General features: G+C 46.1%; 1 long non-coding RNA gene across 1 annotated transcript; it reads left to right on the top strand.

Annotated features, from left to right (window-relative positions):
• Positions 1-49,526: 49,526 nt before the first annotated feature.
• LOC141172383 (uncharacterized) lies at positions 49,527-51,095 on the top strand. Its single transcript, XR_012252466.1, has 3 exons — positions 49,527-49,625; positions 50,040-50,077; positions 51,049-51,095. It is a non-coding gene; the product is annotated as an uncharacterized lncRNA (long non-coding RNA).
• Positions 51,096-72,089: the final 20,994 nt, after the last annotated feature.

Here is a 72,089-nt window from a genome sequence, read left to right as displayed (position 1 = left end):
GGAATGAAGACTCTTGTGCTGTATTATACACTGCAGTCTGCCACATACACCACCTGCCTGCCTAGTTCTGAGATATATGTATATATATATATATATATATAATATATATATATTGTGAAATATCTAGACTAATAGGATGTTCAATGGACCCTCTTGCTATATGCACTACAGTCTGCCACATACACTGCCTGCCTGCCTAACTCCTGCTATTACCTGCACCACTGAAAATATGCAGCTGGATTAGTCCTCAGAAGGACTGTTAGTTCAGATGGATATATACTGTATATACTGTATGTTGTGGAATACCTATACTAACTATAAAGAACAAATCTCTCCCTAGCTCAGCAGCACCTCTCCCTACACTATCTGATTCCGGAGTAGATTGTGACGAGCATGGTGGCGCCAGGTCTGATATAGACCTGATCACGCTGTGCGGCCAGCCAATCACTGTAATGCCACAACTAACATGGCTACGGCATTACAGTGTGTGGCAGGCAATCCTTGCATGTTTATTGGCTCTCTAAAGAGCGCCAAACATGCAGGGAGGGGACCTGAGCTCCCGCCCGAGCAAGCAGGAAATACTCACAGAGTGCCGAGCATCTCGAGCAGTCAGTTGCTCGGGCGAGTACCAAGAAGTCGCTCATCACTAGTGATAAACACTAATACAACCCCTGGCAAAAATTATGGAATCACCGGGATCGGAGGATGTTCATTCAGTTGTTTAATGTTGTTGAAAAAAAGCAGATCACAGACATGGCACAAAACTAAAGTCATTTCAAATGGCAACTTTAGGGCTTTAAGAAACACTAAAAGAAATCAAGAATAAAAATGTGGTACTCAGTAAGGGTAAATCAAGACCTCCTGCCACGGAGACTATATACCCCAGCCACAACCAGGCAATACCTTAGTAGTCATATGTTCTTACTTCCTCCCCCTCCCTACAGATTTGTCAGCAGCCACGAAAGACACCACTTGTCAGCCTGAGCCTTCTGCTGCACCCCAGCTCTGGTCATCTTTAATAGAACCAAAGTCTCCTGCTGCCTCCACCCGACGGGGACCAGGACTACTACCTACACCCATCCTGAGACACCCCTGGACAACCCCTAGACTTACTAAGCAGGTAACTTAAGACCTATTTGCCACTAAGACTGTGCACCACAGCTACAATCAGGAAAAAAAACACTACTAGATTTAATCCTCTATCTCCATCTCCTCTCCTTCCCTACAGATCCACTCTGGACCAGCAGCCAGCCACCCTCTGCTACATACCTCCAATCTCTACCTAAGGAGGACAAGGACCCATACCTCCTAGCACACCCCACAGCCTGGACACCCCCTACAACCCTCTAACAGGTAACTAAAGTCCAACGCTATAAAGACTGGGCTCCATACCCTATCCTCAATTCTTATCTCCTTTCCCCCCCCATATAGAGCTACTCTGGAACAGCAACCAGAACCGTCCACATAGCCTGCTGATTGTCATACCAATAGCAGGTAATCTAAGTCTGTCACTATCTAGACTGAGTCTTGCACCCCAACCTGATTACATTACACCAAATAAGTGTACAACAAATATCCTTTTTTTCTCCCTCCCTACAGAGCTACTTGGGAGGAGCAACCAACAACCACGTCCACAGCCTGCTGATTGCCATATCAATAGCAGGTAATTCCCGACCTACATTCTAGTCAGCCATAAACAATCACCGCTCAATACTATCCCCACTCATCCAACCCTCCTGTGCCCTATCTTAGGCACTTCCTGTTCTCCACCACAGGCACCACCACGTGCTGCCAACGAACCACCGTACCCACTACTAAGTCCTATCAACAGGTAACTACAGACGATAACCTACCCAACCCCCCCCCCCATCGTTTCTTAATATACCTATCTAACATATCCCTATCTGTCCCACTAGGTCCACGAACCTCTGACTCTTCAACCATCAACTCCGACCGACCATCACAAGATTCTGAGAAGCAACCCATTTTTTATCTATTAATTAATATTTTTTATGTACTTTTATCTAGTGTATACCTATCTATTTTAATACCTATCTACGTATCCCACCCAGTGACATCACTGGGTCTTAGCCCTTTTATCTTTTTTAATCAGCTTTGTATCAATAAAATAAAATTACTTCTTGTACTTGCAAAACTCTCGTGCCCTCTCTTTGCTCACTACCACCAGCGCGAATTTACACTTCCTAAACCAGATTAACACTAACTTGGACTCCCCTGGTTCCCTGTCCACAAATTCGCTGCCACTGATAGTGACGAGCCTTACTGCGCCTCCTTCACCCAATATCAACATTAAACAACTGAATGAACATCCTCCGATCCCGGTGATTCCATAATTTTTGCCAGGGGTTGTAGGCAGACATTCTCCTCAAGATTTTTTGATATCAGAAACCATGGTTCCAGCAAATATGACATGTCATCCAGGTCCTTCAGAGTAAAGTAGTCCTACACCAGGACACTAACACCACCATGTTCGACTTTTGGACTGTTGGTATGACAGGTGTGTGCCGTTCCAAATCAAGTCCTATAGGTTTAATTAAACACACCTGGACTCCAATGAAGGAGTAGAACCATCTCAAGGAGGATCACAAGGAAATGGACATCATGTGACTTAAATATGAGTGAGCAAAGGGTCTGAATACTTATGACCATGTGATATTTCAGTTTTTCTTTTTTAATAAATTTGCAAAAATGTCTACATTTCTGTTTTTTTTCAGTCAAGATGGGGTGCAGAGTGTTTAATGAGAAAAAAATGAACTTTTTACAATTTACAATTTACCAAATGGCTGCAATGAAACAAAGAAAATTTAAAGGGGTCTGAATACTTTCCGTACCCACTGTATATATCTAATATCTTTCTATCATCTATCTATCTATCTATCTATCTATCTATCTATCTATCTATCTATCTATATCTTTATATAAGACTGCTTTATTATTTTTCACATCTAGTTTTAAGTTACATAGAATATTATAGTATGTAAAAGATAATGTTAAAACTGCACTTCATACAGATACGAGCCGAGAAAACAATCGCACACTCGCATTGCACTGGCATGACAAAAAGTAAACCATATGGATTCCACTTTTCTGGATGAGAAAGGGACTGATTTTTTATATGCTACTGCAGGGGTCCTCAAACTTTTTAAACAGGGGGCCAGTTCACGGTCCCTCAGACCATTGGAGGGCCGGAATATAGCTTTTAAAAAAAACTATGAACAAATTCCTATGCACACTGCAGATATCTTATTTTGAAGTAAAAAAAAAAATACAGGAACAAATACAATATTTAAAATGAAGAACAAGTAAAGTTAAATCAACCGGTATTTCAATAGGTAGGTAACTGTACCCAATAGGCAGCATAGGTCCCCAATAGGTAGGTAAATGTACCCAATAGGCAGCATAGGTCCCCAAAAGGCAGGTGAATATCCCCAATAGGCAGGTAAATGTCCCCAATAGGCAGGTAAATATCCCCAATAGGCAGCATAGGTCCTCAATAGGCAGCATAGGTCCTCAATGGGCAGGTAAATATCCCCAATAGGCAGGTAAATATCCCTAATAGGCAGCAAAGGTCCCCAATAGGCAGCAAAGGTCCCCAATAGGCAGCATAGGTCCCCAATAGGCAGCATAGGTCCTCAATGGGCAGGTAAATGTTCCCAATAGGCAGGCTGTTTCCCCCTTATAATGCCATATGCAGGCTGTTCCCCCCCTTATAATGCCCCATGCAGGCTGTTCCCCCCTAATAATGCCCCATGCTGGATGCCACCCCCCATATAATGCCCCATGCAGGATGTCCCTTTCTCACACCATATAATGCCCCATGCAAGGTATCACTCCCCTGTCTTTATAATGCCCCATGCAGGATGTCCCTTTCCCTCCATATAATGCCCCATGCAGGATGTCACCCCCCATATCATGCCCCATGCAGGATGTCACCCCCCATATAATGCCCCATGCAGGATGTCACCCCCCCATATAATGCCCCATGCAGGATATCACTCCCCTGTCTTTATAATGCCCCATGCAGCATCTCACCCCCCCATATAATGCAGCATGTCACCCCCCCATATAATGCCCCATGCAGCATGTCACCCCCCCATATAATGCCACATGCAGGATGTCACCCCCCCCATATTATGCCCCATGCAGCATGTCACCCCCCCATATTATGCCCCATGCAGCATGTCACCCCCCCATATTATGCCCCATGCAGCATGTCACCCCCCATATTATGCCCCATGCAGCATGTCACACCCCCATATTATGCAGCATATCACCCCCCCATATTATGCCCCATGCAGCATGTCACCCCCCCATATTATGCCCCATGCAGCATGTCACCCCCCATATAATGCCCCATGCAGGATATCACTCCCCTGTCTTTATAATGCCCCATGCAGCATGTCACTCCCCCCATATAATGCCCCATGCAGCATGTCAGCCCCCCATATAATGCCCCATGCAGCATGTCACCCCCCATATAAATGCCCCATGCAGCATGTCACCCCCCATATAATGCCCCATGCAGCATGTCACCCCCCCATATAATGCCACATGCAGGATGTCACCCCCCCATATTATGCCCCATGCAGCATGTCACCCCCCATATTATGCCCCATGCAGAATGTCACCCTCCCATATTATCCACCATGCAGCATTTCACCCCCCATATTATGCCACATGCAGCATGTCACCCCCCCATATAATGCCCCATGCAGCATGTCACCCCCCCATATAATGCCCCATGCAGCATGGCAGCCCCCATATAATGCCCCATGCAGCATGTCACCCCCCATATAATGCAGCATGTCACCCCCCATATAATGCCCCATGCAGCATGTCACCCCCCATATAATGCCACATGCAGGATGTCACCCCTCCATATTATGCCCCATGCAGCATGTCACCCCCCCATATTATGCCCCATGCAGCATGTCACCCCCATATTATGCCCCATGCAGCATGTCACCCCCCATATTATGCCCCATGCAGCATGTCACCCCCCCATATTATGCCCCATGCAGCATGTCACCCCCCCATATTATGCCCCATGCAGCATGTCACCCCCCATATTATGCCCCATGCTGGATGTCCCTTTCCCCCCATATCATGCCCCATGCAGGATGTCACCCCCCCATATTATACCCCATGCAGGATGTCACCCCCCCATATTATACCCCTTGCAGGATGTCACCCTCCATATAATGACCTATGCCTCCATACATTAAAAAAAAAAAAATCCAATACTCACCTCACTTCTCACTTGCTGCCGCTGCTCTGGTCTGGACTCCAGCATCGCGGCGGCGTTGTCCGCTCTGCTCTGCCTGTGACGGCACTCGGGAGGGCGCGGTGTAAAGACGTCACCGCGCCCTCTGACCTGAGACGTCACAGGAAGCGCAGAGCACGGAAGACAGCGGATCTGCAGAGGCACGGGGAGAGGTAAGTATCCGCCTGCCGGGGCCCTGAGCAAGCGGGGGGAAGGGCGGGCAATGGCACCGCTCTCCTCTCCTCCGCCCATAGCCCGGCGGGCCGTAGTTTGAGGACCCCTGTGCTAGTGTAAGCGAACCCCAGCACTTATTCTTGTATATAAATGAATAATGTTCAATTTCCACATATTAAATAAAAAGAAAAACATTACATGGGATTGTATAGTGTTTCAAAATATTGAGAATTTTTCCCCTAACACAAATGGTTAGATTTACAAAATAAAATCCACCAGAATTGTATCGCAATGGTGTGTGGCACATTTTTCTTTTTACAATTTGTTTAAAAGTTTTGAAAAGTGTCAAGAGATAGAGGTGTAGCTAAGACAAGTTATTAAATGTACTAAGTTAGTTATGAATGTATGTCTTTTTATTGTGCAAATAACCCAGAAGTGTGTATAATATTCCTAGTCAGTTGTATGACATGTATATATCCAGTTTACTAAATTGAAACCTCTTATAACACTAAAAATAATTAAATATAAAATATATGTATAAATGTATTCCATTCCATCCATGTGAATAAAGGACAGCGTTCCCACAGTTAGCACTGATAATGGCTGGGGAATTTAATCAATTGAAGAGTATACATTTGAAGCCTTCTCACTTTCAATTAATATTTCATCTGCCTAATTTTATCTGGCAGGTTAATGCAGGTATATTTTTTTCTAAGGGTTCTGAATTTGCAGCTTACTTCTGTGTAAAGTAATGGTGTCATGTTAAATTATCTAGGTCAATGAATTAAAAGCTTTGAAAATGAGACCAGGAAAAACTTGTTTAACCCTGCTTCCATTAGAGGACTAAGGTACAAGAGAAGTACTTAAAGGAGCATCATACAGGTACGAAATAAAAAAGATGAGATATTACGTTTCTTAGAACCATCTGCCACATAAACATTAATGTATTGCATTTTCTTTGTTTATAATATATGCGTTCTTTCTATATGACTGAGTGTACTTTGGAAAACCTGAACACCAGTGACAAGTGTGATGTGACTATTACTACCCTTGCACTATCTACAGTATCCTACTCCCTTGGAGGCCAGTGGCAATGGCCTGTGATGTAGTATGGTGGAGGCCATTATAGCTAATAGCAAAAAGTCTGTTACTGAAGAAGTTGAACCTAATAAGACTAAGGCTATGTGCCCACGATGTGGAAATGCACAGGATTTTTTTCCTGAGCGTTTCAGCATCTCCCTGGCAGAAAAAATGCATGCGGATTGTACATGCGTTTTCCTGCCAGGGACATGCGGAAGTGAAGCGTTGTTCACATGCATTTCCGCATGCGGGTTGACAAGCGCTTTCTAAGCGATTTTAGCATCACTTGGAAAGTGCTTGACAACTCGGTCACACTATATAAATCCATGCAACCGGCATGGATTTATATAGTGTGACCGAAAGAATGTTAAAAAATAAAAAATAAATATTATATTTACCTTCTGATGGCCCCCGGTGTCTTTATTCGATGCGTCTCTGCTTGCCGGCAGGTAGCGGTACACTGAAGGACCTGCCAACGTCAGCGGTCGCGTGACCCGTCACATGACTAAATGACGTCAACGCAGGTCCTTTAGTCTACTGCGAGCTGCTGTCAAGCAGAGACAAGGACACCAGAGGCCATCAGAAGGTAAGTATAATATTTATATTTTATTTTATTCTTTTTTTTACAAGTTCTATGGTACCTGGGTCTGGAGGAGAGTCTCATCTTCTCCAAACCCGGGTACTATCCGCACATTGAAATGCATGAAATGCGCATCTACAGATGCAGTGATGCGGATGACATGTAGTCCAATGCAAGTCAATGGTGGCGAAAACGCAGTGCTTCCGCAAACTAATTGGTAGTTCTACGTTTTTTTCCACAATGATAATCTGCAGCGGAAATTTCTGCAGCATGTGCACAGCACATGCGGATTATCATTGGGGACCATGGCAGACCTTCTGTAACGGGTCTGGGAGGCGGAACCTCTGGGCTACAATACAAGGGGGCGGTCCTTGTAAGGGAGCGGGTGGCGACCAGGCAGGTAGTCACAGGAGGTGACCAGGACAGGCTCTGGGTGTACGGGCAGGAGGACACGGCAAGTGATCGGGGCAGTCTCTGGATAAAGGGTAGGTACGACCTGTGATGGCTGAACCTCCAGGTAGGCTAGCAAGGCAGATGGAGAATGTGTGCTCCCAGGTGAGCAAGCGAGAGTCTCTGGAATAGCAGGTGGTCACAGCACGTGACGGCGGAGCCTCCAGGTAGGCATGCAGGCAGGTAACGGAGAAGCGCTCCCAGGTGAGCGGGCAAGAGTCTCAGGAATAGCTGGTGGTCACAGCACGTGACAGCGGAGCCTCCGGGCAGGCAAGCAGGCAGGTAGCGGAGAAGCGCTCCCAGGTGAGCGGGCAAGAGTCTGGAGTAGCTGGTGGTCACAGCACGTGACAGCGGAGCCTCCGGGCAGACAAGCAGGCAGGTAGCGGAGAAGCGCTCCCAGGTGAGCGGGCAAGAGTCTGGAGTAGCTGGTGGTCACAGCACGTGACAGCGGAGCCTCCGGGCTGGCAAGCAGGCAGGTAACGGAGAAGCGCTCCCAGGTGAGCGGGCAAGCTGGTCCATAGACAGACTGACCGGAGTTGTAAGGCAGACCGTCGGACCTCAGGCAAGCAGGCAGGTAGCTGAGGTGCGCTCCCAGGTGAGCGGGCAGGCTGGTCCTTAGACAGACTGACAGGAGTAGTAAGGCAGACCGTCGGACCTCAGACTAGCAGACAGGTAGCAAGTAATCAGGCAGGAATCTGACAGGTAACTGGCAGGTAACTGGCAACGGGACCTGAGGGCTGAAGCACAGGTGAGACACAGGTGCAAACAACATTGCTCGGGCACCTCCATTTTGGAGGAGGTGCCTTATATATGATGAAGTCCTCCGGCCATTGGCCGGGGACTCCTTAGGACGGCGCGCGCGGCCCCTTTAAGAGGAGGGGAGGGCGCGCGCGCGCGCCCTAAGCACAGGGGCCGGGAAGGAGCGCGCGCTGAGAGCAGAGCGGGAGGAGGACGCCGGGAAGGAGCGCGCGCTGACAGCAGAGCGGGAGAGGGACGCCGGGCACGGGGCAGAGCGGTGAGGGGAGCAGCGTCCCTGCCTAGCAGAGGGCAGGGACGCCGGCACTACAGTACCCCCCCCTTTAGGCCCCCCCTTTTTTAGGCCAGACAGAAATTTAGCTAGGATGAGAGGGGCATGGATGTTCTCCCGGGGCTCCCACGTTCTCTCCTCAGGACCAAACCCCTTCCAATCTACCAGAAAAAAGGTCTTTCCTCTTACCCTTTTGGTGGCAAGAATGTTCTCTACCTCAAACTCGTCCTCAGCAGAAACCGGAGCAGGAGGCGTACCTGTAGACTTGGAAAAAGAGTTAAGTACCACAGGTTTGAGGAGAGATACATGGAAGGAGTTAGGGATCCGTAAGTTGGCCGGGAGTTTCAATTTATAGGCCACTGGGTTGATCTGACTGGTGACCTCCAGAGGTCCGATGAACCGAGGCCCTAACTTGTAAGAGGGTATCTTGAGTCGAACATATTTAGATGAGAGCCAGACCTTATCTCCTGGACGAAATTGAGGAGGATCCAGGCGTTTTTTGTCAGCGTGTCTTTTCATCCGCTCGGACGACTGAAGGAGTGCGGATCGGGTACTCTCCCAAATGGAGGAAAATTTGCTAACGAGAGATTCCGCAGCCGGGTTGTCCACCGAGGTGGAGACAGGAAAAGGAATCCGAGGATGCTGACCAAAGACTACAAAAAAACGGGGATTTGGAGGAGGATTCGCTCTCGTGATTATTGTAAGAGAACTCGGCCCATGGTAGGAGATACACCCAGTCAGAATGGTGGGCATTAACGAAGTGCCGGAGGTAACTGGTCAGGTTCTGATTGATCCGCTCCACTTGACCATTGGACTGTGGGTGGTAAGCGGAAGAGAAGTCCAGGGTGACGTCTAGTAGTTTACAAGTGGCTCTCCAGAAGCGTGAGGTGAACTGTACCCCACGATCCGACACGATGTGGAGGGGCAGGCCATGAAGATGGAAGATGTGACGAATAAAGTCTCTAGCTAGCTCGGGTGCAGACGGGAGGCCTGGCAGGGGAACGAAATGAGCCATCTTGGAGAAGCGGTCAGCGACCACCCAAATGACCGTACAACCGGCAGAGAGTGGGAGGTCAGTTATGAAGTCCATTGCAATATGCTGCCAGGGGGCAGCAGGTACTGGGAGCGGAAGGAGGCGACCGGCTGGCAGATGTCTCGGAACCTTGTTGCGGGCGCAGGACACACAGGCAGAAACAAAGTCTATTACATCCTTGTGCAGGGTAGGCCACCAGTAGTGCCGGGAAATAAGCTGGAGGGTCTTCTTCTGACCAGCGTGGCCAGCCAGTTTAGACGAGTGACCCCAGTGAAGGATCTTCTCCCGATCAGGTACTGATACGAACGTCTTTCCGGGAGGGAGACGATTTAGACTCACGGGAGCCACCTGCATTACTCTGGCGGGATCGATGATGTGTTTCGGATCTTCCTCGAGATCAGATACCAGAAAGGATCGAGACAAGGCGTCCGCCTCGACGTTTTTGTCAGCCGGGCGAAAATGAAGGACAAAATCAAAACGAGCAAAAAACAAGGACCACCGGGCTTGGCGCGGGTTAAGTCTCTGGGCATGCTGGAGGTAAGCCAAGTTCTTGTGGTCAGTGTAAATTATTACCGGGTGAAGAGCCCCCTCAAGCAGGTAACGCCACTCCTCCAATGCCAGTTTGATGGCCAATAACTCTCGATCTCCTATGGAATAATTGCGCTCAGAGGAGGAGAAGAGTTTAGAGAAGAAGCCGCAAGTTACCATCCTCCCGGAAGAAGATTTTTGAGTAAGTACCGCTCCAGCTCCAGAGGAGGAGGCGTCCACTTCCAGGAAGAACTGCTTGTTGCCGTCCGGGCGATGCAGCATCGGGGCGGAAGAGAAGGCCTGTTTTAAGGAAAGAAAGGCTTCTTCTGCTTCGGGCGGCCACTCTTTGGGATTAGTACCCTTACGGGTGAGCACGGAAATTGGGGCAGTCCGGGAAGAGAAGTGTGGTATGAAGAGGCGGTAGTAGTTGGCGAAGCCCAGGAACCGCTGAATGGCCTTCAACCCCTCCGGTCGGGGCCATTTCTCGATGGCAGACAGTTTCTCTGGATCCATTCGTAGGCCGGTCTGAGAAATAATGTAGCCCAAAAACGGAAGCGAGGTCTGCTCAAAGAGGCACTTCTCGTATTTAGCGAAGAGGTGATTCTGCCTGAGCCTGAGCAGGACCTGACGAACGTCCCTCCGGTGAGTCTGGAGATCCGGAGAGAAGACCAAGATGTCGTCCAGGTACACCACTACGCAGGAGTAGAGAAGGTCCCGGAAGATGTCATTGACCAACTCTTGAAAGACGGCAGGAGCGTTACAGAGACCAAAGGGCATTACCAGGTATTCATAGTGGCCGTCCCGGGTGTTGAATGCCGTCTTCCATTCATCCCCTTGACGGATACGAACCAGGTTGTACGCCCCACGGAGGTCTAGTTTGGTGAAGATTCTAGCCCCCCTTAGACGATCAAATAATTCTGGAATGAGCGGAAGGGGGTACTTATTCTTCACCGTGATCTGGTTTAGGCCTCTATAGTCTATACAGGGACGGAGAGAGCCGTCCTTCTTTTTGACGAAAAAGAAGCCTGCTCCCGCCGGGGAGGTAGATTTCCGGATGAATCCCCTGGCCAGATTCTCCTCAATATATTCGGACATCGACCGGGTCTCAGCAGCGGATAAAGGATAAATACGCCCACGGGGAGGAGTAGTACCGGGTAACAGGTCGATGGGACAGTCGTATGGTCTATGAGGGGGTAATGTCTCTGCCTCCTTTTTATTAAAGACATCAGTATAAGACCAATAAGGAATTGGAAGTCCAGGTAGATTAGCTGGGGTAGGAGAGGGACGGACGGGATGGACGGGAACCAGGCAGGTCTTATGACAGTCTTGTCCCCAGCGAAGGACTTCTCCGGTTTGCCAGTCAAGCACGGGTGCATGTTTCTGGAGCCAAGGCAGACCTAGCAAGAGGGCGTGAGAGAGTCCAGGCAGAACATGAAAGGAGATACTTTCAGAATGCAGCATTCCCACCTGCAGAGTAATGGATTCGGTGATGAGTTGGATGGGGCGTGGTAAGAGCCCCCCATCCACGGCAGCCACAGACAAGGGTACAGCCAGAGGTTTGGTGGGGATGCGGTATTTCTCTACCAGGGACTGTGAAATAAGATTCCCGGCTGCTCCAGAGTCAAGTTGGGCTAGTTCGAAATAACGGTTCTCCCCGTAGACGATTGAAACTGACAACAGCAGGGATGGAGAGGATTTATTCTTGTCTAGGTGGACCTCTCTGAGCGAACCTAGACACAGGCGTTTCCCGACCTCTCCGGGCAGGCACGGATCCGGTGCTCCTTACTGCCACAGTAGAAGCAGGTCCCCTCGGCACGGCGTAAGTCCTGACGGGTCTTGGCCATCTTGGTCTGGTCGACCTGCATAGGCTCAGGAGGGTGTACCTGGTTAGAGACAGAAGGAGTGACGGGTTTCAGAAAAGTAGGAGCTAGACGTGGTAACCTCCTCTCATGGGTGACCTCTCTGGCACGCTCCTGGAACCGTAGGTCAATCCGGGTGGCAAGAGTTATTAAGTCATCGAGAGTGGTAGGAATGTCCCGACCGGCAAGTTCATCTTTAATACGGCCGGACAGACCCTCCCAGAAGACGGAAACCAGAGCGTCGTTATCCCAGGCCAGCTCCGAGGCAAGGGTACGGAACCGTATGGCATATTGGCCCACGGTGAGACTCTCCTGACGGAGGCGTAGCAACGATGATGCAGATGAGGTCTTCCGTCCGGGTTCGTCGAAGACTTTCCGGAAAGCCGTGAGAAAAGCAGGCAAGTTGGACACCAGGGGGTCTCCTCTCTCCCATAGAGGATTTAGCCAGGCCAGGGCCTCCCCGGTGAGATGGGACATGATGAAGGCAATTTTGGCCCGGTCGGAGTTAAACTGGTGGGACAAAAGTTCAAAGTGCAGGGTGCACTGATTTAAGAAGCCCCGAGCCTGGACGGAGTCGCCTCCGAAGCGAGGAGGTGCAGAAAGCCGGGGTCCGGGGTAGGATACCATGGTATTAGTGGGCAGCGGAGCTGCCGGATTGCAAGATATGGCACTGGCGGAGGTTGTTGGTGGATCAGACAGAGTGTTCAGGCGAGTATTGACATTCCGCAGGTGACCCAGGATGGACTCCTGTTGGGACCTCTGACGGGACAGTTCAAGACAGAGGTCCGAGAGCGAGGGAGCTTGGGTGCCACCGGGTTCCATGGCCCGAGCAAACTGTAACGGGTCTGGGAGGCGGAACCTCTGGGCTACAATACAAAGGGGCGGTCCTTGTAAGGGAGTGGGTGGCGACCAGGCAGGTAGTCACAGGAGGTGACCAGGACAGGCTCTGGGTGTACGGGCAGGAGGACACGGCAAGTGATCGGGGCAGTCTCTGGATAAAGGGTAGGTACGACCTGTGATGGCTGAACCTCCAGGTAGGCTAGCAAGGCAGATGGAGAATGTGTGCTCCCAGGTGAGCAAGCGAGAGTCTCTGGAATAGCAGGTGGTCACAGCACGTGACGGCGGAGCCTCCAGGTAGGCAAGCAGGCAGGTAGCGGAGAAGCGCTCCCAGGTGAGCGGGCAAGAGTCTGGAGTAGCTGGTGGTCACAGCACGTGACAGCGGAGCCTCCGGGCTGGCAAGCAGGCAGGTAACGGAGAAGCGCTCCCAGGTGAGCGGGCAAGCAGGTCCATAGACAGACTGACCGGAGTTGTAAGGCAGACCGTCGGACCTCAGGCAAGCAGGCAGGTAGCTGAGGTGCGCTCCCAGGTGAGCGGGCAGGCTGGTCCTTAGACAGACTGACAGGAGTAGTAAGGCAGACCGTCGGACCTCAGACTAGCAGACAGGTAGCAAGTAATCAGGCAGGAATCTGACAGGTAACTGGCAGGTAACTGGCAACGGGACCTGAGGGCTGAAGCACAGGTGAGACACAGGTGCAAACAACATTGCTCGGGCACCTCCATTTTGGAGGAGGTGCCTTATATATGATGAAGTCCTCCGGCCATTGGCCGGGGACTCCTTAGACGGCGCGCGCGGCCCCTTTAAGAGGAGGGGAGCGCGCGCGCGCGTGCCCTAAGCACAGGGGCCGGGAAGGAGCGCGCGCTGAGAGCAGAGCGGGAGGAGGACGCCGGGAAGGAGCGCGCGCTGACAGCAGAGCGGGAGAGGGACGCCGGGCACGGGGCAGAGCGGTGAGGGGAGCAGCGTCCCTGCCTAGCAGAGGGCAGGGACGCCGGCACTACACCTTCTGCCAAGTGTTTTTTAAGCGTTTCTGCAGCGTAATTGCCACTGCGGAAACGCTTAAAAAACGCATCGTGGGCACACAGCCTTAAATGATAAACAGCATCAGACTGGATGGTATTCACACATGACACTGACAGTTTTCATATACGTAGACTGTTATACCCAAGAGCATTTTACATTTCTTCTTAACTATGATCTCACAATAATAAAGAATCATATCTGCAGATCCTTCTTTACCACTTCTTGCAAAGTGGCTGTAGCAGCTACCATTCTAGATGCTTCCATGAAGTAAGACATACATCTTCTACATCTTCCATGCAAAGCTGATGCCTCGCAGTTCACCGCTGTTACAGGGCGACACTGTCCAACCCAAAGTAGTCTCAGGATCATGAATAGTTCTGCTTCACTGGTGCTCCCACTTATATTATAGTTTGGGCCTCTCCTAGCTTCACACTAGGCTGTACTCATTTCCCGGGTTAGTGCTTCTGCCACTTTTCTGGATTTCTGTTCTGGTAGAATTTGCTGTCTGACTGGTTAATGCTCTCTGTGCTGTAACTACAGGCAATCTGGTCTACAAGGTCTCAACAACTACTTATATTACTGAGCTTCCCACTAACTGCTAAACCTTTCCTTATCAAAACCCTTTCACGTAGCAGTAGTATTTCATAGTACATTTTATTAAACAATGTGGAAAGTAAACATTTTATTACCATGACACATACATTAATTATAACATCTTCAGGGGATGCTTATCACTCTTCCGTTCTCTTATATATATCCTATTAACTTATTTATTAAACTGTTGCTTTATATTATGCTTTATAACAGACAGTCACATTGGTATTTCATGGCCACCAGAGCAGAGTCCTTTAAGCCTTCTCCTACCTGCAGACATCCCTGGTGCCTTTTTGGATTAGGCCCAGCGTGATGTCATTATTGTGACATTAGTACAGGTCTACTAATCAAAGAAAGTGCCAGGAATGTGAGCAGGTAGGCTTGCGAGGCTCAGCTCTAGTGGCCATGGACTACCGACATGGCTGCAAATCTTTTTGCTCAATTCTGTTGTTCAGTGCACAATGGAACAATTCCTCACACAGAAAAATTCTAGTATAAAATAAAAATGCATACATGGATTTATGACATGGATCTGAACCAGGGTCCTGTGAACCTTTTTGCATAACTCTAAGTAGAGTTTAAAAGTTGTTTCCTAACAGCGTCCGCAGCACTTCAAACTTCATAGGGGGCATGATAAAAAAATCTTATTTTGAAGAAAGATATTTTAATAATGAATTCTCAAACTTAATGAGCAAAATTGGTGAGACCATACAGGCAACTCATTAAAAATAGAAGTTTGACCATATTTCCAAATGTTATACCAATCATATAACACTAAAGCTCCAATCCATCAAGACCAGCATTGTTCATATCAGTCTAGATGAAGGGGAAAGCTGGAGTCAGAGGCTCCTAATTTATTAAGAGGTGTACACAGGGGCGGACACAGACTGTAGTGGGCCCCTGTGCAAGAATTTTTTTGGGGCCCCCCCCCTGCGCTTCATAAGGCAACAAAGTTATGTAAACATAACCCCCCCATGTGCAGCTCTCATCCCCCCCATGTGCAGCTCACCCCCCCGATGCATCTCTCATCCCCCCCCGTGCATCTCTCACCCCCCCATGTGCATCTCTCACCCCCCCATGTGCATCTCTCACCCCCCCATGTGCATCTCTCACCCCCCCATGTGCATCTCTCACCCCCCCATGTGCATCTCTCATCCCCCCCATGTGCATCTCTCATCCCCCCCATGTGCATCTCTCATCCCCCCCATGTGCATCTCTCATCCCCCCCATGTGCATCTCTCACCCCCCCCATGTGCATCTCTCATCCCCCCCATGTGCATCTCTCATCCCCCCCCATGTGCATCTCTCATCCCCCCCCATGTGCATCTCTCATCCCCCCCACTCCTAGTTAATTAATTGTATTTAAGAAAAATAAAACTTGTTATACTTACCCCCATGCGATCCCTGCAGAATCCTGGCGCTCGTCCATGTCGCTGCCACCAGGCTCTCCTGACATTCGGCCATGTGACGGTGCCACATACATAGCCAACAGCTTTTGTTTTGGCCAAAAGATTTTTAAAGCCGCCACCACGATAAGGTAGACTCTTCTGGCCGGGCCCTACTCTAACCTATTAAAATTTTCTTAAAATATCCAATACTCTTTTTAGATATATTTTTATTTAGTTTTCTTTAAGGGAATGTGTCATATCCATTTTTTTTTTAAAATGACCAATAATACCACATACAGGGAATACCGCCACACCATCACCAGACCACATATTACCACAACATAGTGACCGAATAATACCACACAGAAGGGAGAAAAACTGCCACACCATGACCAGACCACATATTACCACCACATTACTAATATTACCACCACATTACTAATATTACCATAAGTGTCATTATACACGGGAGCTCTATACATGGTATGTATAATGTAAGTGTCCAGGTAATCTAGTGATCACCAGTGACATTATACACAGGAGCTCTGTATATAGTGTCAGTGTACAGGTAATACAGTGATCACCAGTGACATTATACACAGGAGCTCTGTATATAGTGTACAGGTAATACAGGGATCACAAGTGAAATTATACACAGGAGCTCTGTATATATTGTCAGTGTACAGGTAATACAGTGATCACCAGTGACATTATACACAGGAGCTCTGTATATAGTGTCAGTGTACAGGTAATACAGTGATCACCAGTGACATTATACACAGGAGCTCTGTATATAGTGTACAGGTAATACAGGGATCACCAGTGACATTATACACAGGAGCTCTGAATATATTGTCAGTGTACAGGTAATACAGTGATCACCAGTGACATTATACACAGGAGCTCTGTATATAGTGTACAGGTAATACAGGGATCACCAGTGACATTATACACAGGAGCTCTGAATATATTGTCAGTGTACAGGTAATACAGTGATCACCAGTGACATTATACACAGGAGCTCTGTATATAGTGTCAGTGTACAGGTAATACAGTGATCACCAGTGACATTATACACAGGAGCTCTGTATATAGTGTACAGGTAATACAGTGATCACCAGTGACATTATACACAGGAGCCCGGTACATAGTATATAGTGTAAGTGTACATGTAATGCACTGACTCACTGGTGACGTCTCTAGGTGAAGTCCTTCAGCTACGCTTTTCTCCTTCATCCAGCACAGACCGCCATCACGTCTTCCAGCCAGGACTCATCTCTGCATAAAATAACACAGTTATCTAGAGCACATTCCCCAACTTCTACATTACGCAGCTGAATACAGACGTGCATCCACCATCAATATATGGTTAGTTATTATGCAACCTACCATTCCAAATATAAATTGTAATCCACCACGGTGCCCCCATTAACTGTAAATAGGCACTTAATATATAATTTAATTAGAACCTCTACTCTATACTTCCTGCTCCCCGCATTCATTATTTACATGCACCCCCTGCCCCAATTCATTATATCATGTCCGTGCTCTCCCCACCCCATCGTCATTTATCATTTACTCTCCCCCACCCCACATTCATTATGTGCAGCTCATTATCCCCCTACTCCTAATTCCCCCATGTGCAGCTCATTTTCTCCCAATTCCCCCATGTGCAGCTCTCACCACCCCCCCATGTGCACATCTCTCATCCCCTTCCCCCACATGTGCCCCTCTCTCATCCCCCCATGTGCACATCTCTCATCCCCCTCCCCCACATGTGCCCCTCTCTCATCCCCCTCCCCCACATGTGCCCCTCTCTCATCCCCCTCCCCCACATGTGCCCCTCTCTCATCCCCCTCCCCCACATGTGCCCCTCTCTCATCCCCCTCCCCCACATGTGCCCCTCTCTCATCCCCCCATGTGCATCTCTCATCCCCCCCATGTGCATCTCTCATCCCCCTCCCCCACATGTGCACCTCTCTCATCCCCCCCATGTGCATCTCTTATCTCCCCCCATGTGCATCTCTTATCCCCCTCCCCCATGTGCAGCTCTCACCACCCCCCCATGTGCACATCTCTCATCCCCTTCCCCCACATGTGCCCCTCTCTCATCCCCCCCCATGTGCAGCTCTCACCACCCCCCCATGTGCACATCTCTCATCCCCCTCCCCCACATGTGCCCCTCTCTCATCCCCCTCCCCCACATGTGCCCCTCTCTCATCCCCCTCCCCCACATGTGCCCCTCTCTCATCCCCCCATGTGCATCTCTCATCCCCCCATGTGCATCTCTCATCCCCCCCACATGTGCACATCTCTCATCCCCCTCCCCCACATGTGCACCTCTCTCATCCCCCCCATGTGCATCTCTTATCCCCCTCCCCCATGTGCATCTCTTATCCCCCTCCCCCATGTGCATCTCTTATCCCCCTCCCCCATGTGCATCTCTTATCTCCCCCCCCATGTGCATCTCTTATCTCCCCCCCATGTGCATCTCTCATCCCCCCACCTCATGTGCATCTTTTATCATCCCCCCCCACGTGCACCTCTCTCATCCCCCTCCCCCCACGTACCTCTCTCATCCCCCTCCCCCCACATGTGCACCTCTCTCATCCCCCCCACCCCATGTGCATCTTTTATCATCTCCCCCCACCCCATGTGCATCTTTTATCATCTCCCCCCCCATGTGCATCTCTTATCTCACACTCACACACACACACACACACACACCTCCCATTCCCCCCACTCCTAGTAAATTGTATTTTGAAAAAAACAAAACTTGTTATACTTACCCCCATGCGATCCCTGCAGAATCCTGGCGCTCGTCCAAATCGCTGACACTAGGTTCTCCTGACTTCCGGCCATGTGATGGCGCCGTCACATGACCGGAAATCAGGGGAATCATGAAGGCGCTGCCGCAGGAGCGCAGCGCTGAGATGTCCCAGACCCGGCGCTTAGCATGGGGCCGGGGGCCCCATGAGGAGAGAGACTCACAAGAGGGGGCCCCCAACGGGGCTCCAAGGGGGCCCCTACCGGCTGGGCCCCACACTGGAGTCAGGGCAGACATGCCCTGATGGCGGCCCTGCTGGAGGGGCCCCCTCTCCCTCGGGGCCCCCGTTCAATGAACCGGCTGCACGGGCGGTAGTTCCGCCCCTGGGTGTACACCTCTTAAAAGGGGTGTAAGACATGACGCAGCTTGAATTAGATGAGACAGTGTGACCATTTCCTGTTCCGGACCTATCCCGCCCCAAATCCGCCCATGTTGGCGGAGATGGCAGAGACTGGTGTGAAAACGTCAAAAGTTTCAAAATTGTTGTGTAACCTCATGTTGCATAAGAGTTTAGCGTCTTTTCAGTTTTACACCAGATTTTCAGACCTACTACCTATATATAGTTTTTGGTTTACAAGAAAACAAAGATTGATTTCTTCCTTCTGGCAATATAAAACAGAACATCAGAATCTGCTATAATTGAAGATGCAGTGATACCATGATTTGGCACAAAAGTGCTCTTTTTAACCTTCTGAAAGGCTAGTCTTGTGTCAGACCTCCGCTGATCTTATATGTATCTTATGTGCATGATCTTATATGTATAAGGATGTCATCAATATGAAAATGCCAGACACCCCCCAAGAGCCCACAGTATAGGACCATTACTGTCAATAGTCTTCAAGCCTTCTGACCAACTCTCTCAATCTGCTGGCCCTCGCTGAAACCTGGATTCAGGATTCTGATTCTGTCTCTCCTGACGCTATTTCTCATGGCGGCTTGCATTTTTCCCATTCCCCGAGACCTGCGAACAGACTTGGTGGTGGTGTCTGCTTAATCCTGTCCCCATAATGCACCTTTCAGGTCATCCCCCCAGTTCCATCACTCTCATTCCCTTCTTTTGAGGTCCACACCATCAGGCTCTTCCATCCCCTCTCCCTCAGAGTAGCGGTCGTATACCGTCCACCAGGCTCACCCACTCAGTTCCTTGACTTTTTTTGTGCCTGGCTGCCGCACTTCATGTCCTCAGATTTACCAACCCTTATCCTGGGAGACTTCAACATCCCCATAAACAGCCCCACCTCCCCATCCGAATCCCAGCTTCTATCTTTAACCACTTTTCTTGGCCTCTCACAGCTCTCAACCTCTGAGACACACAAAGACGGAAACACCCTTGATCTGGTCTTTGTCTGGCTTTGTTCAATCCCCTACCTAGATAACTCCCCTCTTCCCTTCTCTGATCATAACATTCTCTCCTTCAAGCTCACAAATCCACGCCCACCTTAGCACGCTCCTTCCTATCACACATTCAGAAATCTACAAGCCATTAACCCTCATACACTTACATACTCCCTTCACTCATCACTGTCCCCAATCTCCTCTTTTTCCTTCCTGGCTGTAAATCACTACAGTGACACTCTCAGAAGCACCCTGGACCAATTAGCACCCCTCACCCTCAGAACCTCTAATCACAGAGTAAAATAGACCTGGCTCACACCGCAAACCCGATTTCTCCAGTGATGCTCTAGGAGTGCCGAACGCCTATGGAGGAATACTCACACACTAGAAAACTTTATCCACTATAAATTTATGTTAGAAACCTATAACTCTGCCCTTCACCTCACCAAACAGTCCTACTTCACCACTCTGATCTCCTCAGTCCTCACTATCCAACAACCCAAAAAAACACCTTTCACTCCCTCCTCAGTCCTAAAGCGCAGGCCCCTAACACGGACATTTGTGCTGAGGACCTGGCTTCCTACTTCACAGAGAAAATAGAGAACATCCGTCAGGAAATCAACTCCTAGCTACCAAGTGCCATGACTCCCATCCTTCCTCACATCTCCTCTGGATCACTCTCCACATTTGACCCAGTCACAGAAGAAGAAGTCTCCGGGCTCCTCTTTTCTTCTCATCCCACTATATGCACCACTGACCCCATTCCCTCACACCTCCTCCAGTCTCTCTCTTCAGTTGTCACTACTCACCTAATTAAAATCTTCAACCTCTCCCTCTCTTCTGGTATCTTCCCCTCCTCCTTCAAACACTCCATCATTACTCCATTATTAAAAAAGCCCTCTCTTGACCCTTCCTGCACAAACAACTACAGACCAGTCTCCAATCTCCCCTTCATCTCTAAACTCTTGGAGCGCTTGGTCTACTCCCGCCTTATCCGTTTCCTTTCCCTTCACTCTCTTCTAGACCCATCACAGTCCTGCTTCCGCCCCCTACATTCTACAGAAACTGCACTCATCAAAGTAACCAATGACCTTCTGACAGCAAAATGTAATGGTGACTACTCTTTGCTCATTCATCTTGACCTCTGCAGCTTTGACCACCACCTTCTACTCTCTATGCTCCACTCAACCGGCATAAAGGACACTGCTCTCTTCTCGTTCTCCTCCTACCTATCTGACTGCTCTTTCAGTGTATCATTCGCTGGCTCCACTTCTTCCCCCCTTCCTCTCACTATTGGGGTTCCTCAGGATTCAGTCTTTGGCCCTCTTCTCTTCTCTTCTCTCTCTACACAGCCCAAATTGGATAGACCATCAGCAAATTTGGCTTTCAGTACCATCTTTATGCTGATGACACACAACATACACCTAATCCCCTGACCTTACCCCCACTGTACTACAAAACAACAGTGACTGTCTGGCTTTTGTTTCCAACATCATGTCTGCTCTCTATCTGAAACTCAACCTTTCCAAAACTGAACTTCTTCTGCTCTCGCTGTCTACTCACTTCCCTAAATCTGACATTTCCCTCGCCGTGTGTGGCACCACAATAACGCCCAGCCAGCAGACACGCTGTCTGGGCATTGTGTTTGACACCAATCTTTCCTTCACCTTCCATATACAATCTCGTGCCCACTCTTGTCGCTTGCACCTGACGAACATCTCTAGAATCCGCCCCTTCTCACCTTGAAAACAACAAAAACCCTCCCTGTTGCCCTGATCTACTCTCGCCTTGACTATTGTAACTCTCTATTAATTGACCTCCCTCTCACTCGACTTTCCCCTCTCCAGTCCATCCTTAATGCTGCAGCCAGGGTCATCTATCTGGCTAATCGTTACTCAGACGCTTCCGCTCTATGCCAGTCATTGCACTGGCTGCCCAGAAATTATAGGATCCAATTTAAATTGCTTGTTCTCACCCACAAAGCTCTCCACAGTGCGGCACCCTCCTAGATCTCCTCCCTCATTTCTGTTTATTGGTCTACCTGTTCTTTACGCTTTGCAAGCGACTTTCGACTAACATCCGCATTAATCCATACCTCCTGGCTTCAAGACTTCTCCCAAGCTGCACCTATTCTTTGGAATGCTCTACCTCAAGAAATTAGGATGAACCACAACTTACACAGTTTTAGGCGCTCCCTAAAAACACACCTGTTTAGGATGGCCTATCACATTCCCTAAACGAAGTCCTTTTATATTTTTATAGCCCATTCATTATTTCTCCAAACATACAGTAAGTCTCCACCAAACTCCACCGCACCCAAAAGCACTACAAATACTGGCCGGTGATGAGCTCATGCTGCCATTATCTATCCTTCATCCCCTCAAGATGGCTGAACCATCATTGTAAATAAGCCCCTGTACTTTGTGTCACCCCCTCCTCATTGTAGATTGTAAGCTCTTACGAGCAGGGTCGTCGTTATTTTTGTTTTAATTATTGTATTATCTTTAGCTGTGTTGCTTATGAATGTTGTATATGAACCTCTGAATTGTAAAGCGCCGCGGAATATGTTGGCGCTATATAAATAAAGATTATTATTATATTATTATTATTATTATTAAGTGATGTCTACCATATGACTATGAAGCCTAACTTCCTCTAAGAAGCCTCCAAGATTTCTCCCGAATATCCCCCATCCTATGGAATTCTGTGCCTCAACACGTCGAATTAGCCTCCACATTTGGATCCTTCAGACAGAACCTGAAAACTCATCTCTTCAAACAAGCTTACAGCCTGCCATGACCTTGCTTGCTGCCACCTCAACAACACCGGAGCTACTGCAACCCCCCCAACCTACTGTCTCCTTCCACATTCCTGTAGAATGTAAGCCCGCAAGGGCAAAGTCCTCTTCCCTCTGTACCAGTAGCGTAACTACCGGGGGGCAAAGGGGGCAGTAGCCCTGGGCCCCGCACTCTGAGGGGGCCCACCCGGGGCTACGCTAGTGTAACTGTATCTGGCGTGCGCAGCACGCCAGATACAGTTGCACTCCGGGCAGAGCAGGGAGACTATGTCCCTGCACTGTCCGGGGGCCGCTATGGGGCCCTTGAGCAGGAGGGGGGGCCCCTGGTGCCAGCATCGGGCCCCTCTGCCCGTCACTGCTGCTAGTTTACTGATGAGAGAAAGAGCGCGGCTCCCTCTCCCGTCAGTCCCCTCTCTGTGACTGACGTCTCTGACATCATCACTTGGCGCCCGGCCCGCTGTGCTGAAGATGTGTGCTGGCCAGGCGCCCTGAGCAGGGAACCAGGAGGAGAGGTGAGTACTGTTTATTTATTTTTTGCCGGGTGGGGGGTGGCATTATATTACAGACTCTGCCTATGGGGAGGGGGGGGGCATTATACTGCAGACTCTGCCTATGGGGAGGGGGGGCATTATACTAAAGACTCTGCCTATGGGGAGGGGGGGCATTATACTAAAGACTTTGCCTATGGGGAGGGGGAGAGCATTATACCAACGACTCTGCCTATGGGAGAGGGGGGAGCATTACACTAAAGACTCTGCCTATGGGGAGAGGCAGAAGAATTATACTAAAGACTCTGCCTATGGGAAGGGGGGGAAACATTATACTACAGACTCTGCCTATGGGGGGCATTATACTACATACTCTGCCTATGAGGAGGGAGGGAGCATTATACTACGGACCCTGCCTATGGGGGGCATTATACTACAGGCTCTGCCTGTAAGAGGGGGATCATTATACTACAGACTCTGCCTATGGGGGTCCATTTTACTACAGACTCTGCCTATGAGATGGGGGGAGCATTATACTACAGACTCTGCCTATGAGGAGGGGGGGAGCATTATACTATGGACCCTGCCTATGGGGGGGAGCATTATACTACTGACTCTGCCTATGGAGGGGGCATTATGCTACAGACTCAGCCTATAAGAGGGGGAGCATTATACTACAGACTCTGTCTATGGGGGGTGCATTTTACTATAGACTCTGCCTATGAGATGGGGAGCATTATACTAACGACTCTGCCTATGGAGGGGCATTATACTGCAGACTCTGCCTATGGGGGGCATTATACTACAGACTCTGCCTATGGGGGGGAGCATTATACTACAGACTCTGTCTATGGGGGGGAGCATTTTACTACAGACTCTGCCTGTGGGGCGTGCATTATACTATACGAAGGACTATGGGGAGTGCATTATACTATATTGTGGACTATCTGGTGCATTATACTATATGTAGGATATTTATACAGTGTGGGAGATATTGTGGGATCTTTGCACAGTGTGGGGGCCATCACAATGTGTGGGAGATAATGTGGGGTCTTTGTATAGTTTGGGGGCCATCATACAGTGTGGGAGATAATGTAGGGTCTTTGTATAGTGTGGGGGCCATCATACAGTGTGGGAGATAATGTGGGATCTTTGTACAGTGTGGGGGCCATCATACAGTTTGGGAGATAATGTGGGGTCTTTGTATAGTGTGGGGGCAATCATAGAGTGTGGGAGATAATGTGGGGGCTTTGCACAGTGTGGGGGTCATCATACAGTGTTGGAGCCATCAGCTTGGCGGCTACTAAGGGGTCAGTATACTGTGTGGGGGTACTACTGTATATAGTGAGGGGGAATTATATTGTATATAGGAGAACATCATACTGGTTAGAGGGGAGCTCTACATGGGGAGAGATTCAGGACATTATTAAATCTTAAGTGGGCACTTATTGCTATAGGGGAACTCAGGTTATCGTGACTGTCAAAGGGGCACTATTACTTTCTAGGGGGCACAATGTGGGAATAGATGTGGTCAGTGCCTGAAATGTAAGGAGTCAAATGTGTCTTTGTTGCGATCTCTGCAGACCTGAGACTCTGAGCCCTGACTGGAGAAGTTGTCGTGTCGGTCTGGGCCAGATGGAAAAGACGGGAAAAGTGAACCATTTAATCATAAAGAACGTCAGCTGTAAGGTACTATATATAACTGTGCTGTGATCTCTTATATGTTCTGCAGGACTGGCATCTATAAATATATGTCACCATATGGCGGTAATATCAGTTTATTAGATTATTTTTAGTAACAGCGCGGTCATTTGCTGAGGTTCTCCTACATCCACTATCTAGGGGCGCCACTATAGTTGTAATCCCGGTTACCTGGTTAGGGGCCCACTCAGAAGTTTCGCCCCCCCTGAACCAAAACCCTAGCTATGCCTCTGCTCTGTACCAGTCTATTCATTGTTAGTTTGATTACTGTAAGTGATATCTGTATTTGGTATTTAACCCCTTCTTATGTACAGCACCATGGAATCAATGGTGCTATATAAATAAATAATAATAACTTTCAGTATTGTGCACTTTGTACACTGGCTATGAAATAGACAGTGGATTGTAGTTTATTGCACAATATTAACTTTTTTTCTACAACTTTTACTTATTTTATTTTGTGTTCATTTTTGTATTTTTCCCTATATGATTAATAAAAGTAAAGTATATCCTTTGTTGAAGGGCTCAAAAGTGTGAGCCTTGCCTGAAATTATGATCCTAGCTTAGAATTTAGAACAATGTATAACACGGGGACATTGACGCCAACACTAATTGTGCGCGGGACTTACGTGTCAACTGCACGTGAGGCACAATGAATGTGAGTGCCGACACTGCTGGAACGGCACTGGCTTGGGAGGTGAGTATAAGTGTTTTTATTTTCATGGAGGCAGACATTGAAATTGAGAATGGTTGTCCTAGTAGTGGAAACACACCTCTGAATAGATTAATGTATTACTCAATTAGGCTTCATTCACACATTATTTTTGTTTCATTTTGGAGTTTTTTTATCTTTTGGCTCAATGAAAATTCGACAAGTTTTAAGCACTTTTTACTAAGGGCTAAAAAAGTGCCCTATAAAATGAACATAGTGAATGGCAGTATGAAAGCGACATTGATGTGCACATGTTCCATCTTATATCACTTCTTTTATGCTCTTTAGAGTTCCGAAACCTTGAAGCAGTTAAAAGAAGTGACATGCTCATCTTTAGGGCTCGCTCACACCAACGTATACATCGGACAAATTCTTTCTGTTTTTTATCGGATAGCACTCGGACCAATATTATTCAGTGGGGCCGTACAGATGTAATATTTTTTTACTGACAGAATCTGTCAGTGAAAAGAAAACGCTGCATGCTGCTGGGATTTCATTTTGAAATCAGATGCCAATCAACTATTCAAGTCTATGGGTGCGTAGAAAACATCGAACTGCACAAGGATGACATCCAAGTGCAGTCCGATTTAGAGAACCTATGGCCATCTGACCCTAGCCTTAGGGCAACTTCCTCATGGAGCCCGATCGCTCACTGTATTTAACAGTATAGAGCGAAGGCCACCAACGCAAGAATGACAGCAAAGCTACCTACAAAGCTGCCTTAGGAAAACGATCGCTAGCGCTTTGTTCAAGTGGCTTCACCTGGGAAAACTCAGCAGCTTTGCCAGCATTTAATTGATGCCATGTGAACATACCTTAATGCAGACAATTTTTATTTTTTGTGAGGGCTTTTTCATGTGTTTTCCCAGTCCAATAGAGAAACTTATGTAAAATGAATGAAAAACCATCACATTTAGAGTATACATGCAGAGATGTAAAAATAAAATAAAATGAAAAAAATGCCACTATAAAGTGAAGAAAATCACCACTGTAATACACTATATTGAGTTTATTATTTCCTTATCAGCTTTTAGGGAAACATTTTGCTTTTCAACCCCTGGAGCTTTTGTGTTTTTCTACTTGTCCTCTAAGAGACATTTATTTTTGATTTTTCCATACCCGTATTGAGGCTTGTTTTCTGTGGGACAAATTGTAGTTTTAAATAACACCATTAATTTTACCATACAATGTACTGGAAAATTATAAAAAAAAATCTAAATACGGTTAAAGGGGGAAAAAAGAGAATGCACTTCTGCTTTTGTTTTTTTGGGGGTTATGTTTTTGCAGAGTTCATTTTGCAGTAAAACTGACCTGGCACCATAACTCTCTAGGTCAATACAATTATTGCAATACCAACTTGAATATATTTGTTTTATATTTGCTGTGAAATTTGTAACATTTGGTTTGCTTTGCCATGTAACGTTTTTATTTTTCTGTCGATAGAGCTGTGTGGAAACTTGTTTTTTGCTTAATGAGTTGATATTTTTATTGATAGCATTTTGCTTTGCATTTTTGAGGGGAGGGGCAACAACTGAAAAATTTTAATTTTGGTGTTTTTATTTTTTTTTACTGTTTGGGTTAAAAAAAATTATATTTTCAAAGATCAGACTATTACAGATGCGATGATACTGCCTATGTTTATTTATTTCTTTTATGTCTTTATTGTTAAGGGGGTGAAAAGGAGGTGATTTAGATTTCTTCCACAATGACTAGTTATGACTAAGAACTAGGGTGTCAGATTACCCGGGTCCAGAGGCTCCTTCCCTGTCCGTAATGCTAGGGGCACCCTACCTATCCCTGCTTCCCAGATTACTTCTGATGGTGATGATGCTGGGGCCACGTAACTTGCTGAACTCCTGAATCAGACGTATATTTGTCCCCTTCACCCACCCATGGAAGTGGGGAGGAATAGTGTATGTATATACACAAACCAGACAAACAAGGCAAACAAGGAAGGACGTACAACGATCAATGGATATACCAGTCATACAAATATGCATTAATAGACAACAGAGAGGAACACTGGGGAGAAAAGGTAGGGAAATTAAATAGGAGAGGACGAGGAATTACACACAACCAAAACACCTAGCAACTGTCAAAGAAAAACACTCCAAAATGTCTCTACCAACAACCGACTCCCCCACTCCTCACCAGGCAGTACAAGACTTAACACTGGCAATCAAGATTGCCAGAGGCGAGTATATATTGGAGAGTGGAGTGGTCAATACTGAACAGCTGAGATCATCCAAGCATGGAAGCTTCACAGACTAAGCTGAACAGTTTAACCCCTGCACTGCTAACAAAAACATGCAAAATTTAATATGAAGGAGAAATGCTTCTGATCAGTGTAGGGATATGTGAAATCAGATGCTGCGGTCTTCTGACTCCTCTCTTTCGCAGTAAACCTGTGACACAGGGAATTCAAATGTTCGAAACACGTAGTAACTTCCATATCTTATGACCTATTGTTTACTCTTTTTATGGAGTATACACTGATGAAGATGTTTTTAACAATTGTTGAATAAACATTGATTTTATCTATTTACGTGTGCTGGATCCCCTACTATCTCAGAACCTTTTGTGTTGGATTGACTCCCCCAAGTGCTCCTTGTTTCTTCTGTGTTTCCTGTGATTGCTGGCTGATAGGAGAGTGAGCTGAATAATTTTTCTGCTCTTTTTTATGACCTTGTGCATCAGGTATGCCATGCACTCTGTAAGGAAGTTAATGACTAAAATTCTAGTCTGATACTTCTGCTGCAGATATAGTTGTGTAAATGTAGCTGTTAAACTTAGTAATGTTTATATACACCATGAAATAACAATGCTGAAGTGTTTTTTTTTTGCAGTGCCGCATGCAGTTTTATATGTCAGGTATACCGCCCAAGAAGTTTTCTCAACAAACTGTATATACAGTTCATTGTTGAAGAGTTTAATAAATTTGCAGTGATATGTTCTAACAAAAACTTTTCTCTCATAATTGTTTCTTGAGTTAAATTATTATTTAAGTTCAAGAATAAGAACTTATTTTATCTTTATTTGTCTATTCTTTCATTAAAAAGTTATTAAAAGCACAGAAGCAATATAGATCATTAGAATCTTAATAAAGTGAAGAGAATCATAAATGTAATTACTGGAATTTAAGAAAAGGCAAGGGTTTTAAAATTATTTTTTTCTATTATGAATCATACTATAAAATTGCAGAATTTTTAAAATTCTTTATCATTTGTCTTCCATTAAAGTTGGAGGTCAAAGTCACATTCTGAAAATTATAAAAGTTATAAAGATAATTTGCTGAATTCTTAACAATCAGCTATAACATCAAAACTACCTCCCTAATATTGTGCAGATCTCCCCAATGCCACCAAAAAAACGATGACCTGTTGAGGTAGGACCTTCATCAACCTCTGAAGGTGTCTTTTGCTATCATGCACCAAAATATTAGCAGCAAATTCTTTAACTCTTTCACCCCCAGCATGTTTTCACCAATTTTGACCAATCATTTTATGCTGTAATAACTCTGGAACTCTTCAACGTATCACAGTGATTCAGAGACTGTTTTTTCATGACACATTGTACTTTAGTTAGTTGTAAATTTAGGTCAATATTTTTACTATATTTGTGAAAATATTGAAGTATTTGTGAAAATTTTGAAAATGTCACAATTTTGAATGTTTGAATTTTTATGCCCTTAAACCAGATAGTTATATTACACAAAAATAGCTAATAAATATATGTCTAGTTTACATCAGCATCATTTTTGAAACATAATTTTTTTCTTAGGAAGTTAGAATGGTTAAAAGTTGATTAGCAATTTCTTGTTTTTCCAACAAAATTAAGAAAATCTATTTTTTTAGGGTCCACATCCCATTTGAAGTGGCTTTAAAGGCTTATGTGACAGAAAATACCCCAAATGACACCACTTTAAAAACTGTACCCCTCAAAGTGCTGTAAACTACATGCAAAAAGTTTATTAAAACTTCAGGTGCTTTCCAGGAGTTAATGCAATTTGGAAGGAAAAAAATGAAAGTTTTACTTTTTCCCACAAAAATGTTGCTTTAGCCCCAAATTTTGCATGTTCAAAAAACTACTGTTTAGGTGGACAGCAGGGCTCGGAAGGGAATCAGCACTATTTGACTTTTGGAGTGCAAAATAGGCTGTAATAGATAGTGGATGCCATGGCGCGTTTGCAGAGCCCCTGATGTGCCTAAACAGTGGAAACCTCCCACATGTTGTAACGGGACGGGTGATAAAACCACTGCGCCATAGTGCGAGGAGAGCCCGGAGCGGCGTAACTAGGGGCCTCACCAAATCCGATCTCGGAAGTACGGCGGCTTGATGACTCCATGATCCGAGGAGGGACAAGGGAGGTGGACCAGGTGCTATTCCATGACTGACCTTGGGTGGATGGCAGCTGACCCCAAAAGGGACAGGAGGCAGGCACAGGCAGGTAAGGCTAATGGACAGGCAGGTTGGTACGGCTGGTAGACAGGCAGGCAGGCACGGCTGGTAGACAGGCAGGCGCGCACAGCTCGTAGACAGGCAGGCGGGCACGGCTGATGGACAGGCAGGTGGGCACGGCTGATAGGAAGGCAGGCACGGCTGATAGACAGGCAGGCGCGCACGGCTGATAGACAGGCAGGTAGATGGTGATACATGCACTGGGATCTGAGAACTAACAAGAGTGTTAACAAATAAATTTACATGTTGGAGGATGTGCCTTAAGTAGTTAGTGTCCTCCAGACATTGGCCAGGGACACTTTAGGATGGCGCACGCCGACCCCTGTAAGAAGTAGGGAGCGCAATTGCGAACCCTAAGCACAGTGCCCAGGGGTCTGCATGCAGTGTGAGTACCCCAGGCAGAGTCGGCATGGAGGGAGGACGGAGGAGCGGGACACCCTGGCCGGGGGCCGCAGTGATAAGGGGGTCGGCGTCTCTGCCAGGGGAGAGGGGCATGAGGTAGAGACGCTAGAGCTACACATGTGACCACATTTTGGAGACTACACCCCTCAAGGAATTTATCTAGAGTTGTGGTGATCACCTTGAATCCACAGGTGCTTCACAAACGTTTATAACGTTGAGCCGTGAAAATGAAACAATATATTTTTTCCACAAAAATGTTGGTTTTGCCCCAAATTGTTCATTTTCACAAGGGTAACAGGAGAAAATGGACCCGAAATTTGTTGTGAAATTTTTCCTGAGTACGCCAATACCCCATATGTGGTGAAAAACTACTGTTAGGGCGCTCAGCAGGGCTCAAAAGGGAAGGAGCACGATTTGACTTTGGGAATGCAAAATCGGCTGGAAAAGATAGCAGACACCATGTTGAGTTTGCAGAGCCCCTGATGTGCCTAAACAGTGGAACCCCCCACAAGTGAATTTTATAACTTTGAGCCATGAAAATTAAACATAACATATTTAAACAATACATATTCTCCCACAAAACCTCTTGAGAAATTCATCAAGGTGAGTAGTGAGAATTTTTAAAACTCAGGCGCTTCACAGAATTGTATAAAATTGGGATCAGGAAATCAAAAATTAAATTTTTTCCACTAAAATGTTGATTTAGCCCAAAGTTTTTATTTTCAGAAGGGGTAATAGGAGAAAACAAGCGTTACAATTTGTTGTTACGCAATTTCTCCTAAGTATGCCAGTATCCCATATGTGGTCGAAAACTACTTTTGAGGCACAGTGCAAAGCCATAATAGAGTGTAGATTTTGCTAGAATGGTTTGAGGGTGCCATGTCACATTGGCAGAGCCCATGAAGTGCCAGAACAGCACATCCTATTTTACAAACTTCAGTCCCTAATGAATTCATGTAGGGGTGCAGTCAGCATATTGACACGACATATGCCTCACAGAATTTTATACCATTGGGTGATGAAGAAAGAATAATTACATTTTTACCACTAAATTGTTGTTTTAGTTCCAAGTTTTTATTTTTATAAGGGCTAATAGGAATGAATGGACCTCTCAGTTTATTGTACAAGTTCTCTTGAGTGCACCATTTCCCTGCATGTAATCGGGAAATACTTCTCAGGCACAGAGTAAAGCTCAGAAGGGAAGAAACTCTATATTATAATGCAAATTTTGTTGTTATTGCTTGAGGGCAGAGCCCCTGGGGTCCCAGAACAGCAGAATCCTCCACAGGTAATGACCACATTGCTGCACTGACAGAAGCCTCTTTGACCACGTGTCAGCATGGTCTAACAGGCTTGCCGTAGCTGGCAGACCCAGAGGTCATCATGGCGACCCTGGTTAGCCATGACAATTATCAGGCCTTCGTGATAACATCGTGAAGGTGCCCTCCCTCTTCTAGCCTCCTAAATGTTGCAATCAATATCGATCGCAACATTTAGGGGATTAAATGGCTCCAGGAACTGCTCCTGGTCATGACAGCAGAAGTTTGACTATAAGTTACGCCGAAACTCCCAGCACCGATCGCGCCGGCACAGTTCCTGTGGTTCATGCCAGTCTTGATGATTGGGTAGGATGGAGTTAGATGCTCCTGATTCATGAAGAGGTGCATGCTTCTTCATGAATCTGGAGCGTCGAGATGAGTGGAATGCACCTCCGTGTGTCACACCAGAAATCTTAATCCAGTCAGGTAATGGAGTGAGATGGGATTTCTAGTATAGGGAACACCACAGCTCAACATGAATTAGATGAGCTGTAGAGAATTGCCCCCACCCTGCCCCCATTTTACCACAGCTCTACCCATTTTGTCAGAGCTGGGAGAAACTCCAAAACTCCAAAAGTTGCTACATTTTGGCACAACTCAGATTTGGTCTTAGATTTTGCAACTTTTCAAAGTTTTTCCCCAGATTTCTGTCACGAAAGCTTTTCATAAATTGGGCCTATCTTTGTGAGAAAGCACTTTGCTAGGCAGACCAGACTTTCCATATACTGTGTTTGATATTCGCCACATGCATTATAGCAAAATATCTTCAGTTTAGTCTCATCTGCCCAGAGGACATTATTACAAATGTTTTGTGATTTGTTCAGATGCAATTTTGCAAACTTTAGCTATGCTGAAATGTTTTTTTTTGAAAAGTAGATACTTTCTTATAGCAACAGTTGCATATAAGCCATACTTGCTCAGTCTTTTTCTAATTGTTCTGTCATGGCCTTTGGTGTCTGAGTTGTAGCTCTTTTTTTTTTCTATTTTTCTGACCAATGACCTTTGTGTGAATTTTCTGGAATCTCCACCCATGCTAAGATTGTTAACTTGCTTGATATTTTTTCACTTGTGAATAATCTGTCTCACTGTAGAATGATAGATACCAAATTGTTTGGAAATGGCCTTATAATCATTCCCAGTTCGATGGGCAGCAACAATTGTCTAAGATCATTGACATTGTTTTAATGCTGCAGAAAAGCAAGTGCAAAATCTTCTGCTTTTATAGAGGTGGTCCTGCTTGCTGATGAATCAGGGGCAGAAACACTAGTTTCCACCTCCCCTCTTAAGTCATGTGGAAGAAATAAGGGTCTATAGAAGTATTCACACAAAATGCTTCTGAATGTTTGGCTTGTTTTTGTTAAATAAATAATAACATGGTGTTATTTGTCATGTGATCTTCATCATCTGGGGTTGTATTTATCAAATTTTAATACCTTCTAAGGGCCAGATGTTTTCCGTACTATTTCCTGATATGTAAAACCATATAATTCAAAGAGGGTGTACTAAATTTTTTCTATGACTGTATACACTTAATATGACAAAAAATGGAAAGTAATTTCCTAGATATACATTTTGATTGAGAACAAACAAAATACATTGAGATATTATAAAGATATATTGTACAATATTAACAACTCTTGACATATTATTAAGATGAAGAAATTATATACTTTTTCAATTGACACTAATAATACAGATATAGAACCCTGCTTGAATAAAAAGCTATAACTGACACTACTACTTCTACGGATTAAAGCATAAGATTAAATAGAAATTATAAGGTCCCATAGCAAAAGTCTCAATTGTTTCTCTTCTCCCACCCTGCCCCCACCCCACCACCCCAGAAAAAGAAATAAAGAAAAAAAAGTCAGGAGGGTCATAGTATATAAAAGAGGTTGGCTGGAAACGTCAGTAGTAGTGTTAAGCGAGCACTAAAATACTCGGGTGCTCGAAGCTCGGGCCGAGCTCGCCGTGATACTCGGGTGCTCGACCCGAGCAACGAGCCCAATGTTAGTCTAAGAGAAACCCAAGCATTTTTGCGACGGCACCCCCGGCAGTCTGTAGAAAGCCTAAAAAGTGCCAAAAACAATAGTGACAGTGCTCAAAAGACATGGAGACAGCATGGGCATTGCCCCAGGAAGCATTTCAGACCCCCAGGTCACTGCTGTCAACAACGTGGTCAGAGGTATTAAGCCACTTTCACGGGCTCACAATAAAACGTTCAAAAACTAAACTGAAATGGTTTTCCTGTGAAATATGTTAAGGAACTTCCTTTCCAGGGTAAAGACTTGTGTATAAGGTAAAATAAATATCCAAAAACAAAAATACTCCTCCACACCTTGGGCTATGTTCACAAGTAGCATTTTTATGTGTTTTTTTGCACTTTTGTATTGCTTTCAACCGTGACAAATGCAATCACCGGGAAATGTCATTTTAACATTTTACAATTTTATCAGGCCATGTGCCGTGTGACACATGCATACAGTGCTGAAAAGACATGGGAACAGCATGGGGAAGACCCCTGGAAGCATCTCTGACACCCAGGTCACTGCCTAAAAGTGTGCCCATCAGAAGTGATCCTTGCTGCATCAGAAGAAGCAGACTTGCAACTATCCCCGTGCAAGTCCTTGTCCCAGGGCAGTGTTCAATTGTGCCTCCCCCATTCCTTGCAATGCAAGAGCAAGTATGCAGCCTGCCACCCACCCACCCTCAGGCTGCAATACCATACTGCTAGCTTGCTAGCACTTGAAATTGGGCCTTTAAGGCATGTGGAGGCAGAATCTGGCCACCACGTCATGGCTGCGTCGGCGGCCTGGTATTCATACACAGTCCCCAGCCGCCCGGCAGCCGGGTGTCCACGCTCAGTCCCCAGCTTCCAGGGGGCAGCCGGGTGTCCATACTCGGTCCCCAGCCGCCCCGCGGCCGGGTGTCCACACACGGCCCCCAGCCGGCTGGGGGCGGCCGGGTGTCCTTAACCGGCCCCCAGCCGCCCCTATTTCTCCTGTCAACTTCCCCCCACACACTTTTCTTAGCATGGCCTGCTTTAGGGCAGCATTGGACGAGCCCGCCAGAGAACCAGACTCCTCCGGTGGGCCCTGGCTTCTCCATCAGGGGAGTTGAGAGAGCCAAGGTGAGGAGCATGATGAGGATAGAAGTTAGCATCTGCTTTGTTTTCTTGGAATGCAAGCATAAGTGTGCATTAAACCTACACAAAAATGGAGTATAAAACCCTCAAGGACAGTTATAAGCGTAAAAGATAATCTTTATTTATAGAAAAATTAAAATCACATATACCACACATAATAAAAGATCAAAACGGGGTAGGAAAGAGCACAATACAGTACCGGCAAGTATGGGTGGGTCCCTATAGGGATGCTAGTACGTCAATCTAAACATTTGAAGTCGCACAGAGAGTAATATATTGTACATTGGAGACAAAAGTAACGGAGAGAAGGATCCAGACAATCATATTGATAACGTGCATGTAATGAGAGTCTTACCCATAGGGACACAAGTCACCACCCAGCCAGACTCCAGAGAACCAGACTCCTCCGATGGGCCCTGGCTTCTCCATCAGGGGAGTTGAGAGTGCCAAGGTGAGGAGCATGATGATGATAGAAGTTAGCATCTGCTTTGTTTTCTTGGAATGCAAGCGTAAGTGTGAAGCCTGCCACCCACCCCAGACTGAAATACCATACTGCTAGCTTGCTTGCACTTGAAATTGGGCCTTTTAGGCATGTGGAGGCGGAATCTGGCCACCACGTCATGGCTGCGTCGGCAGCCTGGTATCCATACTCATTCCCCAGCCGCCCGGTGGCCGGGTGTCCACGCTCGGTCCCCAGCCGCCAGGGGGTGGCTGGGTGTCCATACTCGGTCCCCAGCCTCCCCGCGGCCGAGTGTCCACAGACGGTCCCCAGCCGCCCCTATTTGAAGGACAGCCTAACCACAAACACGTGGACAAGTGAATGTGGCCAGGGATGGTCCATCTCATGCCTTCACACTGGGTTAATATTGTGGAAGCCGGGACACAGTTGGACACTGGGATGCAACACGTCCTCCAGACATAGAGGATTGCGGGTCCTGGGTCAATCAGGCTTCAACACAAAGTTCAAAAGGTAGACAGCAGCAGTGGTCAGCCTCCTACACAACGAGTAAATTATTCATGATCATGAGGCCATCCATCTCCTTAGCTTTCTGATCCTTGGAATGCAAGCGCATGTATGTAGTAGCGGCTAGGCCTGAGGTGGTCAGCGTTTTGGCGCATATCCTACCTCCTCCGAGGATTGCTGGATGTTTTCCTCCTACTATCCCAGTTCTATGACTCCCGTTAAAACAAAGGTTCAGGTGATGAATGATGGATGAGGTGGTGGCAAAGGAGAAAGAGCAAGAGGAACAGGGACCATTCACATCAATATCAGGCCAGTCAACCAGATATGTCTTGTAGGATATGTTTCTGTAACAAAAGGAGCTGTTTGGCTACACAGTTATAGGGCATACAGTGAGTGCAATGCCTACCAAAAATTTCGAGGCACTCCAATGCCCCATGGAAGTGACATGGAAGTCAGAGGCCTTAACTAAACCTTTTTTACCATTTATAGCAACTGGGTCTCCTGTGCATTGTTGGCCTAAGCAGTGAATGGAAGGCTTTCCAAAAATTATGAGGAACTGCAATGCCCCTTGAAACAGACATGGATTACAGCATACTAAAAACCTTCAACCCATTATTGGGGAGGGGGTATCCCTTAGTGTTAGCCTATGCATTGAAAAGCAAAACCTGACTAAAATTAGGAGGAAATGCAATGCCCGTTGGAAGAGTCATGGAGGTTAGAGTTAATTAAAGCAACATTTCAATGCCCCTTGGAAGAGCTGTGGAGTTCAGAATGGTTTAACAAGACGGTTTTAATGCCCCTTGGAAGAGACGTGGAGGTCGCAGTAGCTTAACAAGACGGTTTTAATGCCCCTTGGAAGAGATGTGGAGGTTGCAGTAGCTTAATAAGACGGTTTTAATGCCCCATGGAAAAGTGGTAGAGGTCGCAGTAGCTTAACAAGACGGTTTTAATGCCCCTTGGAAAAGTGGTGGAGGTTGCAGTACCTTAACAAGACAGTTTTAATGCCCCTTGGAAGAGACGTGGAGGTTGCAGTAGCATAACAAGACGGTTTTAATGCCCCTTGGAAGAGACGTGGAGGTTGCAGTAGCTTAACAAGACGTTTTTAATGCCCCTTGGAAGAGACGTGGAGGTTGCAGTAGCTTAACAAGATGGTTTTAATGCCCCTTGGAAGAGACGAGGAGGTCGCAGTAGAATAAAAAGACAATATCAATACCCCTGGGAAAAGTGGTGGAGGTCGCAGTAATGCCCCTTGGAAGAGCCATGCAGTACAGCATCTTAAAAACATTCCCATTATTGGGGAGTGGGTCTCCCATAGTCTTTGCCTATGCCTTCCAAGCAAAAGCTGCCAAAAATTAGGAGGGTGGAACTTGCAATGCTGGCAACACGGACCAAGGTCACCCTGGTGGTATAATGGTGGTGGAGGCTGAGGATAAGGAGAAGAGCAAAATACAGCCGAAATCAGGAAGCGTATACCCATGTGTGGGTGTGAAGCGGTGCATGAGAATACACCTCCCGAAATAACACAGTGGATTTGACTTTATGTTACTCTGCTGTCATTTGGTGGTGATGAGAAGTCTGGCCCAATCCAGCCCTTGTTCATTTTGATAAGGGTTAGCTTGTCAGTATTGTCAGTTGACAGGCAAGTGCGCTTATCAGTTAAAATTCCCCCAGCGGCACTAAAAACACGCTCCGATAACACGCTAGCGGCAGGGCAGGCCAGGACCTCCAAGGCGTACAGAGCGAGTTCATTCCATGTGTCCAGCTTGGATACCCAATAATTAAATGGCACAGAGGAATCACGGAGGACGCTGGTACGATCGGCAAGGTACTCCCTCACCATCTTTTGAAACTTTCCACTCCTTGTGAGATCAGCGTAACATAAAGTCAGCCATGCGTGCCAGACTGGTAACGGGCAAGACTTCTGTGTCCTCACCAAGATGACGACTGACCATGCTCTCCTCCTCCTCTTTCTCCTCCTCCCCCCTGTCCTCAGGCCACCCACACTGAACCGACGGTATGACAGTTGTACAGGTACTACCGTCTACAGTGCATGATACCAGCTTCTGTTCTTCCTCCTCCTCCTCTCCCTCATTGTCCCCCAATGCACGTTGGGATGAGATGAGGCTGGGCTGGGTGTAATCGCCCGCTACGGCTTCTTGATCCATCTCATCATACTCTGGCTGCAATGCCTCCTCTTTAATTCTCTGCAGAGAACGTTGCAAAAGTCAGACAAGTGGGATGCTGACGCTAATGATGGCGTCATCGCCACTCACCATCTTGGTGGACTCCTCAAAGTTTGTCAGGCTGGTACATAAGTCAGACATCCAGGTCCACTCCTGAGGTCTTATGTGTGGAGTCTGACCTGAATATCAACGGCCTTGTTGCAGCTGGTACTCCACAACTGCTCTCTTCTGCTCACAAATCCTTTGCAACATGTGGAGGCTAGAGTTCCAACGTGTGGCGATATCACACACCAGTCGGTGTGACGGAAGCTGCAAACGCTGCTGCAACACAGCAAGGGCGGCAGAAGCTGTAGCCGACTTGCGAAAATGAGCTGACAGGCGGCGTACTTTGACGAGCAGATCTGGCAACTCGGGGTACGATTTAAGAAACCGCTGAACCACGAGGTTAAGCACATGAGCCAAGCATGGTACGTGTGTGATCTCGCCTCGCCTCAGAGCCACCACCAGGATACGGCCATTGTCACACACGACCATGCCTGGATGTAGGTTCAGCGGTCTCAGCCACAGATCTGCCTGCTCTTTCACAACTGTCCACAACTCACAAGCAGTGTGAGGTTTATCAACTAAGCTTTAGAGTTTCAGCACAGCCTGTTGCCGCTTGGCTGAGGCAGTACTGCAGTGCTTCCAGCTTGTAACTGATGTAGTGCTATCTGAGATGGAGGCTGAACATGAGGAGGAGGATGAGGTGCAGGAGCTGTACACTGTGGGGGCAACTCTGACTGACATAGGGCCCGCAATCCTCGTTGTGGGGAGGATGTGTTCCGTCCCAAGGTCCGACTGGGTCCCGGCTTCCACTATGTTTACCCAGTGTGCCGTCAGGGAGATGTACCATCCCTGGCCACAAGCACTTGTCCACGTGTCCTTTGTCAGGTGGACTCTCCCAGTAACTACATTGTTGAGGGCACGGCAGATGCTTTGGGACACGTGCTTGTGTAGTGCGGGGATGACACACCGGGCAAAATAGTGTTGGCTGGGACCGAGTACCGAGGGACGGCCACCGCCATAAGGTTGTGAAGGATTCCGTCTTCACCAGCCTAAAAGGCAGCATTTGCAATGGAAGCAGTCGTGAAATGTGCGAATTTAGGACTGTGGCCTGTGGGGCGTTGGCTGCGAATTTGCTCTTTCGTTCAAAGCTCTGGGATATGGACAATTGAATGCTGTGGTGGGATGTGGACGTGGACGTTGATGATATTTCTTGAGAAACTGCCATAACAAGTGAAGACTGAGAGGAGAGGGCATCTTTGCATGCAGTATGGACAGGGGATTGCCTTGCACACACAACAGGGGGTTCTATTACATGCACAACAGCGGAAGAAGCAGTGGTGACACCCGCTGACACTGGTCGTGGACCCTGGGGTTCGTCCCACAAAGTCGGGTGCTTTGCTGACATGTGCCTGATTATGCTGGTGGTGGTCAGGCTGGTGGTTTTGTCACCCCTGCTGATGCTGGCATGGCAGGTGGTACAAATGGCCTTTTTGGGGTTATCAGCAGAGTCTTTAAAAAAATTCCAGACTCTGGAAGACCTACCGGTTGTAGTTGCAACGTCCCTCGTGTTGGTGTTACGGGGAATTGTTGCCCGCCTTCTCTGTGCGGCCAACACACTGCTACTTCCTGCCTGTTGGAGTACTCTGCCTCCCTCCCCCTGTGTGCTGATGGCCTCGCTCTTCGTGTCCTCCTGCCACATTGGGTCAGTTACTAGATCATCCACCACCTCCTCTTCTTCCACTTGCGCACCACGATCCTCCTCCTCACTTTGTGGAAATTGTGTCTCGTCATTGTCCACCTTTTGTGACAAATTGCCAGCGTCGACTTCCTCTGGCCATGGCTGTTCAAATATTTGGGCATCGCTACATGGGATCTCCTCTTCCACCACTTCAAGCGGAGCAGGCGAGGGGCACAAATCTGGAAATGGACCAGTGAACAGCTCTTCAGAGTGTCCAAGTGTGGGATCAGTTGCTGTCTGACGACACTCGGAATGGTGGGAGGAAGGAGCATCATGGTGAGGAGGAGTATGCGGTCGAGACTCACGGCTACTAAAACTTGACCGTGTGGAAGGCAGACTGGAGGTGGTGGTGCCCAGGTAACTGGAAGTATTATCTGCTATCCAATTAATAACCTGTTCACACTGATCAGTTCGCAATACTGGTGTTGTAGTGTGGTTCCCTAGTAATTCGGTCAAGAAGTGGGAGCGAGAAGATGTGGCTGTTGGTTGTGGCACATTTTCACCTTGGCCACGGCCCCGTCCTCTACACGCACCATCACCAGAACGTCCAGTTCCACGTCCCTTGCCACGCACCTTGCCCATTGTAAATTAAGTAAAATAGCTTACTCTCACACTATCAATGTAAAAAGGGCAGTAAAAAGGAGATTAGAACCGTGGAAGAGGAAAACCACAGTTCTATTTCTCTGGCCTACACCAGGGAGACTGGTAGTAGTGTCTCCCTGAACAATCAGGGAGACACTACTACTGTTTTTCTTTAAGGAAAAAATACCAAAAGCTGGATAATACAGAGTTGTGACCCGTGGCAATGCAAAACCACAGTTATATTTTTCTGGCCTACACCAGAATCTTTCAAAGAGATATATTTGTGTCTGAACAATCAGGGAGACATTATAACTGTTTTTTTTAAGGAAAAAATACCAAAAGCTGGATAATACAGAAATTTGAAACGTGGAACTGCAAAACCACAGTTATATTTTTCTGGCCTACACCAGAATCTTTCAAACAGATATATTTGTGTCTGAACAATCAGGGAGACACTATTACTTTTTTTCTTTAAGGAAAAATACCAAAAGCTGGAAAATACAGAGATTTGACCCGTGGAACTGCAAAACCACAGTTATATTTTTCTGGCCTACACCAGACTCTTTTAAACAGATATATTGGTGTCTGACCACTCAGGGAGACACTATTGCGGGTTTTTTTATGGCAAAAATATGCCGAAAACAGGATAATACAGAGATTTGACCCGTGGAACTGCAAAACCACAGTTATAGTTATGTGGCATACACCAGACGCTCTTAAACAGATATATTGGTGTCTGACCAGTCGGGGAGACACTATTACAGTTTTTTTTTATGTCAAAAAATGCCAAAAACAGGATAATACAGAGATTTCACCTGTGGAACTGCAAAACCACAGTTATATTTTTCTGGTCTACACCAGACTCTTTTAAACAGATATATTGGTGTCAGAACAGTCACAGACACACTCAATTTTTTTTTTTGGGGGGGTGGGATACTAAAAGGTTAATAAGACGCGTATTTCGACAGTCTGACTGAGGAAAAAAAAAATACAGGATTTAGATGAAAAAAAAAAAAATTTTTCCTGGCCTCTGAGACCGGGGTGATAAGTCTAGCAATTTGACCAGCAGGAGCACACAGGACTATAATGCAGCGTTTGCTGGTATAACCACTGCGTCTCCTATACAGCCTGCCTGCCTGCCTGATATCTGGGATGGATATTAGTCATGAGAAGGACTGTTTGATTTGGCAGGCTTTAGAGACCCTACACTAACTATTTTGGAGTATAAATCTCTCCCTATCTCAGCAGCACTGACCCTACACTGTCTGATCCCGAGCGACTGTGTGCAAGATGGCGGCGCCCGGTTTTAAATACTCGAGGTGACGCTGTGCGGCCAGCCAATCACTGTAATGCCCACAAACAACATGGCTGCGGCATTCCAGTGACTGGCTGACAATCCCTGCATGTTCATTGGCTCTGTAAAGAGCGCCAAACGTGCAGGGCGGAGATCCGAGCTCCCGCCCGAGTAACACGGAAATGCTCGGTGCTCGCTGAACATCCCGAGTAGTGAGATGCTCGGGTGAGTACCGAGCAGTGTCGAGCATGCTCGCTCAACACTAGTCAATAGATTTTACTGCTTATTGGCTGGGTCTGGGAGTCAGGACTGGGTTTGCAGAAATGGGCAGATGAAAGGCAGGGTTTGGGGCAGTCCAAAAGCTGTGTGGTCTGCCTCTGTTGGAGGTACATCGCTGCCAATATAGTACAAAGAAAAGTATTTGGGTCTGTTATATGGCAAAATGACAGGCATATGGTGCTGTAATGTGTTCAGAAGAACATATGAAAGGAGCCTTAACTATATGGACAATCTTCCCTTCTGTGTCCATTTTTTACAAGTACAGCGTTGCTACAGCCATAGTACACACACAGTTCTACTAAAATGACAGTATACACACACAGCTCTGCTACAACCATAGAATACACACACAGCTCTGCTACAACCAAAGTATGTACACACAGCTTTGCTACAACGATAGAATACACACACAGCTCTGCTACAACCACAGTATGTACACACAGCTTTGCTACAACCATAGAATACACACACAGCTCTGCTACAACCATAGTATACACAGTGTGCTTCTCTGCACACACACATGGTACACTCACACACAAAGCTCTGCTACTACCATAATTTACACATACAGACGCATACAGCCTGCAACATCCATAGTACACACACACACATAGTGCACACAAGCTAAAAGTGTGTGTGCTCTATTTTCTTTTTTATAATACATATTGCGGGGTGTGGCCCCCCTAAAGAGTTAACCTCCCTTATCCACCCATCTTTCCCAGTCAAGGTTTTAATTGCAAGCTACACTTGATTTCCTTTCACTTCCCCAGTTCAGATGAAGCCTGGCTTGGCACATGGAGACCATCCATATTTATGTACACCTTGACAGGGTTGGATGGCTTTTGCGCTCTTTGATTAAAAAAAATGCTCAGTAAGTACCTTTAAGTATTTAACGTTTACAGCAATATTGGAGTTCATGTATTCATTAATCGCAGTGTAATGACGCATTGTGTATGTACAGTATATGTTTGCATATTTGCCACATAGCGTATTTGTGCACCTGTACATTAATTTAATACTAAAAGTGTGTGGGCCCTACTATTTTCTTTTTTTTTTTTTAAGGGTGGAAGAATAATCACTTAAATTATGCATGCCTATTTAGTAGAAGCCTATCATATTATCTCAGATACTGAATATTAATGTGATATGAGGAACTGACATCACTCATATAAGATACATTTCTGGAAGGCATCATAAATAAAAGTGAATGTAATTTTATCATTCCCAATGACCCACAATTACTAGTGGTGAGCAAGCACTAAAATGCTCGGGTACGCGTTGTTCAAGTCAAGCAAATTGGAATGCTTGAGTGCTTGGACGGAGTAACAAGCCCAATGTAAGTCTATGTGAAACTCGAGCATTTTTCCGGCGGTTCCCCCCGGCGGTCTGCAGAGGGCCTTAAAATTGCCCAGATCAATGGGAACAGTGCTCAAATGGCATGGGAACAGCATGGGGAAGACCCATGGAAGCATTTCTGACTTCCAGGTCACTGCTGTGAACAACATTTTCAGCGGTATTACGCCACTGTTACGGACTCACAATAAAACACAAAAACGAAACCAAAATGGATTTTCCAGGGAATAATGTTAAGGAACATCCTTTCCAGGGTAATGACTTGTACGTAAGGCAAAATAAATAACCAAAAATAAAAATGCTCCTCCACACCTTGGGCTATGTTCACATGTAGCGTTTTTGATGCATTTTTGCACTTTTGCGTTGCTTTCAACCAAGACAAATGCATTCACCGGGAAATGTCATTTTAAAATTGTATAACCTTATCTGGCCATGTGGTGTGTGACACATCATCAGACACATCCTGTTTCATTTATGATGGAGGGACTCTGAAAGTCACAAAGCCTATTTTTATAGGGCCATTAGGCAGCCCTTACTATTCTTAAAGGGCCAGCAGTCGGCTATGCTTTCTTATTCCCATTATTAACGAGTGGGTCTCCTATAATGTTATTCCGTATGCAGTGACTGAAAGGGCTGCCAAAAATTTGGACGCAACCCAATACCCCTTTGAAGAGACGTAAAGGAGGGTCTCAGTAAAAAAAAAAATGTTCCCATTATAAAAGAGCTTGTCTCCTATAGTGGTAATGCTCATGCAGTGACTGCAAGGGATGCCAAAATTTGGGAAAAACCCCACTAACAATTTAAAGACACATACAGCTGGGCCACAGTAACAAGTACGACATGTTCCCATTAGAAAGGAGAGGGTCTGCTATTCCGTTATAGGGTATGCAGTGAAACAATGGCGGCCAAAAATTTGGAGGACCTCCTGAAAAAAATGTTCCAATTATTAGGAAGTGTGTCTCCCATCCTGTTTGCCTATGCAGTGAAGCAATGGCTGCCAAAAATTTGGAGGTACGCCAATGCCCCTTGCAAGAGACGTACAATTTGGAGGGCCTCCTGAAAAAAATGCTCCCATTATTAGGTAGTGTGTCTCCCATACTGTTTGCCTATGAAGTGAAGCAACGGCTGCCAAAAATTTGGAGGAACTCCAATGCCCCTTGCAAGAGACGTAGAGGTCGGATGGCCTCCTGAAAACAATGTTCCCATTATTGAGAAGTGTGTCTCCCATACTATTTGGCTCTGCAGTGAAGCAACGGCTGCCAAAAATTTGGAGGAACTCCAATGCCCCTTGCAAGAGACATAGATATGTTGATATGGTTCATATGGTGGTGATATGGTGGAGGAGGATGAAGATGATGCGGAGAAGAAGGAGGACAAGAGCAAATAGACAAAATTAGGAAGAATATACCCATGTCTGGATGTGAAGACAGAGGTGCATGGGAATAGAGTTAGACCTCCCAAAAAAAGACACTGTATTTGAGTTAATGTTACGCTGCTATCATTCGGTGGTGTTGAGAAGTCTGGCCCAATCCAGCCCTTGTTCATTTTTATAAGAGTCAGCCTGTCAGCATTCTCAGTTGACAGGTGGATGCGCCTATTGGTTATAATACCACCAGCGGTGCTAAAAACCCGCTCTGACAAAATGCTAGCGGCAGGGCAGGCCAGGACCGCCAAGGTGTAGAGAGCCAGTTCATGCCACGTTTCCAGCTTGGATACCCAATAATTATAAGGCACAGAGGAATCATGGAGGACTTTGGTACGGTCGGCAAGGTACTCCCTCACCATTTTCTGAAACTTTTCCTTCCTTGTGAGAGTACCCTGCGCCTCAGGGCCTGTGCGATGGGAGGGTCTGAGAAAACTGTCCCAGAACTTTGATAGTGTTCCCCTGCCTCTGCTGGATTGCATTTGTGTCTCTCTTGCCTGTACTCATTGGTTGTCCAACGAACTGTGACCTCTGCTGCCAGCGTTTTCTGATGAGAATTTTTTAAATAATTCCGCAACAAGGGCCTTCTTGTACTTCCCCATTTTATTGGACCTGTCCTGCAAGGGAATAAGAGACAGAAAGTTCTCCTTGTATCATGGGTCTAGAAGTGTCACCAACCAGTAATGACTGTCACCCAAAATTTGGACTACGCAAAGGTCTTGGTAAAGGCAGCGTAACAAAAACTTAGCCACGTGTGCCAGACTGCAAAGAGACAAGACTTCCATCTCTTCACCAAGAGGACGACTGACCATGCTCTCCTCCTCATCCTCATTCTCTTCCTCTTTCTCCTCCTCCCTGTTCTTAGGCCATCCACGCTGAACAGACTGTATGACAGTTGTGCAGGTAGTACTGTCCATAGCGCAGGAAACTAGCTCCTGTTCTTCCTCCTCCTCCTCTTCTTCTTCCTTGTCCTCTTCTTTGTCACCCAATCCATGTTGGGATGAGATGAGGCTTGGCTGTGTGGAATCACACTGCATGGTTCCTTGCTCCATCTCATCGTGCATCGCCTGCAATGCATCCTCTTTAATTGTGAGCAGAGAGCGTTTCAAAAGCCAGAGAAGCGGGATGGTGACGCTAATTATGGCGTAATCGCCGCTCACCATCTTGGTGGAGTCCTCAAAGTTTTGGAGGATGGTACAAATGTCTGACATTCATGCCCACTCCTGAGGTTTTATGTGTGGATTTTGACCTGAATACCGACGGCTTTGTTGATGCTGGTAGTCAACAACAGCCCTCTTCTGCTCACAAATCCTTCCCAACATCTGCAACGTAGAGTTCCAACGTGTGGGGACATTGCATATCAGTCGGTGAGCTAGAAGCTGCAAATGTTGCTGAAGCACGGCAAGGGTGGCGGAAGCTGTAGCTGACTTTGTAAAATGGGCACACAGGCGGCGTACTTTGACAAGCAAATCCGACAGATCCGGGTAGGCTCTGAGAAACTGGTGAACCACGACGTTAAGCACATGGGCCAGGCATGGTACGTGTGTGAGCTCGCCTCGCCTCAGAGCTGCCACCAGGTTCCGGCCATTGTCACACACGACCATGCCTGGCTGTAGGGTCAGCATTGTCTTTCAGAGCTGTCCACAACTCTTCAGTGTTGTGCGGTTTGTCACCTAAGCATATTACCTTCAGCACAGCTGTTGCCACTTAGCTGAGGCAATGCTGCAGTGCTTCCAGCTTGCGGCTGATGTGGTCATTTCGGAGATGGAGGCTGAAGAGTAGGAGAAGGAGGTGGCACAGGAGCTGTAGAATGTGGGGGCAACCCTGATTGATGCACAACAGCGGAACAAGCAGTGGTGTCACCCACAGACACTGTTGCTGCACCCTGGGGTTCGGCCCACTTAGTCGGGTGCTTTACTGCCATGTGCCTAATCATGCTGGTGGTGGTTAGGCTGCTAGTTTTGCTACCCCTGCTGATGCTGGCCTGGCAGGTGGGGCAAATGGCCTTTTTGGGGTTATCTGCAGAATCTTTAAAAAATACCCAGGCTCGGGAAGACCTAACAGTTGTACTGGCAACTTCCGTCGTGTTGACGTTACGAGGAATGCTTTCCCGCCTTGTGTCTGCAGCCACCACACTGCTTCTTCCTGCCTGTTGTGGTGTTACACCTCCCTCCCCCTTTGTGCTGCTGTCCTCGCTCTGTATGTTCCCCTGCCAGGTTGGGTCAGTTACTATTTCATCTACCACCTCATCTTCCACTTCCACACCCTGGTCCTCCTCCTGACTTTCTGGCAATTGTGTCTCATCATCATCATCATCCTCCTCTTGCGACATTAATTGCACTTTCCCACTGTCGCCTTCGTGTGACCATGGCTGCTCCAATATTTGGGAATTGCTATACGCATTCTCCTCTTGACTCGCTTGAAGCTGGCCACGTGAGAGGCACGAATCTACAAATGGAAAAGTGAACAGCTTTTCTGAGTGTCCAAGTGTGTGTGTCTCCGGGCACTCGGCATGGTGGGAGGAAGGAGGATCAGGGTGAGGAACTCACGGCTTCTGAGACTTGACCGTGTGGAAGACAAGGTGGTGATGGTGGCTAAGTGACTGGAAGCATTATCTATTTGACACTGCTCTGTGTTCAATAGTAGTGTTCTGCGGTCCCCTAGTAATTGGGACAGGAAGATCGAGCGACAAGAAGTGGATGTTTGTTGAGCCACAATTTCAGCTTGCTCACAGTCACGTCCTCGGACTCTGCATGCACCATCACCATCTTGTCCACTTCCCCGTTCCTTGCCATGCACCTTGCCCATTTTTAATGGAGGACAATATTTTCCATGTTCACAAGAAATGGCTGATTTTGGTACGCAGTTATATGTGATTCGTCTGACAGAGAACCACAATTTTAAATAGCAGGCCTGTAATTTGTTAATACTATTCTTCACATACACCTAGTGTGAATAGCTTGACTGACACACTGCAACGGAATGAAAATGGAAGAAATGTCTGATTTTGGAACACTCTTATAGGTGTTATGTCTGACAGAGAACCACGGTTTTAAATAGCAGGCCTGTAATTTACTAATACTATTCTTCACAGACGACTAGTGTGAATAGCTTGACCGACATACTGCAACAGAATGGAAAGGGAAGCCAATATTTTCCACATTCAGTTTAAATTTCTGGATTTTTATCGCTGAAATATGGAGCAGATCTGGCTTTATTCTGCAGTGAGAACAAGCAAATGGAGCAGAAAAATGGTGTACTCTGAATTGCTTTTTAAGCAAATAACCAGGAATAAGATAAAAAAAATGTTTCCCTTGCCCCTGATATCAGGGGCTATGTCTACAAATATCTGGAAGAACAGGAGCAGCAGGAACGTACAATGGACCCTCTTGCACTATATGCACTGCAGTCTGCCACATACACTGCCTGCCTGCCTAATTCCTGCTATCACCACTGAATATATGCAGCTGGATTAGTCCTCAGAAGGACTGTTAGTTCAGATGGATATATATATGTTGTGGAATACCTATACTAACAGGTCATTCAATGGACCCTCTTGTGCTGTATCATGCACTGCAGTCTGCCACATGCACTGCCTGCTTGCCTAACTCCTGCTATCACCACTGAATTTATGCAGCTGGATTAGTCCTGAGAAGGACTGTTAATTCAGTTGGATATGTATATATATGTTGTGGAACACCTATACTAACTATAAAGAATCAAATCTCTTCCTGACGCAGCAGCAGCTCTCCGCGGCGCCCTGTCTTATATACACCTGATGATGCTGTGTGGCCAGCCAATCACTGTAATGCCCACAACCAACATGGCTACGGCATTACAGTGCATGGCAGGCAATCCCTGCATGTTCATTAGCTCTCTAAAGAGCACCAAACATGCAGGGAGGGGACCTGAGTTCCCGCTCGAGCAAACCGGAAATACTCGCCGAGCTCGTCGAGCACAGTGATGCTCGGTCGAGTACCCAGCAGTGGCGAGCACATTCACTCATCACTAACAATTACCCTTTTTCTATCACCTCCCAAAAATTCATTAATGTCTAGTAAATCCCCCCTAGGAGACCAATCATCTCAGGGATAAATTCACTAACAAGTAATTTATCCCATTTTGTTGATGTACATTCACAGTTGTTCGTATAAAATCTACCTTTTATCTAAATGAAAGGACCCAGTTAATCAGAGAACTTCAGGAGTTACCTGTTTATGATATTCTTTGGTATGGAAATGTTACATTTTTTAAATTTAGCAGGGTATTCAGTTTTTCATATTAAAGTGCTTACAATTTATTCTGACACACAACATATTTAGTTTTGATTTCAAACTTTACTGCAAAACATGTGGGGGACTTAATTTACCCAAAGTTTTACCAACTTATTCATTGGACATTTCAAGTCCCCTGCATGTTTGTGAGGTGGTGGTCGAGGATTCCCACGCCCCTCTTTAAAGCTGTTTTATTATATGTGTGTATTATACTGATCATAAAATGTGTTTTTTATGATACGGTCATTAGATGGCAGCAGTGTATTACACAACTTGACCTGTAGGTCAGTTAGTAATACAAAGAGTTAAACAGTTTGGGTCGGCCTCAGGAGGTGTGAGTTAGAAACTGAGGGATCTCTGGGAGATGGGGCTGTCATCTTAGAGTTCAGTTATTGAAAGAGTCACAGGGAAGACAGACGTGTGATGGGAAACGGAGAGAAAAAGAGGATAGGTGTGTGTGGTGAATACTTAGGATCAGGAGCAACGGGAATGGGAACAGTTCAGGACAGTCTGTACTCAACAGGTCAATCTGTGGATTCTAGCCTTTTTCAGCCACAAGACAGTATTGAACGTGCCGGGGCTAGGACAGCCTTATCAGCAAGGTGGACCATGAAAGAGTCAGGTAGGGAAACAATAGGGTGGGAGGAAGCAGGAGTTCCCTTATGTCGAGGTTCCAGAGGTAGTTTCCCTTAGGACCGAGCCACACTTTGCGAGTTCACAGTGTGGGGACTGTATCTGTGTCCAGAACACCATAAAGTGCCGTTGCCTGGAATATCAACTGTACCTGCAATCCTCTGTATCTAAAAGTGTAACAAGTAAAGTGGACTCTGTCTTTTTAAGAAACTGTGTCTTTTCTCATTCAAAGGACCAGAAGAGCTGGATCTGTGTAAGCGAAGAATGGAAGTGAGTAAGCTCATCCGACACAGCAAAACACTGCACAGCACACAAACCCAGGGACACGAAGGTCCCCATATTCCTGTAGCGGGCCGCGGTGACGAAATAGGGACCCACGGACATGACTACCACCCTATGGTCCGTTACATGTGATCAACCATGTACAGTATAGCAGGTACTGTATATCAAATATTTCAGCATTTACACTGAGGATCTGTTCATTCATTAGAGTGGAATGACCTCCAAAGCCAAGCACGCAAAAAGTAAAATGTGTCCTTTTTTTTAAAGATATTTTTAAAAAATACATATCAACCCCCTTCCAAGAAAGCATACGTAGATTTCCAAAAGCCAGCACCTGCAAGAGGCCACTGTATTCGTACGGAGTATGTGGGTGTAACAATGGTCTATAAAAAGTGTTGAAGCAAATGTGAAACTTTTTTAAAACATGCACGCTTTGTGAGGTGGACATTTGCATTTAAATTCCTGGAATGTTGAGATTTTTTTTTCTCTTTTAAAATAAAAAAACAAAATACTTTTCAGAATAAAATACAAAAGAAAGCCAAAAAGATATTACTTATGTCTTGTCACAGGACAGGTAGCACACTTTGTCTGACCAATCAACCTCGGTTTCAGTTTTTTTCTTTAGTAAGAAAATTAGGACTGATGGGACTTAAACTGCCCTCCTTGAATGTAGTGCATCAAGAATGGAAAAACAGTGTTATTAAAGTGCTTTACAGCAGTATATCACAGATCGGTCAATTCACAATCATACAGACTCTGCAGCTCCTGCACTTCTCTATCGCTTGAATCTATGTTGTATTATTATTCAAAGACTCTGACTGCAACTCTCATTTTCTATGTTCTTCAGCACTGCAGTAGTATGCTACACTCTTATTTAGGACTATCTATCCTATCTTTAGACTGTAAAACCTTAAATTGACCATTGCTTTCCCTCCTTTCATATTTTATGTTGACTGTAGCCCTCCGTGATTGGCTGACCTAGAACATGTGACGTGATAGCTACAAGGTAATGTGGAAAAACCTAACATCATGCGAGACCATTCCCTCGCTGATGCAATTTTTGGCAATGTGTGATTTAGTGCCAGGCATTTTATAAGTGTTCTGTGTGAATCAAATCTCAAATTCTTTGAATTTGCCATGGCCTCTGAATGTCATGAAATTCTACTTGGAAGTTGATTGGTAGCGGATCGATTTGATCATCTCTAGTGGTTGTGCAAAAAGTAGGATACAGTAGGGGTTAATGAAGATTTAGAGGGGCAGGGACAAGCAAGGAAAATGGTGAGATGATTAGGAATAATCAATGTACTAATAGTATTAAATATCTGTTGGCAGATGCAAGATGTTTTGCAAACAAAATGCATGAACTGAAGATTGTAATCTCAGCCACAGATTATGATGTGGTGAGCATTACAGAAACCTGGTTAGATGAGAACTATGACTGAATCACAAAAGTGTAGGGTTTACAACACATTCAGAAAGAACAGGAAAGATTAGTGCTTGTTTTTGTGCAATCCATTTTAAAGGGAATCTGTCACCAGGTTTTTGCTACCTCATTTGATAGCAGCATAATGTAGCTATCATTTCTGATTCCAGCGATGTATCACTTACTTTACTGGGTGCAGCCACTGTGACCCAATCAGAGTTTCCTCTGCTGTAGATGTAGCAGTGCTCAGAAAGCTAACCCCGCTCACACCACTGATTAGCAGTAAACGGTTAATAAGTGCTGGGTGCTTGGCTGGACCAGGAGGTATGCGGGCAGGTAGTCCGGCAGTGATAATCTTCTGCTAATAAAACACTGTTTGTGGTTTTAGTATGGGTAAATATCCATGAAGATGTCAATAATGGTAAGCTAAAAGTTTGAGTTTGCTATAATCTTCCTAATGTAGCTGAGCAGGCAGAGGAATAAATGCTGCAACAAATGGAAAAGGCAGCAAATAATATTAGGGTTCTTATTATGGGGGATTTTAATTATCCAGACATCCAATGAGACGAGTCTGCTGGTTGGACTAAAAACTGTAGTTTTTTAGGCCAATTTCAATACAGTTTCCTCTGTTGGTTGGTTGATGAACAAACAATAAGACAGTTTGTTGGATTTGGTCTTGTTAAACAGACCACATACAGTCTCAAAAATGGACAACACTATGGCTCAATGGTTAGCACTGTTCCTTTTCAGCTCTGAGATCCTGGATTCAAATCTCATTAAGAACAACATATGCATGAGGTTTGTATGTTATACCCATATTTGTGTGGGTTTCATCTGGGTACTCCGGTTTCCTTCCACACTCCAAAGTCATACTGATAGGAAATTTAAATTGTGAGCTCCAAGTAAGGCAGTGATGACAATGTCTATAAAGTGCTAAGGAAAATGTTGTTGTTTAGGTTGCAGTAATCATATTGCTGCATATACAATAAAGCAATAGTTGAGTATTCTGCTTACACGTAAGCTAAGCAGCAGTAATCAATGTCTAGTAGCAGCTGCAAAAGTAAAAGAGATTTTACATTGTATAAAAAGAGAGATAAAAACATAGAACCTTCTATAAATCCTTTAAGACCACATCTTTAATATGGGATCCATATGTGAAATGCAGAAGTAGTGCTGTTGCTTTAAAAGCATTCAGCAACTATTAGAAGTAACAAAAGCACAGGAGACAGGAAGTGTTGTGCTCCAGAAGCATCCAGCAACTAGAGGGGTTAACACAGTCACAGGAGAAGGGGTGTGTTTTAGCAGAGCCCCAGGGGGATTGTGGGGAAGTTGTTTACTGTCTGGCTGGAGCGGCGTGTGTATAACACATAGTCTGTTTAAAGGCAAATACACTGTGTGCAGAATTATTAGGCAAGTTGTATTTTAGAGGATTATTTTTATTATTGATCAACAACTATGTTCTCAATCAACCCAAAAGACTCATAAATATCCAAGCTTAATATTTTTGCAAGTTGGAGTGTTTTTTTTTTAGATTTGGCTATCTTAGGAGGATATCTGTTTGTGCAGGTAACTATTACTGTGCAGAATTATTAGGCAACTTAATAAAAACCAATTATAATCCCATCTCACTTGTTTATTTTCACCAGGTAAACCAATATCAGTGCACAAAATTTAGAAATAAACATTTCTCACATGCAAAAACAAAAACCCAAAAAATTAGTGATCAATATAGCCACCTTTCTTTATGATGACACTCAACAGCTTTCCATCCATAGATTCTGTCAGTTGCTTGATCTGTTTTCGATCAACATTGCGTGCAGCAGCCACCACAGCCTCCCAGACACTGTTCCGAGAGGTGTACTGTTTTCCCTCCCTGTAGATCTCACATTTTATGATGGACCACAGGTTCTCTATGGGGTTCAGATCAGGTGAACAAGGGGGCCATGTCATTATTTTTTCTTCTTTTAGACCTTTACTGGCCAGCCACGCTGTGGAGTAGTTGGATGCATGTGATGGAGCATTGTCCTGCATGAAAATCATGTTTTTCTTGAACGATACCGACTTCTTCCTGTACCACTGCTTGAAGAAGTTGTCTTCCAGAAACTGGCAGTAGGTCTGAAAATTGAGCTTCACTCCATCCTCAACCCGAAAAGGTCCCACAAGTTCATCTTTGATGATACAAGCCCATACCAGTACCCCACCTCCATCTTGCCGGCGTCTGAGTCGGAGTGGAGCTCTCTGCCCTTTACTGATCCAGCCTCTGGCCCATCCATCTGGCCCATCAAGAGTCACTCTCATTTCATCAGTCCATAAAACCTTTGACAAATCAGTCTTAAGATATTTCTTGGCCCATTCTTGACGCTTTATCTTACGCTTCTTGTTCAAAGGTGGTCGTTTTTCAGCCTTCCTTACCTTGGCCATGTCCCTGAGTATCGCACACCTTGTGTTTTTTGAAACTCCAGTAATGTTGCAGCTCTGAAATATGGCAAAACTGGTGGCGTATGGCATCTTGGCAGCTTCATGCTTGATTTTCCTCAATTCATGGGCCTCAATTTTGCGCCTTTTTTGGCCAACACGCTTTTTGCGACCCTGTTGGCTATTTGCCATGAAATGCTTGATTGTTCGGTGATCACGCTTCAAAAGTTTGAAAATTTCAGGACTGGTGCATCCCTCTGCAAGACATCTCACAATTTTGGACTTTTCAGAGCCCGTCAAATCTCTCTTCTGACCCATTTTGCAAAGGAAAGGAAGTTGCCTAATAATTAAGCACACGTTATATAGGGTGTTGATGTCATTAGACAACACCCCTCCTCATTACAGAGATGCACATCACCAGATTTACTTAATTGGTAGTTGGCTTTCAAGCCTATGCAGCTTGGAGTAGGATCACATGTATAAAAAGTATCATGTGATCAAAATACTCATTTGCCTAATAATTAGATCATTACATAGGATGGTAGGTCACTCTTCTGATGAGAGGTTAAAAGTTGGGCTTATTTAGCTTTGAAAAAATAATAATTTCCATATATTAATACATATCTGGTTAGGACAACGAACTGGAAAATTATGCATTCCTTCCAAACACCTTACAAATGATTAGGAGACATTTATTATGTGTGGATAAAAGGTGATTCAAACATCTAAATTAGGAAAGGGCCAGTCTGTGTATTGCCCTACCACAAGACGTAGTAATGACAGATAGTATATAAGCATGTAAATAAGTGCAATATGCTTTTCTAATAATCAAAGAATTGTGGGTTATAAATAATGTAGCAGTAGAATCATAGAGTGTTAGAGTTGGAAGGGACTTGCAGGGTCATCATGTCCAACCCCCTGCTCAATGCTGGATTCACTAAACCATCTCAGACATGTCTATCCAGTCTCTGTTTGAGGACTTCCATTGATGGAGAATTCGTCACCACATCTCGTGGCAGCCTGTTCCACTCATTGATCACCCTCACTGTCAAAACGTTTTTTTTTCGAATATCTAATCTGTGTCTTCTCCCTTTCAGTTTCATTCCATTGCTTCTTGTGTTTCCATGTGCAAATGAGAATAAGGATGATTCCTATACACTGTGACATCCCTTCAGGTACTGTATTTGTAGACAGCTATTAAGTTTCCTCTTAGCCTTCTCTTTTGCAAGCTAAACATTCCCAGATCCTTTAACCGTTCCTCGTAGGACATTGTTTGCAGTCCGCTCACCATCCTGGTTGCTCTTCTCCGAACTTGCTCCAGTTTTTCGATGTCTTTTTTAAAATGTGGTACCCAGAACTGGAAACAGTATTCCAGATGTGGTCTGACCAAGGAGGAGTAGAGGGAAATAATTATTTCATGTGATCTAGACTCTATGCTTCTGTTAATATATAAGGTGCCCCAGTGAGGTAGTCGTGGGCGAGTTGTGGCCCATTCTTACTCTGGCACCCTACAGACAAAGTGTGCCCTCCCACTGATGTGCAGCGGTGTATGTGGTGTATTCCACTTGCTTCTGAACAGCTGGTCTCTTCTGCCTCCAGGGACTTCTCTTCTGGAACCAGGGCAGCAATGAATTCAGAGGACACAAAGTTCATAACAATAACTGGGACTTTACTGGGTAATGTTAGAATCAATGTTGTTTTACTTTTCGGCCATCTTTTTGTGGTTTGCTGGCTTCTAGTCTTTTCCTCTGGTGCTAGGTTTCTTGGTCACGTGATCTCCTCACTCTTTATTACTCAGCACCTGTCTCCCATTCCTCGCTGGACATCAGTGTTGTTATGCTTGTGCTCTGGCTAAGTTGCTTTGTTAGTTCTTTGTCCTTAGGACAATTGATATCCTGGGACTTCTTGTTCCGCCAGTTTTGTTTCCTTTTATCTTCGTTTCTGCAACTAACTTTTCTTTTAGGAGGTCTCCTGTTTTTGCTCCCAGTCCTTAGATCTTTTAGGGACACCCTTTCCCCTTCCTTCAGGTCTTCATTTGCGTTCAGTGCAAGAGTGTCGGTGGGGCTATTCACAAGGAATAGGGCACTCACTCGAGCGTAGGGTTTAAGCTGAGTCTCAGTGCAGGGACAGCTTTTCCCTCCTATTCCTTAGTAGAGATGAGCGTTGTTCGACTCGAACTGTTCGCCAATCTCAAATTCGAGCTGTTTTGGGTGGTGTTCGAGCCGTTCGGCGAACACGAACGATTTGAAAAAAATTTAGTTCAAGGTTATGTTCGATAACTGTTCGTGCACCAAAATGATAACTGGATTTTTTCTCAGTAATGATGAAAATTAATGTTAATACGCAGTTTGAGTGTACAGCGGGGCGGGGGGAGGGGCAGGAGATAGATCTCTGAAGGAATAATGAAGATCTCCATTTTTTTTTTCTCTTTCCCGCATTTACAGTGGGGAGGTGCAATCTGTCAGCCTATCAGCAGCGCACACACGGAGCGAAGTGCTTTTTTTCACACAAGCAAGGGCATGTGTCATTGGCAGTGTATGTCACATGTCCTTGCCCTATAAGACCCAGCCATTTTCCCCGTCGCCACCATTTTCTCACTGCTGCAGCTGCGTTTTAGACGGCACTGCTGTTGCTGTGTGCGCTATACCTTGTTAATTTCAAGCCAATTTTCGCACAAATCTACAGATAGCTTGGGAGTAGGGAATAGTTGTGATTGCAGTCCTTTTAAGGACTAGGTTACAGCATTTCCTACGACTTTTATCAGGCAGGTCTGTGCTCTTAAATAGATGGTTATGGGAGTAAAGACTAATTGTAATTGCAGTCCTTTTCAGGACTAAGTTACATCAGTTCCTATCAGTTTTTGCCAGGCAGGTCTGTGCCAGTGCTGTGCACTTTTTTTTCACAGCATTTGGCTAAATCTAGGAAAGCTAATCCTTTATGGCCTATTGCAGAGTGTCTAAGTCAGTGGAGTAGCCTATCTGTGTTGCAAGCTACACCACCTATGAATAGAATACCATTTTTTTTACTGCACCTAGTGAAGTGAAACCTTTTGGGCATAGCATCATTCTATTAGTCCATCTATACTGACCTCCATAAGGTTGCAAATTGAATATGATTTTTTTCTGCATCTAGCTCTGAAAAAATATTTGGCCTTCTAGCAGTGTGTGGGACTTGTTCTATTAGTCCATCTATACTGACCTCCATCAGGTTGCAAATTGAATATAATTTTTTTCTGCATCTAGCTCTGAAAAAATATTTGGCGTTCTAGCAGTGTGTGGGACTTGTTCTATTAGTCCATCTATACTGACCTCCATCAGGTTGCAAATTGATTATAATTTTTTTCTGCATCTAGCTCTGAAAAAATATTTGGCCTTCTAGCAGTGTGTGGGACTTGTTCTATTAGTCCATCTATACTGACCTCCATCAGGTTGCAAACTGAATATAATTTTTTTCTGCATCTACCTCTGAAAAAATATTTGGGCTTCTAGCAGTGTGTGGGACTTGTTCTATTAGTCCATCTATACTGACCTCCATCAGGTTGCAAACTGAATATAATTTTTTTCTGCATCTAGCTCTGAAAAAATATTTGGCCTTCTAGCAGTATGTGGGACTTGTTCTATTAGTCCATCTATACTGACCTCCATCAGGTTGCAAACTGAATATAATTTTTTTCTGCATCTAGCTCTGAAAAAATATTTGGCCTTCTAGCAGTGTGTGGGACTTGTTCTATTAGTGTATCTATACTGACCTCCATCAGGTTGCAAATTGAATATAATTTTTTTCTGCATCTAGCTCTGAAAAAATATTTGGCCTTCTAGCAGTGTGTGGGACTTGATCTATTAGTCCATCTATATTGACCTCCATCAGGTTGCAAACTGAATATAATTTTTTTCTGCATCTACCTCTGAAAAAATATTTGTGCTTCTAGCTGTGTGTGGGACTTGTTCTATTAGTCCATCTATACTGACCTCCATCAGGTTGCAAACTGAATTTAATTTTTTTCTGCATCTAACCCAGACAATAGTTTTGGCCTAATACCACAGTTTGGCCACTCAGCTCTGCTCGGTTCCCATCCATTGTTTTTTTGTGCAAACAACTCCAGAGTTGTGAATTAGTTAACCACCAAAATGAGTGGAAAAATGCCTGCTGCTGGTGGAAAGGGGAATAGGCGTGTTGGGAAGGGGAAAAAAGGTTGTGTTCGTGGAGTAGGTGTTAAAGCAACAGTAACATCTGCAGAAGAAAGACCATCTTCCAGCAAAACTAAAATGTCTACTTCTTTTAGCGGACAATGTGATAAGATCCCTTTCTTACGGCCACGCCAATCGCTACAAATTCCAGATGAGGCACAAAAACAGCAGGTGCTTCAACGGATATCAAGTGCTCCTTTAAGTGGGCTCTCCTCCACATCAACTTCAACATCACAAATACTCCAGTCCTCAGAGGTGTCACCCCAATCGCACTTGCTTCCTCACAGCTCCCAAATCTCCAGTTGCCCGTCTGAGTATGAGGTAGAACAGATGGTTGAGTCTGCAGAGCTGTTTACTCATACTGTAGCCTGGGAATCAGAGGTCGGCTCCAGCGCTTCTGTGAATCCAGACGAGGAAATGATCTGCACTGATGCCCAGAATCTTTATGAGTCGGATCCAGGACCAGACGCAGAAGGTTCTGACCATAATGAAGACCATCATTCCCAAACTGTAACTCCTGTTGATGGAGACAATGAGGAAGACGATGATGAGACTCAAATACCTGATTGGAGCGACAACTTTAGTTTTTTGTCAGGGCAGGAACAGGTTGGCTCTGAGGACGACGGGTGTGATAACACACAGGGTGATGATGATGAGGTTGGAGATCCCACTTACTGTCTACCCACAGTCAGCCAAGAGATGAGGTCAGCAGAGGAGGTGGAGGAGGATGCTAGTGACGACAAGGTCAGGTTAGGCCTTCCTGGACAGGGACGTAGTACTGGAAGCACGTCAACAACTGCATCCTCAAACACAACTCTGCCTCTGACCACAAGTCGTGGTGGCTCTTCAGGTCGCATGGGTGCTAAGCTTTGCATAGCCTGGGCATTTTTTCAGATCGATAAAGATGACCCAACTCGTGTTATCTGTAACATTTGTCAACAAAAGCTAAGTAAAGGCCAAAAAATACATAGTTTGAGTACTTCATGCATGAACCGGCACATGGACATGAAGCATAAGTTGCAGTGGGAAGCTCACTGTGCTACAATGCGGCCTAGCCGGCCGGGCCAACCGCCGTCTGCCCCATCTTGTGCATCTGCGGCCTCTTCATCCTCTGTGACTGGGGGGACAGCAGTCACACCTGTTTTGGGACGCAGACCTGCCACCTCTTTAGCCGCAACAGCCAGCGTGATTGGCAAGTCATCATTTTCTTTGGAGGTGGTAACACCAGCTGGTGTTGAGCGCTGTCCGACATCCATAGCACCACCTTTGGATCAAGGCAACCTAACATGTCCGCCTGCATCTTCCTCACAGACCGGCAGTTTGCCGGGGACACCCTTATCAACCCCGTCTAAGCACAACAGCCATCCCTGAGTCCCTCAGATGTGGACAAGTAAAAGACCATTTCCTCCTAGCCATGAGAAAGCTAAGAGGTTGAATTTCACCATCTGCAAGCTCTTGGCTACAGAAATGCTGCCTTTCCGCCTGGTGGACACAGAGGATTTTCGAGACCTTATGTCCGTCGCAGTGCCCCTGTACCAGATCCCCAGTCGGCACTACTTCTCAAAGAAAGGTGTGCCTGCGCTCCACCAGCATGTCGCACACAACATCACCGCTTCTTTGAGAAATTCTGTGTGTGACAGGGTGCATTTCACCACAGACACTTGGACGAGTAGGCATGGACAGGGGCGTTACATGTTGCTGACTGGGCACTGGGTAACTATGGTGACAGCAGGACAAGGGGCTGCTGTCCAAGTCTTGCCGTCCCCACGAGTTATGCGTCAATCCTCTTTATGTCAAAGTTCCTCCACTGCTTCTGCCTCCTCAACCTCCTCTCGGTTCTCCACCTGCACCCAAAGCCTGTCTGGTCATGCCACAAGCTTTCTAACTGTGCAGAAGGGATCCTGCACACCTCCTTACTATGCTGGCAGTAGTGCTCAACGTCATCAGACGGTTTTTACTTTGAAGTGTCTGGGAAATGTGAGTCACACAGCTGAGGAGTTGTGGTCAGCTCTGGAGAACCAATTTCATGAATGGTTGTCTCCACTGGACCTGAAACCAGGGAAGGCCGTGTGCGACAATGCTGCAAACCTGGGTGTGGCCCTTCGCCGGGGCAATGTCACACACGTGCCTTGTATGGCTCACGTGTTGAACCTGGTTGTCCAGCAATTTTTAGCCCACTATGCCAGACTAGATGGCCTTCTGCAGAGGGCACGGTCGCTGTGTGCTCACTTCCGCCGTTCGCATCCCGCAGCTCAGCGACTTACATCTGTTAGAATCTTGCTCTTAGGTTACTTCCTTTGCTGGTCACATGACCTTGTTGGCCTATTTAATCCTGCTCCGCCCTTCTGGCTTTGCTGGACTTCATTGTATAACTACTTTCTAGCTAGCCTGTGCTCTGTATCTAACACTGTTAGTTTGCTTGGTCTACGGACCTCTATGTTCTATATATTTTGTTTGTTCGTCTGTCTGCTACTATTTCTGTTAGGAGGTGTCCCATTTTCCTCCCAGTCCTTAGTACTTGTAGGGATTCCTTCCCCACATCTATAGGTCTCCGTACAGACTAGCTTAGGACTTTAGCAGGTCTGATCGCAGGATCAGGTTCCCTGTTACATCGTAGGGATTCAGCTGAGTTCTATCGTAGGGGCAGATCTCCTCTCTTTCCTTAGCTCTGGTAGCAGAACATAACAGTAAGTCCAGCCTGCAAATTCTCTAAGGAAAGATTTTTCTGTTCCATCATGGTGTCGGTTCAGGATTTGGCTCATCGCCTGCAGGGACTCTCTCTGGAGGTGGCCGAGCTCCGTCAGCACGTGAGTAACTGTCCTGGAGCACATTTCTTGGAGCCTAAGGTATGTTTGCCGGATTTATTTTTTGGTGAACACCGAGAATTTTTTTCATTTAAAAATGCTTGCTTATTGTATTTTCGTTTGAGACCCAAGTCCTCTGGGGATGAATCCCAGCGCATAGGGTTCATAATGTCACTTTTGCGCAAAGAGCCTCAGGAGTGGGCCTTTTCTTTGCAACCTAGTGATACATGCTTCAGATCAGTGGATAGTTTTCTTTCTGCTTTGGGACTATTATATGATGATCCTGACCGTGTCGCATCAGCTGAGACTGAGTTGAGACGTTTGAAACAGGGATCAGGTAATGTGGAAAAATATTGTACTCATTTCCGTCGATGGTCTACTCAAACAGGGTGGAACGATTCTGCTCTGAAAAGTCTATTTCTTGCTGGGCTCAATGAAAGGGTTAAAGACCTGCTAATTGCTTATCCTACACCTGAAGATTTGCAACAGGCTATGCAATTAGCTATACGGGTGGATAGGAGACTGCGTGCAAGGGTTAATGAGAGCAAATCCTCTGCTATGTCAGTTTCTGGTTATGAGAATGTGTGTACTAACAGTGGTGAACCGATGGAGATTGTATCGGTGGCACCTCGCTCTCAAGAAAAAGACCGTCGATTTTCTGAAGGCTTGTGTTTCTATTGCGGAAAATCTGGTCATTTGATTAAAGGCTGTGAGCTTCGTATGAAGAAAGAAAAAAAAATGGTCAGTCATGCCCGTATTGCCTGTTTAAATTCCAAGGGTGTATTTTTAGCTGCTTCCACGATTGCTCAGGAAAAATTAATGGAATTTCGGGTGTTTGTTGATTGTGGGTCTACTCTGAATGTAATTGATGGGGGATTCTTGGAAAGACTCAATTTAAAACCCGAACCTTTATCATCCCCAATTGCTGTGGTTTCTGTGGATGGTTCCCCTTTGAAGAATATTACTCTCAAGGTCTGTGAATTTCCTCTCACTATTAATGGTGTTCACCATGAGAAATTGGATTTGGTAGTTTTGAATAACTTGCCTTCTCCAGTAATATTGGGATTGCCCTGGTTAAAATTTCACAATCCTGTACTGGATTGGTCTACCAGTGAAATTAAATCCTGGAGCCATAAATGTTATGACAAGTGTTGTAATGGGCGTATTGCAGCTTTGGATAGGGGAGAATTGCCTGTTCCTATTCAGGATTTTTGGAGAGTTTTTTCTGAGAAGGAATCGCAGGTTTTGCCTCCCCATAGAGACTATGATTGTTCTATTGAATTTGTCCCTGGAGCGACTCTTCCTAAAAGTCGTTTATTTAACCTTACTATTCCTGAGAGGAAGGCTTTGGAGGAATACATACAGACAAGTTTGGCCGCCGGTCACATTAGGCCCTCTAAGTCTCCTGTGGCGGTTGGATTTTTTTTTGTAAAAAAAAAGGACGGCGGTTTACGTCCTTGTCTGGATTTTCGTGAGATTAACAAAATTACTGTATGCAATCCTTACCCACTGCCATTGATTCCTGATCTGTTTAACCAGTTAATGGGGGCCAAGTGGTTCTCTAAAATTGACCTTAAGGGGGCATACAATCTGTTGCGCATGAAGGAGGGTGATGAATGGAAGACTGCTTTTAACACTCCTGTGTGTCATTTTGAGAACCTGGTTATGCCTTTTGGTCTTACTAATGCTCCTGCATTTTTTCAGAATCTTATTAATGACATCCTTAGACCTTTGATCGGCAAAAATGTGGTTGTGTATTTGGATGACATTTTGATTTATTCGCCGGATCTGGAGTCTCATTGGCGGAGCGTACGTGAGGTATTACAGTTATTAATGGACAATTCGCTTTTGCTAAGCTGGAGAAATGTGAGTTCGCTGTACAGAGAATTAGTTTTTTGGGTTACATTATCTCCAGCGAAGGTTTTGAGATGGACCCGGTTAAAGTTCAAGCTGTACAGGAATGGCCTAGGCCTATTGGTTTGAAATCGATGCAGAGGTTTTTGGGTTTCGCCAATTATTACAGAAAATTCATAAAAAATTTTTCTAGTATTGTCAAACCTCTGACCGATCTCACCAGGAAAGGTGCTGATGCGGTTCAGTGGTCTTCTGAGGCCATTGAAGCTTTTGTGTATCTCAAGGAGAGGTTCACCTCTGCTCCCATCCTTATGCAGCCTGATGTGACTAAGTTGTTTTTGGTTGAGGTTGATGCTTCCTCTGTGGGGGTTGGCGCAGTATTGTCTCAGGATAACGGGGATGGATTACATCCCTGTGCCTTTTTTTCAAAAAAATTTTCGGAGACTGAACTGAATTACGATATTGGTAATCGGGAATTATTGGCTATTAAACTCGCATTTGAACACTGGCGCCACTTCTTGGAAGGTGCGGAATTTCCCGTTCAGGTTCTTACGGATCATAAAAATCTGATATATCTTGATGCTGCCAAGCGCCTGAATGCCCGTCAGGCTAGGTGGGCACTGTTTTTCTCGCGGTTTAATTTCTCCGTTACTTACATCCCTGGTACTAAGAATGTTAAGGCGGATGCCTTGTCTCGCAATTTTTCTCCCATAGTCGGTGCTGAGAAAGAGGAGAACATTTTACAAGAAGGTGTTGTGATAGCTGCTTTGGACTCCGTTTTGGAAGATGAGATTCTTAAAGCACAGGAGAATGCCCCATCTAACACTCCTCATGGGAGGTTGTTTGTGCCTGGGACCTTTAGGAGAGATTTGTTTGTTGAGTGTCACGAATCTCGGTTGGCAGGTCATCCCGGAATCTCTGAGACCAAGAGACTGGTGGGTCGCAGTTTTTGGTGGCCTGGATGGCAGAAGGAAGTCATTAAGTGGGTGCGTCAATGTACTATATGTGCTAGATCTAAGTCCTCACATACTCCTGCTGCGGGGTTGCTTTGTCCTTTGGAGGTTCCCAGTGCTCCTTGGACACATTTGGCTATGGACTTTATAACTGACCTTCCCCCCTCTGAGGGTTTTATTGTCATCTGGGTGGTCGTGGACCGTTTTAGCAAGATGTGTCACTTGGTTCCCTTCGTCAAACTGCCCTGCGCTAAAACTCTCGCTAAGGCCTTTGTCAAGGAAATTGTCAGACTTCATGGCGTTCCTACTGACATTGTTTCTGATAGGGGTCCTCAGTTCGTGGCTCGTTTTTGGCGTGCCTTTTGTGACAGGTTGGGAGTTCATTTGTCGTTCTCGTCCGGATATCATCCTGAATCTAATGGCCAGACAGAAAGGAAAAACCAGGATGTTGAGCAGTTCTTGCGTTGTTTTGTGGCAGACAATCAAGAGGGGTGGTCTGAGTTTCTGCCACTTGCTGAATTTGCTCTGAACAATCATACATCTTCTTCTGCTGGTTGTTCGCCTTTTTTTTGTTGTTCTGGGAGACATCCGTCGTTTGGGTCGTTCTCCAAGTTGGGATCTGCCGTGCCTGAGGAGGAGAATTTTTCCGGTGATTTGGAGAGAGTTTGGACGGATGTGCGTGGTAATCTTCAGGAGGCCAACAGAAAATCTAAAGACTACTTTGATAGGAAACGACAGGAGGTTTTGTTCGCTGTTGGTGACATGGTCTGGTTGTCCTCTAGGAATCTGCGGTTGAGGATTCCTTCTAAGAAATTGGGTCCCAAGTTTGTAGGGCCCTTTAAGGTGCTTCAGGTTGTCAACCAATCTGTTGTTAGGTTGGAGGTTCCTACCTCCTGGAGAATTAATCCGGTATTTCATGTCTCTCTGTTAAAAAAAGCTGTTGTGTCGGATGGTGACGCCTCTGCCTCTGTTCCTCCGGTGGTGGAGGACGGGGAATATGAAATTTCTCGCATCTTAACTCTAGACGGTATAGAGGTAGTTTGCAGTATCTTGTGGCCTGGAAAGGTTTCGGACCCGAGGATAACTCTTGGGTGAGGTCAGATGATGTTTCCGCGTCCAGACTTATCAGAGCGTTTCACAGGAGATTTCCTGATAAGCCTGGACCTAGGGGATCCGGAGGATCCTCTTAGAAGGGGGGGTACTGTTAGAACCTTGCTCTTAGGTTAGTTCCTTTGCTGGTCACATGACCTTGTTGGCCTATTTAATCCTGCTCCGCCCTTCTGGCTTTGCTGGACTTCATTGTATAACTACTTTCTAGCTAGCCTGTGCTCTGTATCTAACTCTGTTAGTTTGCTTGGTCTACGGACCTCTATGTTCTATATATTTTGTTTGTTTGTCTGTCTGCTACTATTTCTGTTAGGAGGTGTCCCATTTTCCTCCCAGTCCTTAGTACTTGTAGGGATTCCTTCCCCACATCTATAGGTCTCCGTACAGACTAGCTTAGGACTTTAGCAGGTCTGATCGCAGGATCAGGTTCCCTGTTACATCGTAGGGATTCAGCTGAGTTCTATCATAGGGACAGATCTCCTCTCTTTCCTTAGCTCTGGTAGCAGAACATAACAACATCTCTACAGAAGTCGTTGGGCCTGCCACTTCACCGGCTAAAATGCGATGTGCCTACCCGGTGGAATTCAACTCTGCACATGTTGCAGCGACTGTGGCAGCACCGACAAGCCCTGGTGCAATACGTTCTGACATATAGCCTGGGCCAACGGGATCCAGAGGTGGGGCAAATCACGCTGGAGGAGTGGTCTCAGATCAGGGACCTATGCACCCTTCTGCACAGTTTTGAAATGGCGACGAAGATGTTTAGTGCTGACGATGCCATTATCAGCATGACTATTCCGGTGATTTACATGCTGGAGCACATGTTAAACAGAATTCGGAGTCAGGTGGTGGCACAAGAGGAGGTGGAGGAAGTAGAGGAGGAGGAGTTGTATGCGGAAGGGCTAACATCTGCAAGGTCCAGACGGTCGGCAGCACCAAGGCGGCAGGCATGTGAGGGTGGGGGAGATGATTTTACCAGGGCGCATGGTAGCAGCCAAACTAGTGAGGAAGGTGCAGGAGCCCAGGAAGAAGTGGAGGACGAACTGATGGAAGACTCATCAGATGAGGGAGACCTTGATCACATTTCTGTTGTGCGAGGTTGGGGGGAGAGGACAGAGAAAGGAAGCATGATTGTTACCTCGCCACCAACACAACAGGGACTTGGTGCTCCTGGATGCGCAAGACACATGAGTGCCTTCTTGCTGCACTACCTGCAACATGACCCTCGAATTGTGAGAATTAGAAATAATCCTGACTACTGGGTTGCCACACTGTTAGATCTCCGGTACAAAAGTAAATTTGCAGAAATAATTCCTGCCATAGAAAGGGATGCACGCATGCAGGAGTATCAGCAGAGACTGTTGCAGAATCTTACATGTGCTTTTCCACAAAACACCAGTGGTGCACGTAGTGAATCTCACAGTTCCAACTTGCCAACCGTGAGACCGTCGAGTGTTCAGCACTCAAACCGTAACAGAAACACAGTATCTGCTGGTAACATCAATTTTGCGGAATCATTTCACCACTTTTTTAGCTCATCCTTTGCAAGGCCACAGGAGACAAGAAGTCTGACACATAGTCAACGCCTAGAGACGATGGTACAGGAGTATCTCCAAGTAAACATTGAAGCCATGACTGTGTCACTGGACCCTTGCTCTTTTTGGGCTTCCAATCTGGATAAATGGCCGGAGCTCACCACTTACGCCTTGGAGATCTTGTCATGCCCCGCAGCCAGCGTTCTGTCTGAACGTGTGTTCAGCGCTGCTGGTGGTGTGCTGACAGATAAGCACACGCGGCTCTCCACTGATAATGTAGACAGACTCACGTTCATAAAGATGAACAAATCATGGATCCGAAACGACTTTTCTACCCCTGTGTCATCCTGGGGAGAGTAAAAGCTTGATGATTGGTTAAAATCACCTCACCAACTGTTTTAAGCTTTCAAATTACTAATCATGTTTATCTGTATCTTGGCTGGAAAATTATTTGGGCTTTGCAGCAGTGTGCAGTAATGATTCTATTAGGCCATCTATACTAAGCTCCACCAGATTTAAAATTACTAATCATGTTTATCTGTATCTTGGCTGGAAAATTATTTGGGCTTTGTAGCAGTGTGCAGTAATGATTCTATTAGGCCATCTATACTAAGCTCCACCAGATTTAAAATTACTAATCATGTTTATCTGTATCTTGGCTGGAAAATAATTTGGGCTTTGTAGCAGTGTGCAGTACTGATTCTATTAGGCCATCTATACTAAGCTTCACCAGATTTAAAATTAATAATAATTTTTAGCTGCATCTAGCCCAGAAAATAATTTTGGGGCTCCGAAATGCGCAAGACACACAAGTGCCTTCTTGCTGCACTACCTGCAACATGACCCTCAGATTGTCAGAATTCGAAGTAATCCTGACTACTGGGTTGCCACACTCTTAGATCACCCACACTCTTCGATCAACCTTTTCATTTTAATAAAGACCAAAAAAATGGTCATTTTTGAAATTATAAGCCTTAGCAGGTTATTAGAAACTGAAATCAAACAGTTTTCAACTCAAAACTTTATTCTAGGTGATGTTACATTTGCACATAGGACCCCTTTTTCGAAAGGAGCTTCTGAACTCTCTCGTCCATTGAATTTGTCAGGTTTTGGATGGTTTCTGCGTCAATTGTTTTGCATGAGGACAGAATACCCTCCCAGAGCTGTTGCTTAGATGTGAACTGCCTCCCGCCATCATAGACACTCCTTTTGATGATGCTCCAGAGGTTCTGAATGGGGTAGAGGTCAGGGGAGCATGGGGGTCACACCATAAGTTTGTCCCCTTTTATGCCAAATCAGCCAGAGATGCAGATGTGTTATGTGCAGCATGAGACGGTGCATTATCATGCATGAAAATGATCTTGCTGTGGAATACACGGTTCTTCTTCTTGAACCATGGCAGGAAGAGCTGTTTGAGAAACTCCACATACATTATGGAGTTCATCTTTACCCCTTCAGGGATCCTAAAGGGGCTGACAATCTCTCTCCCCATGATTCCAGCCCAAAACATTACTCCACCTCCTCCTTGTAGGCGCTGTAGCCGTGTTTGCGTGGGGTGTCCATCAACCAGCCATCCTCCACTCCATCCATCTGGACCATCGAGCGTTGCACGGCACTCATCCGTGAACAAAACAGTTTTGAAATCAGTCTTCATGTAATGTTTGGCCCACTGGAGCCGTTTCTGCTTGTGTGAAGTGGATAGAGGAGGTCGACAGGATGGCGTACGCACAGCTGCAAACCTCTGAAAGACCCTGCATCTTGTTGTTCGGGGGACGTTGGAGGCACCAGCAGCTTCAAAAACTTGTCTGCTGCTATGACAAGGCTTTTTTGCCGCTGCTCTTTTAACCTGACTTAATTGCCTGTAGGAAAGAGTCCTCAATTTGCCCTTATCAGCACACACACGTGTGTACTGTGAATCAGCTACATACTTCTTGATTGCCAAGACACTTCATCCTGATCATCGCACAATGTTGATTGTAGTCATGCCTTGACCTAAACACTCCACAATTTGTTGCTTCTCAGCAGCCGACACATCCTTTTTCTTTCCCATTTTGGCAGAAAATGTAGGCTGCTTAATAATGTGGGACAGCCTTCTAAAGTAGTCTTGCCGTTCATTGGACACACCTGCCAAACTAATTAGCACAGGTGTCTGCAATTGCTTACAGTGATATAAAGAGCCCTGACACACATCACCATCAATGAGTTTAACTGACAAACAAACAAATTCTTCCCTTATCACTCCTAAACACTTTTTGCATAATAATTTGGAACACAGTGTACATGTGCTTTTCCACAAAACACCAGTGGTTCACGTAGTGAATCTTACAGTTCTAACTTGCCAAGCGTGGTCTGTATGGAGTTGTTCAATAAAGGGCCCAAAATGAAGATAACATAGACGGGAGAGGTCTGTATGAATAGGAATTCCTAAGAATTTGATACCCTGTGAGGGCCAGGCAAAGGGAAAGTTGGACTGGATGGAATCCTGTATGGATTTGGGGAGGGAGACATCGAGGGCCTCAGACTTCGCTGTATTGATTTTAAAATTTGACCATGTAACAAAGTGATCTATTTCAGCCATAACAGCCTGCTGATGGATATATGTGATTGACATCATCAGCAAATGCAGAGCACTTGTACTCGGTGCCTCCCACCTCAATCCACCTAATATTGGGATTATGGCGAATTGATGAGAGCAGGTGCTCCGTCACTAGGATGTATAAGAGAGGGGACAGAGGACATCCCTGCCTTGTCCCATTGGTGATTATGAAAGGTGATGAAAATGTTCTGACGCGCCCCCTGGGCCTTGGGACATCCGGAGCCGGACCCTTTTTGGTGGATGCTGGTGGTTGTAGTCTCCGTGGCGGCGACCCGGTTCCGTGGCTCAGGGCGGTCAAACCAGTGGCGGAACTATTTATGTGGTTTTGATGTTTAAATGTCCGACTACGCCACCCGTGGATTGCGGTCAGAGTGAACCGCCGCTGAAGGGAAGACCGCTGAGGCTGGTGTTGTGGGTGCAGCAGAGCGTAGCATAACTCCCCACGGGAGGAGTATAGCCTCAGGGCAGTGTATGCGGAGGATGGGGGTGATGGTGCAGGGCAGCAGCAGTAACGACACGGAGTCAGTGATGCAGTCCAGGGCCTTTACTCACAGTTCTTATTATCCAGACCACTTCTGCAGGTAACGGCTGCCCACGTCGTACTGTGCTCACCAGGTGAGGGGCTCAGACAACTCCCAGATAACTTTGGAGCGCTTCACAGGACCCCCTTTGTGTGTCCTTTGTCTGGCTTTTCTTACCAACCCTTCTGTCCGGCTGCCTCGGGCCTTCTCTTGGTAAACTTGGCGACAGTTTCCCTGACCCTATGTGCTGCCCTCCTAGCGGGTGTAGCGAGGGGCTGCGCCACATAAAATGTCACAGCCTCTGGTTTCTAGCTGAGGGTCGTTTCCCGCCTCCACTAGTTTCGGGGACCGGTCTCCCCCTTTGGCCTGACCCCTCCACGCAGGTGGATTCGGGCGTGCGGTGGCGACTCGCCCATCCACACCCCTGGGATCCCTTCGTTCCTCGTTCCTGGAGCCTTCTCCGCTCCTCTTCCTTCCTTCTCCCTCTTCTAGGCCTTGGCCTCTGTTACTAGGCCCGCCTCTGGAGCAGAGCTCATGCAGAGCCCCTGCTCCCTGTCACTTCTGCTCAGACTTCTCTGCACTGAACTAAGATGGTGCCCACCTTTCATACTCCCTTCTCAATGCACCCAGGAACTGCTTCCTCCCTGCTCCTGCACTACAGGGTTCCCCTTCCTCAGTGTTCCCTCCCCCCACTCCAGCCAGGGACAGGGACTGTCGTGCCCATCTCAGGGGCACATTGGTCGCCCTGCCCCATGGCAATGTGGTGTAATGCATGCAGGTGTCGGGGTCCTGATCCACACTCCATCCTTACCTGAGAGTGAGATATCACACCTCTGGGTGAGGTGCAATACCTCTGTAGCAACCGAGCCCTCAGGGTGCTACAGTTCCATTTATCTTTAGCCTAGGTGACGTATTGCGATACAGGGCCGTGATTTTGGCTATAAAAGGGTCCCCTAGACCCCTACACCAAACTTTTTAAGAGAATAATATATGGCGTGCCAGGAGACTCTATGGAATGCTTTCTCAGCATCCAACGAGAGTATCTAATTACAAATTTTTAACTGCATCTAGCCCAGGAAATATTTTGTGCCTAGTAGCAGTGTCTGCTAGTCAGCGGATTATCCCGGCTGTTAAGCAAGCTACACCACCTGTAGGTTGGACACTTAATTTTTTCAAAGGAAATGCTTCGGGACCATGGGATACTCAGTGAAGAGCATCAGGAGGCACCCCAAGGCATAGGGGCTGGGACTGGCGGTAGGACGCCTTGCGGTGGACAGCCGAGCTCGATCCTTATAAAAGCTTTTTAACTGCAGCAGCTTTAGTGGACGCTACTGGAGCTGGAATTACGCGGCTGCTGGCATGAGACTTGCCCTTCAATAGATCCTTGTAAAAGGATTTAAAGTGTATTCATTCAAATTAGAGAGACAATTTAAATTATAAAGCTTAGAGCTGCCTCCACCACACGGGGGCTCGCTCGACCCACCAGCGGACAGGCACCAGTATTGGGAGAGGGGGGCTGGCCGTCAAGGTCCACCGCAGCTCTGCCACAAACGGAGGTGGCACGGGCAGGAACGGACTGGCCGTGTCGGCTTCTCACTTTTTGGATTTTAGAAGGGCATGACATGCCTATATCTGTGTCTCCCCCTCCTTTTACTCCTCCACCTCTTTTCTTTTCACATGACTATATGAACTTGTCACTTTTCCATGTGTTAGTTATGTCTTCTGAGCAGTTTGTCAGCTTTTGGACACCTTTGAAGGTGTTTTCTATGTGTTTCTATGTGTTTTTGTTTGCCTGCCATTGGTTTTAACGGTGTTCGAAGGTGTTCGACGAACAGTTCGACGAACAGTTCGGCGAACACAAGGGTGTTCGACGAACCGAACCGAACTTGAACACTACGGGGGTGGCTCAACACTATTCCTTAGTTCTTAGTTGCAGAACATAACAGTGTGTTCAGCCCCATTTAAAGAAAAAAAAAAAAAGTTTTTTTTTTCTCCTCTCCTCTTCCTGGGTTTTCTTCAGTATGAGTACCTTCCAGGAGCTTGCTCAACTCTTGCAAGGCTTGACTCTGGAGGTTGCCGGTCTTCAGCAGTACGTGAGTAAATACCCTGCAGAACACTATGAAGAACCTAAGGTAGGATTACCTGCGTGTTTCTCGGGGAAACAACAGGATTTTTTTTCATTTAAAAATGCTTGTTTGTTGTATTTTTGGCTCAGACCTAGATCTTCTGAGAGTGAACTACAGCGTGTAGGGATTATTATGTCTCTATTGCGTAAAGATCCTCAAATCTGGGCGTTTTCCTTGTCTCCTGATGATCATTGTTTGAGGTCTGTGGAGGCATTTTTTGATGCCATGGGTTTGCTATATGATGATCCTGATCGGGTTACATCAGCTGAGGCAGAGCTCAGTCATCTCAAACAGGGTTCTCTTGATGCTGAGAGTTATTGCACCCTGTTCAGACGATGGTCTGCATAGGTCAGGTGGAACGACCCTGCACTCAAGTTTCAGTTTCTGGCAGGCTTGAGTGAAAGGGTTAAAGATTTGCTCATGGCATTCCCTGCACCTGATAATTTGCAAGTTGCCATGCAGTTAGCTATCCGTGAGGA

The sequence above is a fragment of the Phyllobates terribilis genome, unplaced genomic scaffold (genome assembly GCF_046119375.1).
Source record: "Phyllobates terribilis strain yellow unplaced genomic scaffold, ASM4611937v1 Scaffold_1__5_contigs__length_1240528914, whole genome shotgun sequence".
NCBI lineage: Eukaryota > Metazoa > Chordata > Amphibia > Anura > Dendrobatidae > Phyllobates > Phyllobates terribilis.
Note: the sequence above shows the minus strand (reverse complement) of the source record. Positions and strands in the feature narration are given on the sequence as shown.